Here is a 71442-nt window from a genome sequence, read left to right as displayed (position 1 = left end):
CCCAGGCACCCCATTATTTATTTCTGAGGGAGAGAGAGCAGGGGAGGGGCAGAGAGAGAATCCCAAGCAGGCTCTATGCTGTCAGCACAGAGCCCAATGCGAGGCTCGATCTCATGAACTGTGAGATCATGACGTAAACTGAAATCAAGAGTCAGATGCTTAACCCACTGAGCCACCCAGTCGTCCCATCATTGTCTTTTTGATTATAGCCAACAGGGTGAGGCTGGAATGGTATCTCACTGTGTTCTTTCTTCCCTTTCTTTCTTTCTTTCTTTCTTTCTGATTTTATTTTTAATTTTTTTTAACATTTATTCATTTTTGAGAGAAAGACAGAGCACAAGTGGGGGAGGGGCAGAGAGAGAGGGAGACTCAGAATCCCAAGCAGGCTCCAGGCTCTGAGCTGTCATCCCACGAACCGTGAGATCGTGACCTGAGCTGAGGTCGGATGCCCAACTGACCTTGAATCTTTTTAAGAGAAAGCTGCCAATTGAAAAATATTGGCTCAAGTACTTTTGAACTGCCCAGTATAAGCAAGTCAAAGTATCAGGCAAAATAAGCCCGGGGACCCACACATTGGCACCTTCTGGTGCACACAGATGACGGAAGCTTAATAACGTTAAATATGTACGCGTTCGTCCCTATGGAAGCATTTGGGTGCAGGGAGTTTCATTTCGAACAGACTTCCAGTAAAGTTTTTAGTTTACGGTGTATCGGGGACAACACACGAAGTGTATATTTAGTGTATTTATCTGACACAGGGGAGACATATAATACGGACGGAATGTTCAAGTACATGTTTAAGGCATACGTATGCATAGGTGTTTGTATTTGTAATACACTCGATCGTATATTGTTTGAACGTGGAATTTGGGTCGTGTTTGGTTTCCAAGAATCCATGCTGACTGGGCAGCTTCGTTAGGTGTGGTGAGGGTCTGGACTGAAAAGCGTAGGACCCGCTGGAGGTCAAAGGCAGTTCTGTGCCGTTTGCTGACCTCTTCCGCCAGTGACTTACCGCCTCTGTGTGTGCCCTGTTTGATGCCTGGCTTCTCCAGCAGACCTTAAGCCCCACGAGGGCGGGAGGTCTTGTCTGTGTCTTTCTGTCCAGAATCTGCCCCCATGTAGTAGCTCACTGAAACACTGCTGAATCATCGAATGAAAAGGTGAGCTGTACTTTTGGGGACCGGTTGTTAGAAAGGCAGGAAGCATACTTCCCGCCCTCTTGTATTTGACCATGTATCGACTTGGGCTGTTGGGTCGCCGGGTTCCCCGTGTTCTGTTTGCCGCAGCAGGTGCCCTCCCTCCTGGGCTGCCCCAGGCGTCTGCCCCAGGGTGAGCGGCCGGCGGCATGGGCTGCGGTTCCCAAGTGCCTTTCTTCAGCTCGCCTTTCCCGGGGGCCCTGCATCGAGGCGTGGGCATGGATGTAACCCTGCAGGGGACAGCAGAGAGGAAATGGTCTGTGCCACCTCCTGGCCAGGGCTTTAAAAGTGCTCTGTTCCCTCCACCCGTCTAGTGTGCTGTCTCAGGCGGTTCCGGGCCGTAGCACAAAACGCCACAGTCCGGACGGCTTCACCCGCAGACATTTATCCCTCACGGTCTGGAGGCCCCAACTCCAAGATGGGGATCCCGGCCAGTTGGGTCTCCAGTGAGAGCTCTCAGACAGCTGCCTTCTCTCTGTGTCTCCACATGGTGGGTGGGGGAGGGGTTTTCTCGTGTGTCCCTTCCCACGAGGACTAAGGTGTCACCATCTTGAACTCATTTAACCTTAATTAGTTCCCTATTTCCATGCACTCGCATTGGGTGTTATAGCTCCAACAGATGAACGTTGGGAGGACAGCCCCGTCCATAGAACCCATATTCTCCGTGGCCCCAACAGACAGTGAGGACAAGGAGGGAATGACTGTCAGAGAAGCCAGGCGATCTGAGGCCCCGGGGCCCAGATCCCTGCGGGAGGCAAGCCCATGCCCCAGGGAAGCCGCATCCACGGAGGGTGACAGCGGTCTGTGCTTGGGGTCCAGACGGGTCTGGCTCTGCCGTACGCGTGGAGAGGGAAGCCTCGGAGGGTGTGAATATCGGGGTCTCAAGAGGCCAACGCTGCCAATGGCTGCAAGTTTCAGGGCAGAAAATTATTTGATTTCCCCGAGCCTTGACGATCTCATGTAACATGTGACTATTGATCATGGCTGCATCCAAGGAGCGCTGCAAGGGACTCAGAGACGCAGTGCACAGAAAGCAACCAGGCGCTTAACGCGTCCCTGTTCATTCTGCACCTTCCTGTTCCGTATGACCTGCATTATCCTTTCTTAGACACCCTCCACCTGTAAATACGAACCCGTATTTATTGCATACAGAGTTGAGATTTAAAGCGTGAGCTACTCTGAGCCATACTGGTGACTCAGAACCTGAGCCTGAGGACGAGGTGCATAACTCCCCTTATCCCTCGGTTTCCCCATCTACGAATGGGGGATGGCAGTTCCACGTGGAGCTTTCCTGAAATTTTAACGTAATAATGTGAGCGGCGCCCTTAAAGCAACGCCCGGCCCGCGGTGGACGCGTGATGAGTGTTGGGTGCTTTCACTGCATCACTTCAAACAGCGTATTGGTTAAACTCGTGCTGTAAGAAATAGAACCTGGGGGGCATCGTGGTTCAAGCACAGCAGCAGTGAACTTGCTCCCACCACGGCTCTGGACTGTGGGCTCCTCGCCAGCACGTAGGGATGGGAGCCCTCGCCTGGGCCATTTCTCGGGAATCTCGGCATCGCCTGCTGCATCCGGCTGGTGGAGAGGACAGAGCACCAAGGAGACAAAGCGCGTCTCAAATGGCACGTACCACGTTCTCTCACACGTCACCGGCAAGACTTACGCGCCCACGCCAACGCGTGGGGGTCTGGGAAACAGGAGGGCTGTCTGGTCCCCCAGCCGCTGTAGCGGAGGAGGGATTCTGGTGGGGCGCTGGCTGGCTCCCTGTGATTCCCCCCCCCAACCTTTTTATTTAAGTTTCTTTATTTCTGAGAGAGAAAGAGAGCGGCAGAGAGACCGGGGGACAGAGGATCCAAAGCGGGCTCTGCACCGACAGCCCAGAGCCCGACGCGGGGCTCGAACTCATGAACGGCGAGATCAAGACCTGAGCCGCAGTCAGACGCTTAACCGACAGAGGCCCCTTCCCCCGCCCCCGGGGTCCCCCTCGTGATCCCCTTTATAAGCATATGCAAGTCCAAGATGTGGTCCTTGTTTGAAAGCGGAAACATGTTCTGTCACATGTTGGCTCACCGGGAACTGACCACTTCTCCGGGGTCACTTGGGGGCTCTGCGGGCTGCCGGGAAAGTACACGGGGACCCAGCTCTTGTAGTTAACTGGCCAGAGTACATTAAACGGTCAGGCACAGCTTCGAGCATTTGGATCGTCCTGCCTTTCAGTTTCTGCTCAGACCGTGTCTTTAAGCCACATTTTTTTTTTCCCCCTGCAGAGACAGGAGCCAGAAGCAAACGTGTATGGTCTAAATACAGCTGTTTTCCTCGAGGCTTAGTGCATCGACGTGCGTGACTGCGGGACACGGGGCCGGGGGGGCGGAGAAGCGATAAGACAAGACACAAGTGACAGGGCGATATATATTCACAGCCCTTGGAATTATTCAGCAACTTTGCTTTAGGAGAAGTATACTAATAACAGACCTGAGAAAATAGTTTTATTACTTGAACTGAGGAGACGTTTTTCTCCTTAAGGGGAAAATTTTAAAGATGTTACGAGAGGAATACACTGCAGCCACAGTAAGAAGAGAACCCTGAGTGAGTCTATCTAGGAAAAGTCTCGTGTTTTGTGTCCCGACACTGCCACGGTTAAGAGTGTGATCTGTGCCCTCAAGGCGGGAAGATTGAAAAACTGAGCTGCTTTCAGGCTCAATTTAAAATTTCTGGCTCAGACTAAAATAAAAACGCACACTGCAAGCACCTCATTTTTACCCCATTTATCTCTACCTCGTGCCCTCCCACCTGAAGGGAAATTGTTTCTATTAATTTATACATAGTCCTCTTGTTTGATTATGCGAATAGAGGAAAACATTTATCCTTGTAGCCCCAGGCCCTGGTTCTTACGCAGAATGTAGCCTCCTTTCTGCAGTTTGCCGATTTCACTTCGTAACACAGCCTGGAGCCCTTTCCATGTCTGTATATAGTGATCTCGTTCTAGGTCACAGCTCCCTGTGTCCAGGGTGGGGTAGGCCAGACTTGGCTTCTGGGTTTTTGTGTTTTTTAATTTGTCTTGAGGGCAGGGGAGGGGCAGAGAGAGGGGGACAGAGGATCTAAGGGGGCTCTGTGCTGACAGTCTGGCAGCTGTGAGGCTCGAACTCACCAACTGCAAGATCGTGGTCTGGCTCCTGGTTTTCCAGTGCCCTGTGTCGGTCGAGCCTGCTGGCTGCATTCGTGGCTCCGAGCAGGATGTGGCCCGGTGGTGGTTCGGCACCATTGCCTAGTCCCCTCCCCCGAGTCGGAAGCTTCCAGCAGCTGCAAAGGGAAGCCCTGATGCCTGCGTTCACACCCGTAACCGAGGTTGCACACCCAATACCACCTGTGGGGCCCCCGTGTCCCCACAGCCATGGGTGCCACTTCTGTTCTCAGGGGCGCCGTGGGACGGTTTCCGCACCCGGGGCTCCGCTGGGGCACCTCGCCGTTGCCCCCCGCCCCCGCCACTCCTGAACTTGGCTCGTCACTTGCCTTGACGTCTCCAACTCTCCTGAACCGCATTTTGGTCTCCGGAGTCCAAGATGTCCGTGTTAACAGATAGGTGGACGTGAAACCACCCAGCCCTCGACATTGAAATATTCCTTAAGAACGGGAAAGAGAAGTCAACTGATGTTTTTTTTTTTTTTTAAATTAAGGAAACAGGACGGACAGTTGGAAGCCAGAGGACCCAGGCTGGGCTGCACCCCGGTGGGGCTGCGGGGGTCGCCGCCAAAGCCCGTATGGCAGGTGTTTCACTCGGGGGACGGGAGCTCACGGGGTCACGTGCCCTGGGACCTGGGCAACCCCACTCTCGATGCCTCGATGCCCGGCTGTGCGGAGCAGAGACACTGCCGCCGGGTGCGGGGTGCCAGAGGGAAGCCTGTGGCCCCTCCAGACGCTCCAGCTAGAAGTCAAAGAAAGATGGTCGAAAGTGACGGAGTCGGAAAGAATAAGCCAGAGGGCGTCCCGAGAGGAGGCTGAGTGCCCACGGGATGCAGGTGCCGGGATCGCCGGGGTGGTGACCATCAGGACAGCTGCGGACTTAAAGGGGTTGGTTGGAATTGACCCAGTGCCTCCCGGGGTGGGGTCTCCCTTTCTTCTTTGGTTTTCTCCCTCCACTTCCTCATGTCCACACCCTCCTGGGACGCAAAGATGGGGCCCTGGCCCCCGACAGAAGGGATCGGGGTGACGCTTAAGTCATTGGAAAGGGCTGATTGCCTGCAGTCAGTTACCACAGCAGCCTTCCTCTGTACCTCTCTGCACTCGATGAGGAAGACTTTGCACACTGACTCCTTCCATCCTGATGTCATGGATGCGACAGAAGCAAGGGGCCGTCACTGTTGCCTTTCACAAGCCACAGAGAAGGGATTGTTTCAGAGGGCAGCTAGTCGGTGATGGGAACGAGCATCCAGCCCAGTTTTCCGTCTTCAGAACTGTGGTTCCAGCAACTAGGCCAGGGTTTCTGCGTGGCTTGCCACCTGCAAAGCCTTATTTATTTTTAATGGAAGTTCCATGGCCTCATCCCTTCACGAGTCTAATTTAGCAAACAGTCAGTATGAGGTGGGGCCCTGGAAATGATGGAGTTTTAGAAAACTCCCCCAGTAATGATAAGATTTGGAAATCTCTGGGCTGTCCTCAGCTTGGCACGTAGCTGTTCCCTCCTCAACCCCAGAACGATGCCGCTGCGGCTGACGTTGCCCTTGGCGGCATTTAGAGAAGAAATCCTGTTTTCGTGATTTCTCTCTGTTGTTTCTCCTGCAGCCGTCACGCATGCGCGGATTCACTGAGTCTCCATCTTTCCTTTCTGTTCTGTGACATTCATCGCTTCCTTTATTCAGCAATAACTACTTTGTCTGCTTTTAAAAAAAAATTTAATGTTTATTTATTTTGGAGAGAGAGAGAGACAGAGCAGGGGAGAAGGGCAGAGAGAGAGGGAGACACAGAATCTGAAGCAGCTCCAGGCTCCGAGCTGTCAGCGTAGAGCCTGACGCGGGGCTCGAACCCACGAACTGTGAGATCATGACCTGAGCTGAAGTCGGACGATTAACCGACTGAGCCCCCCAGGTGCCCCTACTTTGTCTGCTTCTAAGAGCAAACCACCGAGGCATGCCCCAAGAGGGATCAACCAATGAGCAAGTCACAGTTCCTCTACTCATGGGATACGTGCATCAGGTCTGTATCTTCTAGAACAGACGTCGATGGTTAATAAAGGCCTCACCAGTGTCGAAAACACTGATTTACTTGCCAATACACCTTTAACGCTGGGAGTGAACTTGCTGAAGGCCCCGCCCATCCCTGCATTTGAGGCAGGCTCTGACCAGTTTGTCCAAAGGCGCAGAAGTTGGCAGTCTGGGGAGTGTGAGTCAGGAAAAGGCGTAGAGCCAGAGGGACGTGGACACAGCCGCAGAGACGGCACTCAGTGGCCACCGTGTCCCCACCGGTGGAAGCGGTTCAGCCGTACGAGGTGGTTCTATCTTGGGGCGCCTGGGTGGCTCAGTCTGCTAAGCGTCTGACTCTTGATTTTGGATCAGGTCGTGATCTCACGGCTCGTGGATCTGAGCCCCGTGTCGGGTTCTGTGCTGACAGCACTGAGCCTGTTTGGGATTCTGTCCCCTTCTCTCTCTCTCTCTCTCTCTCTCTCTCTCTGCCCCTCCCCCTGCTCGCGCTGTCTGTCTCTCGAAATAAACAAACGAAACAGAAAAATTGCTTCTATCTGGGGGAAAAAGGGTGAGCTGGAAATAGAGGCGGGCACGGGCTTGAAATACACCCAGGCTACGTGCCCGTCCCGCTGTCACTTCTGTGTCGCTAGTAAGTGATGCTGCACGTCCTGAGAAAGGAGGGGGCGGGCTCGAGCCCGGAATCACTCGCAGAGGGTGAGTGCCGCGCTCCAGGCCTATTTAGAGCCGGTGGCACTGTCGGGGGAGGGGCGGGGCGAGATAGATGTGTGTCTGTGTCCTTGTTTCACAGTGAGGGGGTCCGCGAGCGGGAGGTCCGGCCTCACAGAGCGGCAGAGTCAGGCGAAGGAGGAACAAGGTGTTGGCGGGACACGGGATTCGGGCCGGTGACCCAGGCCGTCCCATTCAGAGGCTGTTCTCCTGTTTATCCCCTTTGCCCAGACAACTCGCCAGGAGCACTGAGAGCCTTGGCTGTAACCCAGATGCCACCGCGGGACATCAAGTCAGAGCGGGGTGGTCCCCCACGCGGGGAGGGTGGCTCAGGTCGACTACTGCGTTTCTGAGTTTGCGGTGTTCTCTGCCTTTGCCGTGAAACGCTTTGCGGCAAGCACAGGTCCCTTTCACAACGGCGTCTCCACAACCAGTGTGTCAGAGAACCCACGGAAGAGGGGTGCCTTGTAAACACGCTAGGAGTAAAAGCAGCAGCCTTTCGCGAACACCGTCGCAGGTAAGCGCTCCCTTCTCCCTAGTTTTGGGAATCACTGTCGGCTCAGGAAATCAAGCGTCTGGAAGCAGCGAATCCCCCAGCACGGGGGGGGGGGGGGGGGCATAATGACAGACACGAGGAGCGCCTCGGGAACAGTATCGGATTTTCAAGGCAGGAGAAAAAGCCGGATGGAGGGCAGAATACGGTCTCCCGCAGTGCGACCACAGAGCGAATTAAACGGGGAAGGCTTTATGTGAAGAGTGCCTTCCGGCTCCTGGTGGGGAAGGGGCTGTCTGAGAAGGCGGGGGAGGCCGAAACGATCATCGCTGGGCTTGGCGGTGGCTCAGATTGTGAACGGAGGGAGCGGGGAGCCTCACTTCTGATCAGGCCCACCCTGAGGCCCTAGGGATAGGCCACCTGCCTTCTGGAGGCGGTGTGGCAAGTGAGAAGGCAGGAGGCGAGGACACTTGTCACAGAGGCTGGGCGTCCCCAGGAGCTGGCCGTGTGCCTCTGTCTGTGTGATGTCTTCGTGTAAATTCCTTAACCACCGCACCGATCTCAGGCAACAGGTGTTTTCCTAGCCCCGTTTCACAGATGGGGGTCTGGGGGCGGCGAGCCGGAATGTTCTGCCCAAGCGCCTCTGTCGAAAGGTGTGAAGACGGGGTGTGAAGTCAGGCAGCTTGGCCTCGAATCGTTCTGTCCCTCGCATGAGCTCCTGGTTCTGCGTGGCGGGGGTTTCCGTCTCCATTCCCAGCTCTGACGTTTCTCTGCCCACAGCTTGGCCGCTGGCCTCGGTTCCCCAGACACATGTGGAAGTGTCACCGGCATTTACTTCAGCCTTTCGCTCAGCATACTCAGGGGGGAGCAGTCAGGGTACCTGCAGCCCCCCGCAGGAGGCACGGGGTCCCACAGTGAGACTTAGTCACCTTTAAACTGGGGAGGGGACATGCTCAGCGTCCCCGCCTGTCACTGTAACACGGTTTAGTTCCGACTCTGATCGGGACTCAAGGAAATCCAGCCCAAACCGGCACAAGGGGCATAGCTTCATTTAACCACACTGGAGGCAGGGCAGGCAGGGTGTGAGAACAGCTGGACCCCGGGGCTCGGGCAGCACTTGGAACCCTTGTCTTCTTCCTCGTCCTCTTCCTTTTCGTCACTTCTAGCAGCTCTGCCTCTAGGCTGCAGACGGGCTTTTCCTAAGCCATAGGAGATACACTTTTGGACAATTCTAGACCCGCACAGGGAAAGCCGCACCTGCCCGGAGTTCGGCCCCAAAACAGAACAGCCCGGGGAAGGACCCTGATTGGCTCATGTTCCCACCTTTGGACCAATCACTGCGTTTGGAGGAGAGAATTCTGCAGACGTATCTGCTTAGCGGCTGTGGGTGATGGGGGCACTGGACCCGCACGTTAGTGTTCTATTGCTGCTGTAATAAATCGCCACAGATTCAAGGGCTTAAAACATCAAAACTCTGTGCTCTTCCAGTTCTGGAGGTTGGAAGTCCACAATGGCAGCTACTGGGGTAAAATCAAGGTTATGAGCGGGGCTGCACTCCTTCCGGAGGTGCCACGGGCAATCTGTTCGCCTGCATTTCCCAGCTGCGAGACCACTTGCACTTGGCCCCTTGCTCCATGTCCGAGGCCAGGAGCACAGCATTCTCCAGTCTCTCTGACATCATCTGCTTCTACCCACACACCGCATTCTTCGGCTTTCCTGCCCGGCGGTCCTGCTCATGGTGACCCCCGTTATCGTCTCCTCCGTGGGTCTCATCGTGTTCCCCCAAAACTCATAGTTGAGGCTCTAACGGCCAGTTCCTCAGATGGGACGTATGTGGAGACAGGGCCTCAAATAAAAACAGGCCGTTGGGGTGGGAATGAATTCAGTGTGACTGGTGGCCTTCTAAGAAGAGGACATTGGACACCCAGACCCCAAGGGGACTTAGGCACAGAGGAGACACCAGGTGAGGACCCAGTGGGAAGACAGCCATCTGTGAGCCAAGGAGAGAGGCCTCCAGCCCTGCGGACCAGGGCGGGCAGCTGGTGGCTGGCTTGTCTCTGCCTTGCAGCCTCACAGAGCAGACAAACGAGCCATCGTCTCGAGAGATGGTGGCTGCCCAGGACATTCTCCAAGCCCCCCAGCAGGTGGGATCCCAGAGTCCCTTTGTCCCTGATCCGTTGAGATCATTCTTGGCTATTGCATCCCGCAGAGGAGGTCAGTGGAGCACTCGCGCCCAGGACCGGTGATTCTTGAAGCTTCTGGCCGCTTCTTCCCCAGTCTGTCGTGTCTCCTCGAGACATGCCTGTCACAGGTCCATGTGTCGTCTGCTTTGTGGGGGGCGGATCTGCACCAGGCCCAGGCTCCTGCTAGACCAGGCCTGAAGGACTGGATTTTCCCCATTTTGTCTAAGCAGGTGTTTCTGATACCAGGAAATGTGGTTTTCACCTGCTTGCACAAGCGTGACCGACAGGCTCCAGATTGCCGAACTAATCGTCCACGCTAACATTTCTCACCATTTCTAAAACTTAAGCAAATGATTATAAAAAGGCCACCACGTCTTTCAGGCTCCCCTGGGGCATCCTTGCCGGGTGCTTCAGGTGGGCATGCGCGTTGTTTCCCCCGGAGAACATGGGGTTCTCCCGGCCTTTGGCGTTCTCACTCACGCATAAAGGTAGACGTGTTCAGGCTTTCCTTAGAGCTGTTCGATTTACATACATAGTTTATTTGGTGGAGTTTGCCATAGAGGGTGTCCATGTTGATTTAGTTTGCTCCAAGCTTTACACTCGTGTTTAGAGAAAGTAGCCAAAAAGGCCTGACTTGCTGCCTTTTCCTCTTTAAAGTCTCTTATCCTTGGACAATTGTATTTTGAAAAATTCATCCTTATATTATAAACACAATTGGCCGTCACATCAAGGACAGAATTGATGTTCTTTTTTTTTTTAAGGATTTGATTTTTTTTAATGTTTATTTTATTTATTTTCAGGGAGAGAGAGAGGGAGAGAGCGAGCGAGTGTGAGCAAGGTAGACAGAGAGAGAGAGACAGAGAGAGAATCCCAAGCAGGCTCCACACTGTCAGCGCAGTGAACTGTGAGATCATGACCTGAAGCCAGAGTCAAGAGTCGGACGCTTAACCGACTGAGCCAGCCAGGCGCCCCCAGAATCGATGTTCTAAGAAAAGAATACATATACCGTGGCTAGACACACAGATTTCACAGTGTGTAACCAGATTGTGTCTAAAATCTGTCCCTGTGTCAAACTCAGAAGCACATAGAATTCTTTCAACATATCTCTGCAACTTCAAGTTCAAGAGGGAGGTAATTTTAAATGTCTCTTATAGAAGTTCCAAAAAGTAACGCGAAACAGACTTAACACGAAAACTCAGGAACGCGCACGGATTCTCAGAACCACATTGCTTGCTTGTCAGTCCCTAGTGTCCTCATTTATAATTAACTGGCACGATTTTCGTGCGGTCCCAGGATGCTTGTAGAGCGATCACAGGATAATCACATCCAGTGGAACTCTCATATGTAAACAGAAGATTGCTTTCCAGGGACTCTGGTTCTAACATCTCAGTGGGGCTTTTTAAACCACTAATTAATCTAACCGGTAATTGTGAATGAGGCTCATCTTTTAGCAACTTTTTTTTTTCTTTTTGCATAGAAGAAGTATAAGAGCTCATGGCAGGCTTAGTTTGTCCTCTGACAGTTGGAAAATTATGGGAAAAGAGCGAAGGACCCTCATGGGAGGGGAATAAAATTCTAATTGAACTGGCTGGATTTATGCAGTCACTTTATAATCAATACATGTTATTATCCAAACCAAATTTGAAAATCACCATTGATGTGCATGAAAGAGAAATCATCTAGGAAATAAATTCTGATCAAAGTTGTCAATATCCCGGGGGGGCGGGGGGGGGCAGAAAAAGAATGATGGTTCTATTTCCCTGCACTTAGAAATCCATCTGTAAAATGATCACAGTCGTGAGTCTGGAAAAAAAGAAAACCTTACAGTCTGTGCCTGGAGGGAGAAAAGCGTGGGTATTTTCAAAAAGTACTAAACTTTTTGGTTTCGAACGTGCAAGAGGCAGCTGTTGCGAAGACAGAGGGTCGAAACTCAAAGCGTAAAGAGAACAAAAAATGTGAAGATCTGTGCAAAATTTTTAAATAAGAAATATTGGTGAAAGGATGGTGTAAATAATTCTAAGCAAGGTAAGGATTCCAGGTTAGGATTATGGTGCAAAACGGCCATTGCTTAAGACGGGCTGTTGGAGCAGCGTTGGCCTAGCCTGGCTTCGCGGGGGGGCTCTGGGTGGGGGGGGGGGGTTGGGATCTCCTAGCAGAAGGGCGCTAAGGAGCAGGGGTCGGCAGGAGCATGGGAAGGTCATCTGAGTCACTGCCGTGACCCCACATGACAGAGTTATTCAGAGGAGCTCAGTGCCCCCCCTATATGTTCACGGGTGGGAACTCTGCGCCCCAGCCTGAGCCTTACCACGTTGACAGGCAAGAAGGTGACAAGTTCTTTTCTCTCTCGTTCGTGGGCTACCAGGAACAGGGGACAAGGGTGTTGGGAACCAGGGACAAGGTACAGGCATGGGTGGCGTGGTCCTGAGCCCCAGAGATCGGCGTTCAGTGGTCCTGCTAGGGTTCCACCCTGACGGTGCAAATAATAATTTCCTGGCCCCAAATGCCAGTTGTGTGAGATTGAGAAACTCTGGTCTAGAGAATGAATCCAAGAGACCCGTATGCTTTTCAAAACCAAGCATAGCCCTTAGCCCACCCAGATGGGCCACGAAGCGACACGAAGCGAATATGTACGCTTATCGAAACAGGGTTATGCCACCTGCTCTTTTCAGAAAATGGCTTCAGTTTCTCTGCATTCAGGTCTCAGTAACTGGAAAAGGCGTCCCATGACTCTTGTTTCTCTGATCGCATCGTCTCAGCAAAGCAGGGGCTGAGTCACACAGCCACCTCCCCAAGAATGGGGACCACTGGGGGGGGGGGCTGGGGAGGGACACGTGGCTGATGCAGAGTGCTCGTGCCTGCATCACAGGTGTGTGATCGCAGGTGTGAGGCCGAGCGTGACTGTGACTCTGGAAGAGCCGGCAATGCACGGGAAGGGACCCTGTGGTCCCGGCACCCCCACCACGTCTGCTGCTAACGCTTGACCCATTCCCAGCGAGGAAAGGAGCCACAGGACTGGAGAGCAAATGAAAGCTCGGTGGGAAAGGAGGGTGGCGTTGAACTGGTCTCCCATCTAGCGTGGGTAACAGTCCAACGGAAAGTCGGTAAATGCTGACCTGCTGTCATGGTTCCATGTGATCCAGTTAGGCAGCAGAATTGCGTCTGTGTCTCGTATTCTTCTCTTTTCCCAACAAGTCCATTGGAAACCAACAGGCACTGCATCCTGTGATGCGTAAACCGAGGCGCGAGGAAAAGAACGTATGAGAGTCCTTGCCCGTGGTTGGGACTCTGGGGTCATAGCTCATTTTCCCTGAATGAATCCACCGTTTCAGTGTCTGAGCTGTCAAATTACTGATTGGAAAACGTGTAAGTCAGGTCCCTGTCTTTTCTACAGGGCCGAGTGGCCGGGACTGAGGCAGGGGCTTCGGCTCCCTCGAGAGGACAGCAAGCCCGTGACCTCGTGAGGCCTCGTGGTGGGGGTCCAGATTCCCTGTAAGACCACAGAGCCCAGAAGGTGGGAGTGGATGAGCTCAGATCCCATGGCCCAGAGATACTGCTGTAGAAAGAGATGCTTTGGAAATACATTCAAAATATATGGGTGGAGAGGCCATGGCCATAGAAAGGACTAGAGTTTAAACTCATAGCTGCACAAATTTTGAAAAAAGGTGGAAATGGAAACCCCTTGATGTTTTTCCTTTATCTCTTTCTCTTTCTCTTTCTTTTCTTTCCTTTCCTTTTCTTTCTTTTTCTCTTCTTTTCTTTTCAGGAATGAATAGCATCTTTAGCAATACACAAACACGTGGAAGGCGTCTTTGCATTTTACGTGCAGGATGCTAGGACTACGCTGAAGACTCCAAGAGCAGGAAACACGTGGGCAAATTCATCTGGAACTTTCTCGTAACGGGGACGGGTTTTTTTTTTCCCTCCGCTCCGCTAATAATTCTACTCTTGATTCTCTCTGTAGACGTAGCATCAATGGTTCTTAAACTCAGCAGACTACTTCCCCTGTAAGATCAGCCCCGGATAAAATAGTACGCACTATCTTTTCTGCAAAAGAGCAGTATTTTAAATGGACGGTGGAAAGTTATACAGATTTCATGTGTGCAATGCGGGGAATCTACTGGAACGCTGGAAGGCATGTTGCAGTAGGAACATCTTTAAATCCGAGTGTGCCCCGGTAGGGCAGGCTTCATTTCAGGCTGACTCTGTGGCTTGAGGCATTTACGGTGTTTGAAATACAGCGGGTGTGACCTGCGAGGCCATCACCCCACGGCCAGACAAAATGTCACCTACTATGAAATTCTGTCTTGCCTTCTTACTGTGTTTTAACTACACTGGCCTCTTTCATCAGCGTCTGTTTTCTGTTTTATTTGGGGACATGCCAACACGTGGAATCTCTTTGTTTGCCGTTTTATTTGCCTGGAGCAGCTTCTTCCTGAGCTTTGCAGCGCTGGTCCACAATGCTGTTGAGTCCTCAAGCCAGATGGCACGAATCCTAAGGGCTTCCCAGGTAGCACCACTGACTACCACTGGTCACGTTATCCTGTCATCTGGCTTTATTTCCTTCTCATCATGTGACACTTGCTGAAATCATCTTGTTATGTTTCATTTTTTAAAAATGTTTATTTTGGAGAGGGAGAGCAGGGGAGGGGCAGAGAGAGAGAGAGAGAGGGAGACAGAGGATCTGAATTCGGCTCTGCACTGACAGCAGTGAACCTGACGCGAGGCTCAAATTCACGCACCGCGAGATCACGCATCACCTGAGCTGATGTCGTTTGCTCAACCGACCGAGCCACCCAGATGCCCCATTGTTCTATGTTATATTTAATTTTAACATAATATATAACAGGTAACCCATTTATATAATATGATATGAAATAATATAAGATAGATTATATATCAATATATAGTTATGCTAAGTAGCGTATACTATTTATATACTCTATATTTTATTTGCAAACCTATAAATACGTTCTTATGCCTTATTTATTATTGTATATTAGCACATATATATTACATACCCATCTCATAGCTTGCTATGAGTGAATAAATTTAGCCATTAAGCATCATTGGTTGCTAAGATTAAAAAGCAGGTAAACTTGCACCTTGAATTTTGCTAAACATGAATTATACTTACTCCAAATACAGGAAACCCGAGTCTTCCCCAGGTGCCAGGCTTCGGGGAATATAAAAAAAGAGAAAAGGCAGACTGCAGGTCTGGGAAATATCATAGGTCACGAAGTTCAGATTCTTCAACAGATCAATTTAAGGGAATTTAAAGGGTGGAGAGTAATTCTACAGATTAAAAGCGATTTGAAGGACATCTAATTTTTTAAAAGTAGGCCAGATGAGAGTACTTTGAACAGGGTTACCTAGGGAGCGATAAAATAATGCACAGAAAGGGAGCTGCCCTTTCAAGCCGTGGATGAGAACTTGATTGCACACCTACCTCCTTCCAAGAAGCCGAGTGGGGGCCAGGCCTCCGTGTCTTTCCACCCACACTCACCCCTGGTGGATGAGAATCTGAGGAAGGGACAGAGTGACAGGGGCTCTGCGTCTTGATGCCTTTTTACTGCAGCAACTAGACCGCAGCCGTCGCCCTCCAGAATCTTCTGCTTGTTTCCTGATCGAGACAAGTGCCCTGGGGCCACCCCAAGCCCAGATTTATTTTATGAGGGGTAGCGCTGGGAGGGGCACACGTGGTTAGACCTGGGGGCTTCTGCCCGTGTGGTTCTGTTACTTCTGACAACCTTTGAAAAGGAAGTAAGTACTCTTTCTCAATAAATTATTCTCTTTATCAAATCCATCAAGATCAAAATGCTGTAGAAAGAATTACCTGGTAATATCTACATCTGCATCAGCATCTGAATCTATAAATCGTCTGTATCTCCCCATATGTCATGTATGTCTAGATCTGCGTGTCTGTATCCAAAAATTGATTTACTGATTGATGCAGATATATTACATATACATATATATATATATATATATATTTCAAGGTGGTGTTATTCGTAACCCCAGTGTCCTCACCGTTTGGCAAGAGTCCAGCCACAAAATACTCCTGGGTCTGCCGAAAAAGGTGACCCTGGGCACGACTCACACACAACTTTCTTTGTGCGGCAGAGTAAGAGCCCTGAACTGACATCACCAAGGACAGTATCTGTACGTATAAAATGGTATAAAATGGGTCAAGACACTGCAGGCTGACAGAAGACGGGCGGCAAAATCGACAGTTTGCTGTTGAAATTGCTTGTAGGGAATCCAGTGCTGTGGTAACCCCGTCCCCCCCAGCTTCTCACGGAGACTGCAGCCCCCTTACTTTCATGCAGCTTTCTGGGGAGAAGTGCTCTTAGAAAGGCAACTGAGGGGCGCCTGGGTGGCTCAGTCGGTTAAGCGTCCGACTTCGGCTCAGGTCACGATCTCGCGGTCTGGGAGTTCGAGCCCCGCATCGGGCTCTGGGCTGATGGCTCAGAGCCTGGAGCCTGCTTCCGATTCTGTGTCTCCCTCTCTCTCTGACCCTCCTCCGTTCATGCTCTGTCTCTCTCTGTCTCAAAAATAAATAAAAACGTTAAAAAAATTGTTTAAAAAAAAGAAAGGCAACCGATAGTCAAAGGAGGTGATAAAATACGATGTTCGTGTCTTTTCTGGAGGCAGCAGAGGGAGAGGAAGGGAGGTCGGCTCAGTCACTGGGGCGTGAGTTGAGTCTCTGTATTAGATGTTCATTAATTTATGCTCTCCTTCCTTCTTACCACAGCCAGGTATTGAGTCCCTACTACGTGATGGTCCTTTTCCCAGGAATCAGGACATGTTGGGAAAGATCCTTCCCTCGGGAGTTTATATAGTTACGTGTGTGCACACACGTAGGGGAGGAAAACCATTTCAACAATTAACAAGTATGGTAGGGGCGCCTGGGTGGCTCAATTGGTTAAGCGGCCGACTTCGGCTCAGGTCACGATCTCGCGGTCCATGAGTTCGAGCCCCGCGTCAGGCTCTGTGCTGACCACTCAGAGCCTGGAGCCTGTTTCCGATTCTGTGTCTCCCTCTCTCTCTGACCCTCCCCCGTTCATGCTCTGTCTCTCTCTGTCTCAAAAATAAATAAACGTTAAAAAAACAAACAAACAAAAACAATTAACAAGTGTTTGAGGTCAGGTGCGGCTAAATATGAAGGGAAACAAAGGAGAGGACGGTACAGGGAAGGTTCCTTGCAGTGAAGACACAATCACTGAAGAGGGAATGATCAGGAAACCTCACGGATAAACTGACATTTGAGCATGGACCTCGAAGAAGTGAACTGATAAGCCGGGGGATGTCTGGATGAAAGGACTGCTCTGGAGAGAAGGAAGAAAGATTTCAAAGGTCCTAAGTGGGGAGCCTGGCTGCTGGGTTAACAGAACAAGAAGAAACCCATGCCGTCCCAAAGGGGCAGGTTGTGGGAGATGAAACCCATGGTAGGCTGGGTGGTGGTGGTTAACCACGTGCTGTAGACGTTATGTCTGCTAGCTTACCGCCTTGGGTCACCCCCCCCCCCACCTTATGACACGCATACCACCTGCTCACGATTAATAGGGCAGGAGTAATCACGTGTTGCTGCATAAACAGAGGGTGTCGGGAATTAGCATTTCATCATGTTTCTCCGCAGGGAAGAGTGGATGGTACTAATAACTATCATCACTATCTCGGGAACGCTACACAACTTTTTCACTAACGTAACGGGCCGTCCAAAATATTTGGAGACGCTGTGTTATTATTCCAAGAGAACTTCACAGAGCATTTGCGATAGACATTATTATTTCCAGCCGAGTACCGTCTGGCATTCTGATGTGATTGGAGCGGACCTGGTGACTTTTGAAGTGATTCTTGGTAAATTGACTGAGTTGTCAGCACAAAAGATGTGAAAATAATAAAATGATTAAAAATACATCCTAAGAATTTCAGGTCTAGCCAAGAAATAGGATAATAGAATGTAGATTTGAAGAAATGAAAAAAATCAATAATTTAAAATAGACTCAAAATGACAGAATTAGTAGACAGAGATAGTAAAACAATTATTGTAACTTTATTACATACAACTAAGAAACTGTAAGAAAAATGGAACATATTAAGTAAAATTACTTTTGTTTTTCAGATCACATCTGAGGTATGAAAGTAACAGTATCTGAGATGAAAAATACATCAGGCAGGGTTTGACATAGATGTTGAGGGAGAATACAAGATTAATGAAAGTGAAGCTATATCAATACAAACTGCTCAAAAATGGAACCCTAAGAGTGACGAAATCTGAAAACAATACAGAGCATTAGTTAACAGCGAGAAATTCTCAAGTGGCCAAGCATACGTATAATTGGAGGCCCTACAACAAAGGAGAGAGAAAAGGGAATATTTTAAAAATGTTTTATTTATTTTGAGAGAGAGAGAGAGAGAGAGAGAGAGAGACAGAGCGAGAGCAGGGGAGGGGCAGAGGGAGAGGGAGACACCGAATCTGCAGCGGGATCCAGGCTCCAAGCTGTCAGCACAGAGCGCGACTTGGGGCTCGAACTCATGAACTGTGAGATCATGACCTGAGCCAAAATCAGGTCACTTAACCAACTGAGCCATCGAGGGGCCCCAAAAAGGGAATATATTCCCTTATTCCAACATATTGGAATATATTCCCTATATTCCAATAGCCATAATTTGGCTATTGTTGAAATTCATGTAGACACTCTAAGCTCCCAAAATAAAAGCCAGAGATCATCAGATTATCTTAAAAAGGCAGATTCAACTAAAAATATTAGGAAAATAGTTTCTAATTTTCTCTGAGACTTACTCTTTAACCCATCAGCCAATTAGAAGTTTACTGTTTAAGTTCTGTATTCGAGGGGTGCCTGGGTGGCTCAGTCGGTTAAGCATCCGACTTCGGCTCAGGTCACGATCTTGCGGTTTGTGGGTTGGAGCCCTGTGTCGGGCTCTGTGTTGACAGCTCGGAGCCTGGAGCCTGCTTCTGCTTCTGTGTCTCCCTCTCTCTCTGTTCCTCTCCCGCTCATGCTCTGTCTCTCTCTGTCCTTCAAAAATAAATAAAAACATTAACAATTTTAATTTTAATAATTAATAAATTAATTAATATTAATTAATAATTAACTAATTAATAAATAATTCTGTATTCGAGGATTATTCACACGTCACTCTATTACTGATGTTAGTTCATTCTATCATAGAGAACACACTTTACGTGACTTCAGTAAAATATGTCTACATTTGTCACGTGGTCAAGATTATGATAGAAATTGACAAATATCATGTGCTTTTGAAAATAAAATTATTTTCTGCTGGTTTTGGGTGGAACATTCTAAAACAGCTTTTTGGTTGTGTCTCTATATTGTTTGTTGTTATGGTCCCTTCCTTCATTCTCTTGCTTTGACTGCTTTACTGAGGTATGATAGCCACACAATAAGTTGCATATTTTTCAGCGTCAGATCTGAGGTTTTGGTGTACGTATGCATCCGCAAAACCTCCGATACAGTGCACAAAAATGAACATATCTATGCCAGCACCCTCAAATGTTTCATCATGCACCTTCTCCTTCTCATACTCCACCCCCAAGCAAACACTGGATACGATTTGTCTCGAATTTTATATAAATTGAACGATAGAATAAAATATTTTTTTTTAATTTTTTTTTCAACGTTTATTTATTTTTGGGACAGAGAGAGACAGAGCATGAACGGGGGAGGGGCAGAGAGAGAGGGAGACACAGAATCGGAAACTAGCTCCAGGCTCTGAGCCATCAGCCCAGAGCCCGACGCGGGGCTCGAACTCCCGGACCGCGAGATCATGACCTGGCTGAAGTCGGACACTTAACCGACTGCGCCACCCAGGCGCCCCTAAAATATTTTTTAAAAATTGTTCTCATCCGGTGTAATTAACGAGCCTGAGATTCACACACATTGTGCACGTGAACAGTGTGCTTCTGTCCATCGCTGTGTGGTCGTCTGTTACGTGAACAGAGCAGTTTTTGTCCATCCACCTGTTGGGTTGTTTCCACTTTGGGGACGTTAACGTTAGCATCTGTGTGCCTGTCCTCAGGCGGACAGACGTTCTCATGCTGGATTGTGGGTAGTGGTCCTCCACGACAATGCAGTTGTCACACCTCACAGAACGATGCACTGAGAGGGGTAAATGTCACTGGGCGTAAATTTAGAAAAGGCATTGCAGATGATGCTGTTAAAATCCCCACTTTGCTGCTTCCCCACTCATTTCCCTTATTCATGACAGCTCAGGCATCGAGCAGAAACCCCTCGCTCCCTCCACCCTGCCACGCAGTCTCTTGACACTCAGTGATCAGAAACTACTTCGTTAGTCATCAGGAGTTGTGGTGTTGGGAGAATGTTTCAATAAACAGTACAACTACCTGTACGTAGTTTTTAAAACACAGAATGCAAGCATGATCCTACGACGCTCACCGTAAGCAGGAAACAAGATCATTAAAAAAAAAAATTGATGCTGAAAAAGAACACGGCATGTTAACATGTGTGGTGACAAGTATTGGCATTTAAGAAATTATCTTCTGGGGCGCCTGGGTGGCTCAGTCGGTTAAGCGTCCGCCTTCAGCTCAGGTCATGATCTCGCGGTCTGTGAGTTCGAGCCCCGCGTCGGGCTCTGTGCGGACAGCTCGGAGCCCGGAGCCTGCTTCGGATTCTGTGTCTCCCTCTCTCTCTGCTCCTCCCCTGACCACGCTCTGTCTCTCTCTCCCTCTCTCTCAAAAATAACTAAACATTAAAAAAATTTAAAACCACAGCATACAAAAAGATGATGAATTTAATACTGTAAATAACTCCCTATCTTTGAACGACAAATAAGCTTTTCCGTTTTTCAGGGAATCAACCCACTATTTCTAATTTTGGCCAATGCTCAGCATGTGACGACGTACTGTGATTACTTAGGGTTTGATAGAAAGTAAAGGCTCCCTGCTATCTGCAGGTCCCCCTCGGGTCTTTTAGGCTGATTCAGGTCTCCCAGCTCTAGTGGCTTTCTCCTCACTGCCAGGAAGAGTGTCACAGCACGCTGGGAATGGCAGAATGGCTTCCACAGCTCAAGGTGAGATCCGAGACCTGGGTAATTAGATCAGTAGCCAGGTCTAATTATGAGTGGATAATGGAATAATATTCAGGCTGATTAACTGTGCAAACCCATTATTTGCTCTAATGGAAAGTTCACATTCTTCTTCCTGAGCAGAATCTGACGCACAGATGGGTTTGCATGTGGGAGTGCGTGCTGGGTGCGTGTGTGTGCGTGTGCGTGTGTGTGTCCTACAGACTCCAGCTCAGTCCCAGCCTGTTGTGTTTGGGCTTGTGTGGGGACGAATATGACCTGGGGCAGGGTGGGGTGGGTGGGGGCGGATGGGGCAGGGGCAGGGTCCCTCTCTGCCTTTGTTTAACTCTTTGATACTTTGTCCCTCATAGATATATTTGGGCCAATTTTGGTGATTAAAAAACATTGCCATTAAAAAATATCGCCTTAAAATATTATTTATCTCAATTGCAAGGTGGGTTTTTTTTTGTTCCTTTTACATTTTGCAGCTTGCCTCGCGCTCCTCCCCGTGGTCCTGGCCTGAGCGCCAGGTGCTGTGCTGTGTGCCCCACACCCAGTCCTGCTCCCTGATGCCCGCGCAGGGCCCCCGCCAGCAGCAGGAGGCACGTGAGCTGCTCTGTTGTGCTCCCCCGGCGGGCAGGGCCTCCCGGAGGGGATGCCAGGGGAAGCCATGGCTCAGAGTGGCCCGTGGGGGAGAGGCAGGAAGGGGACTGACCCCCCCCCCCCCGGTTCTTCCCATCTCCCGTCTTCCCTTGGACCGAACTCCCTGCATTGTGGTTTCATCGTTTCCCCAGGCTGCCAAACGCAGGTCACTGCAGGAAAGCGTTCTACCGGGGCTGGAGAGGCTGGAGGCCCAGGGACCACGGCTGTTTGTGAGTTGCTGTCCCGGACAAGGCTGTGACTCCCCGGGCGAGGGCCTGGCGGGGCCCTGCAGTGATGGGGTGAACAGTGACATGTGTTCAGTGCCCAGAGTTCTCTGCTATTTGCTTTTGTTTGTTTTGTTCTTGTCTTCTGTCCTGTTTCTAGAGTAATCGGTGGGAAATTAAGCTGCAACGGACTCTGCCTTCTTCCCCTGAAGTTTAAGTTGCACGGAAACGACAATCAGCATCTAAATGAACCCAAGTTGGGTCTACGCTGTAATTGTGAACATAAAGGCCATGGAGGGCTGCTGGGCCTTCGGTGCCGGAGCGGGAAGGAAGTTATCCCCGTCAATGCGTTTCACGGGGCCGGGAGAGAAGTCGTGTTCTGTTCACAGGCTCCACGTTTACGTTCAGTGTCTCAGATACGCGTGGATTTGCAGGGAGATGTGAAGAGATGTGTGTTAGGAACAGCATCACGATGTCAGAATCGTGAGCTGCGTTTTCTTCTCTGTTCTAGGCTGTCCCCAGCTGTTCCCGGCCGTCCCCGGCTGTCCCTGGCCCCAAGAGGTCACAACAAAGCTGAGTTTGGCCTCTGCCCTCCCTGGGTGGGCGGGCCTCACAACTCCAGGGCCGCAGGAAGTGTCCGTTCAAATCTTGCAGCTACTTGGAATTTTTAAAGTACATTGCACACTCACTTCCTGTGACGTTTCCAGGGCCCTTGGGGAAGGTCGGACTGCAGTTGGCGTTTCCGTGGTGAGTGGGGAGACCCAGCAGGTGTAAACTCGCCCAACCTTCCTGAGACATCCGTGGTCAGCACTGAAGCCCGCAGACTCCCAGGTCATTACCGACCATTGCACTGACCGGAGCAAGATGCTAAATGGAGAGCGAGGCTGCACGGCTGTGTCGCTGAGGGCAGCGGGTGACTCCGCGCCACCCCGGTGCCATCCACGAAGTGCTTTGGCCGGAGGGAGGGCTGGGGCTGTTCTCACGGATGCAAATCAGAGGAAACCTCAAGCTGCCTGGAGTGGAGACGCTTTCCCCCCCACTCCCCGGTCAGCGCTGCCTGAAAGCGGGTGCCAACCCCACCAATCCCACCCCCACGAGGAGGCGGGGGAAGACGCACTGGGGTCGGCGGGGGGGGGGGGGGGGGGGCGCGGGGGTGCTTCGCGCGGTCCCGAAACCGCAGGCTCGAACCACTGTCCGGCTCAGATAAGCGCTCATCCATCAGCACGGCTGGTTGCGGCGCGGTTAGCGCGACCTCCGGAGCCCGAGGAGGAAGGGCTCCGAGCGCTCCTTCCCGGGGGGTGGGCTCCGCCGGGCCTGGGGGCGGCTCCGGATGGATCGGCGCCTCGTCGGACTGATAATGTGCACGCGCGTCCCGGAGCCCAGCCACGAGGCTGCCTCCTGCCGGACGCCTGGCGCGGGGCTGGCTGGCTGCTCATCGCTCGCGGGGAAGAAGTGAGTTATTTTTAACCCCCCGCGGCGGCGGAGGGAACGCACCATCCGAGGCCCCGTGGAGGCAACTCTCGGCCGCCCGGCTGCGAGATGGTCGGGCGGCGCTTTCCAGCCCCTTTCATAGCGGCCGCTGCGGTAAAGGCGTCTGAAATCCAGCCCACCGAAGCGCCCCACATCGTACCCTCCCGGCCTGTCCTGCAGCGGCTGTTTAACGAAATCGCGACTCTGATCGGGCGGTGAAGGAAGGGGCGTGGCAGTCTGGGGCGGGGGGCGCCCGCCCCCCCGTGGCTGCAGGGGGAGACTCACCACGGGGCGGGGGGGCTCCCACTCGGGAAACGCCTGCGCTTTATGTCAGCCTGGTTCTGAGAAGGGATGGAGATTTGTGAACCGGAAAAAAATGTACGTTTGTATTCGAAGCAGGCTCCAAGCTCTGAGCTGTCAGCACAGAGCCTGATGCGGGGCTTGAACCAACAGACCTCGAGATCATGACCTGTGCTGACGTTGGACTACTTGCCATATATATTTTTTTTATCTTTTCATCTGTTAGTAGACAATTAGGTTGCCTCAATGCCTTGACTATTGGGAATAATGCTGCGGTGAATATGAGAGAGCAGATATCCCTTTGATAGTGATTTCATTTCCTTTAGAGATATATACAGAAATACTATTTTTAATTTTTTGAGACCCTCCATACTATTTTGACTAGTGGCTGTCACAATTTTTATTCCCACCAAAAGAACATCAGGGTTACTTCTCCTCCACATCCTCGCCAGCATTTGTAATCTGTCTTTTTGATAATAAACATTCCAATAGGCGTGAGATAATATCTCATGTGGTTTGACTTGCATTTGCCTGGTGATTATTGATTTTGAGTATCTTTTCAGGTACTTGGCCTGTCTTCTTTGAAAAATGTCTACTCAGGGGCGCCTGGGTGGCGCAGTCGGTGAAGCGTCCGACTTCAGCCAGGTCACGATCTCGCGGTCCGTGAGTTCGAGCCCCGCGTCGGGCTCTGGGCTGACGGCTCGGAGCCTGGAGCCTGTTTCCCATTCTGTGTCTCCCTCTCTCTCTGCCCCTCCCCCGTTCATGCTCTGTCTCTCTCTGTCCCAAAAATAAATAAACGTTGAAAAAAAAATTAAAAAAAAATGTCTACTCATACCCTTTAGCCATTTTTTACTTGGATGATGACGATGGTGGTGATAGCGATTTGGCTATTGAGTTGTATGAGTTCCTTATATATGTTGGATATTAATCCCTTACCTGTAATCAGATATATGGTTTGCCAATATATTCTCCATCTCTTAGTTTGCTTTTTCGTTTTTGATTGTTTCTTTTGCCGTGCAGAAGCTTTTAGTCCAATATGGCCCTACTTCCTGAGTTTTGCTTTTGTTGCATGTGCTTTTGGTTTCGTATAGAAAAAGTCCAGAAGCTTTTTCCCTACGCTGTGTTCTAGGACTTTTATGGTTTCAAGTCTTACCCTCGAGTCCTTAATCCATTTTGTGTTGATGTTGTGGGTGTGTAAGAGTTCCAGTTTCCTCCTTTTGTATATGAATATCGAGTTTCCCAACACCCTTTATTGAAGACTCTCTTTCCGCCATTGAGTATTCTTGGATCCCTCGTCAAGTATTACTTGACCACATATGCTTGAGTCTATTTCTGGGACTCTCAATACTGTCCTTTTGGTCTATATTTCTGTTTTTATACCAGTAGCATACTGGCTGAATTACTATCGTTTTGTGATATATTTTGAAATCAGGTGGATGCTTCAGCTTTGTTCTTTCTCAAGAGTAAGTAGGCCATTCGGAGCCCTTTGTGGTTCCGTACAAATGGTAGGATTGTTTTTACTATTTTTGTGGAAAATATCATTGGACGTTTGGAAGGGATTGCATTGAATCTATAGAGAGCTTTGGTGTAATGTGGGCATTATAGCGATATGAACTTGTCTGTGAACTCCACCTATGAGCATGGGGCATTTTTCCATTTATTTGTGCCCCCGTGTGTATATTTCATAGGAACTTCCAACAGTTGGTGGTAGAGGGTCTGGGCACCCACCACACGAGGCAGGAAGAGGTCAGCCAGACCCCTGCACCCATTGAGTCCCTCACATCGCTGGTTTTGTCTGCGTCCATCAGTCTGTCTTCACGGAGTGACCCCTCTACAGATCCAGGTGAGAGTTCTGAAACGTGAGTAAAAGCATCCGGGGTATCCATCCACTCGGGTCATGAGAACACACAGTAGCACTCACCAAGGCGCGCGGGGGGGGAGACAGCATTTGGAATTCATTCTGGGAAAGACGATACTGTTGTACTGGGCTGGTCTCATGCTTACCTGACACGGACAGTGTTCTATATTTTGCATTTTTAGGGTCTCAGGAAAAGTTGCCTCCAGCCCTTTGATTATCTTCCTCACATAAATCAAAGATTTTGGAATTTCACACTTAGATCAGCTCCTTTGTGAATCTTGGGATGCTGCCTTGTAACAGTAACAGATTACTCAACCAGGTTTTAAACAAAAAAGGTTTAGGGGCACTTGGGTAGCTCAGTCGGTTGAGTGTTCGACTCTTGATTTCGGCTCAGGTCATGATCACAGGGTCATGGGATCAAGCCCCGCGACGGGCTTTGCATTAAACGTGAAGCCAGCTTGGATTCTCTCTCTTCCTCTCCTTCTGCCCCTCCCCACTGCTTATATGCTGTATCTTTCTAAAATAACAGAACAAAACATTTTCCTTAAAAAATAAACAAAAAAGGTTTAAACCCAAAAGCCTGAAGATGGGCAGTTTCAGCTTTGGTTCAGCAATTCTCCCTGGTCTCCAAGGACCCCGGCTTGCTCTATCATTCTGCTGTACACACTGCATATCGCTTAATCCTGAGCCTCCTGTCCTCATGGTCACAAGATGGCTGCCAGAGCTCCTGGCATCAATCATATCCTTACCTTATTTCCATTCAAAGGCAGGCAGATGGTTTTTGTTTTGTTCACTTTTTAAAAAAATTTTTTTTTGCTTCCTTTTTTTATTCAAGGGAGCAAAAGCTCTACAGAAGCCCCCCCTCGATGTCCTTTGAGATCCCATCTGTCAAGTGGAGCCCCTCTCGTGATTGCTGTCATGGCGGCGAGTTTCAGCACAAAGCTTGGGGCATAAATGGAGCTCAGTGATGGCAGCCTGCGAGCTGGCTACGTTTCTCTTAAAATATAATCGCCTGCCTGTTGCTCAGGATGTCATCGGCCTATGAGTTAAGGTACCTCCAACATTAAATTCCTGAGAATTCACGGAGTCATGTTATGAAGCTCAACAAAACGCCTGGTAAGCCAATCCGAGTGAATGGTACCAACTGAGTAAAAAACGGGCACGTTATACCTTAAAGGAAAATACACATGAAAACAAGCCCCCATTTCTACTGACCCAAAGGATAATGAGGATTCATTACCATCATTACCTCATCATTAAAAGGGCTGTTCTCCAGTGCTGTTCAGCCTCCTTAGAGGGCTCTTAGCCATTGTGATGCGCAGTAAAATCACGTTTCTCTTTGAACTTTTGTGATTCAAATTGTAACAATCTTAAAAAAAAAACTTCCCCTAAATTACCCAGCGCTTACCCAGCGCGGAACAGGTTTAGGTGGACTTGAGAGTCCTTACTGGAGTTTACTTTGAAAAAAAAGACGTGAGACTCCATGCTGAGGGCCACCTACACTCAGTCACGCTCAGACCCACCCACACCGGTCAGTTCTTCAGAAAAACTCCTCCTCTTTTACGGGAGTGTCGGGCCCGGGAGCAGTGAGAGATTGTCTGTCCTGGCTCTCAGGCTGTGCACAGCCTGTCCTGGGTCAGGAGCCAGCCCTGCGTTTTGTCCTGGGGATGCCTTTGTTTGCACTGCACTTTCCATACTAACGGCAACGACAGGTCCAGAGTGCGGTGCCCAGGAGGGCTCTGGGGACAGAAGAGGTTCTGTGCTCTCTGGGACGGAGTCAGTGTGTTTTCGGTGGGGACAGGACAACGGGCAAGATAAACACAGCTCTGTCGGCCCGGGGGTCACGAGGAAGCCTTGACCCTGCCTGGATCGCAGAATCTTGGTCAGTCTGAGCCATATTGACTCCACTCCCCGCTTTGCCTGTGATGGGACCAAGGTCAGCATGAGATACAGTCCTGGGCCCCGAGACAGGGGGCTCAGAGCCAGCGAGGAGAGCTCCCAGATAAACGACCTTAACCACCTGACTCATCATGTTCCCAAGGCTAATGTCTGAGGGTTTTGGGCTTGAAGTCACTCATTACGCAGTCGGTCAGGAAAGGCCAGGGGAAATGCCCAAGGTCTCTGACATTTGCTAGCTGCTGAAAAAGCCCGGAGTGGCCCTGCGCCCCCCGCCCCCGGCCTTCCTCGCATGAGGAATTAAAAATCTCTATTATTATGGTACTTTTGGTCGGGACTCCGATAACGTAAAACAAAAGGCATCTGCTGTAGACACGCGCTTTTCTAGTTAGATTCTGACTCCTGCAAAAGGTTTTGGGCTCAAGGCCGGGTCTCTCTCCAGGGTCAAGTGGGTATTAGCAAATGTAAAGGGTTCTGTCCTCAAAATGACATTTCCCCCCCCTTGTTGTAATGGAAGGGATTGAAAGAGAATTGAAAAGGAAATCAGATTTCTCACCAGGTGATTCTAAGTTCTAGAGTCCCGCATGGGGGTCGCGTGAAGTCACACAGCACCCCACCCGTGGGGAGCCCCCACGCTCCGGGGAACGCTGTTGTAATATGGAGCGAACAGAATTGATGCTTTTTATGATGACAAGCGTGTATGAAATGTTTAGGTCAAAACGGAAAGTTTCGGAGGGTATGAAGTATCGCTCTACTCCCCGTGACTTTAGTAAACTGTGGTTTCGTACTTAGATGTGTCCACACACACACACACACACAGACACCCACAAGCTCGTGGACTCCTCTGGTATGTTAGCGCTGAAGTTCAAGTCAAGAAATCGATATATTCTTAATCATTAGCTTGTTTTCAGAAACAGGGTTTCCCCATGGAGTAGCAAATGTTCGTCAATGAAATTCATCGCGACAGGAGCCTTTGTTGTGGCTGTTTGTGAGGTAACAGGGTGGTGTGGGCGCAAACACAGTCCTGGCAAAGACCTCGGATTCCCGCTGATGTTGCCTGGGAAGTTCAGCTGGACGCCCCTTGATTTTGGTTTTCTTGACTAAATCCCACGGGGCTCCAAGAGCCTTCCGCTCCTGTGCTCCCTCTCACACTCTGCCCGACGATGGCAGACCTTTCCTGATTTTCAGCATTTTGTGCCGCATAGATGACTTTTGCCTTATTTACTGTGATGGAGCATTTGCCGTAATGCAACGTATGATCATAGCAGTGCTACTTAAAATTATCCTCAGACACGTTTATCGAACCTAAGCACATATATTTCATACGGAAGGGACGTCTTCATTGCAAATGGGAAACCACGAGGAAGGCAGTTATGCATCGTACACAGCAAACCGTTGCATTTAGATGCTAATGTCCACCTAAGACTTGAAGTCAGAGTCCTGCTTCCTCTCCGTGGGTAAGGGAGGGTAATAAATGTCAGGCTGATGTTAGAGACTCAGGAGTAGCAAACGGAGACTCTGATGTGATTAGGACGACCCGGCGGGTACCGGAAGAGAGCCATGTTGTTAACCGTGGCATTAAATGTCAGTTACTGAAGCTTCAGTTTCGGCACCCCGCAGGCCGTCTGGCGCATCAGGTGAGACCTCAAAAGTGTGCACTCCCCACGTTGTTTCTGATACCGCTGGATGCCTGCAGGGGTTCTCTCTTCTCCCAGCAGACACCGTGCCCTGTGGAACTTGATGCCTAAGACTGAGATATGAGGACTTGATGCCTGGAGCTGTGGCAGCCATCCTGATCCTATGAGGTACACATCTTCTGAGTAAACCAATATGCCCATGATGGAAAACGGGAGTACAAAAAAAAAAAAAAAAAAAAAAAGCCTTGGAACCGGGTGCCTGGCTGGCTAAGTCGGAAGAGAACACAACTCTTGACGTCAGGGTCGTGAGTTTAAACCCCATGTTGGGTGTAGAGATTACTAAATAAATAAATAAACTTAAAAACAACAACAAAAGGAAAGAGTCTTGGACCTTGCTGACATCTCCAGCATTCTGAACCAATCCTGAGTTCACCTCTAGACCCCTTAGTGAAAAATTACCAAGTATCCCTATGGCTAGAGGACCTGTTTGCTGAATGCTGGGTTGGTTACTTACAGCTAAATACATTTAGCCTCTTATTCATGGATATCTCCACTGATTATCCTGTCGTGCCTACCACCAGCATGGGCTTCCCTTAATCAATACAAATTCCACCTCTCCTAGAAACTGCTCAAGATTTATCTCTAAGAAGCAGAATCTAGGGAAAAATTCTCTGGATTAGAAATTGGTGGGGGGCGGGGGGGCGGGGACTCTGATAAAACAAAAATGATTATATTTATTTTACATATCTATATTTTAAATACACAAATACAAGATAATAAATATAAATGATAAATATAAAAATTAAAATATAGGGGCACCTGGGTGGCTCAGCCGGTTGAGCGTCCAAGTTTGGCTCAGGTCATGATCTCGTGTGTGTGCATGGGTTCAAGACCCATATTGGGCTCTGTGCTGACAGCTCAGAGCCTGGAGCCTGCTTCGGATTCTGTGTCTCCCTCTCTCTCTGCCCCTCCACTGCTCATGCTGTGTCTCTTTCTGTCTCTCAAAAAAAAATTAAATAAAATGTTAAGAAAAGTTTTTAAATTAAAATATATATGCTAAAAATTACATCTATAGCTATATTATATATAATGTATTACATATAATATAACATATATATTACATATAATATACCTATAGATATATTTATTTAGATAATATCTATTTTATCATATATTATACAGATTATGTAACATGTTTAAAATAGATATTATCTATATATTTATATATAAAATATATATTACATGTAATATAGCTATAGATATAATTTAACATTTATGTTTTAATTTTTATCATTTTATTATCTTATATTTACATAGTTATATTGTAAATAATACATTATATGTTGTAATTTATATATTACCTTATATTTATATAATTTATATATTTATAAAATTTATTATGTATTTAATTATACATGTAATATAACATATTTATATATAAAATGTATTTATAGGGGCGCCTGGGTGGCGCAGTGGGTTAAGCGTCCGACTTCAGCCAGGTCACGATCTCTCGGTCTGTGAGTTCGAGCCCCGCGTCAGGCTCTGGGCTGATGGCTCAGAGCCTGGAGCCTGTTTCCGATTCTGTGTCTCCCTCTCTCTCTGCCCCTCCCCCGTTCATGCTCTGTCTCTCTCTGTCCCAAAAATAAATAAACGTTGAAAAAAAAATTTTAAATATATTTATATACAATATATAATATAATATAAACATATGAATTAATAATCATATATTACATAAATATGAAAGTATATAAGTTATGTAAATGTGAGTATCTATACATATCCTCATTGTAGATACAATCTTCTAGTGTGTGCGTGAGCGGGGGTTTGGATCTGCGGAGGAAATAGACTGAACCGCGAGTTTTACAGGAGTGAGAAACTTAGAATAAGGCTAAGATCCTAGACAGGCGTGGGTTGGGTTGAACTGGGAGAGGGAAGCTTGTGGAGGATGCACCGGGCATCCCGGATGGTGGCCTTGGGAACGGATGCAGGAATGGAGTGCCCCGGCTTAGAAGAGGAAGACGGTGGTGGGGCTGAGCCACCGGTAAGAAAAGTAACACAGACATGTACGAGCCGAGGGAAGAAAACAATGAAAATAAATGTGGAACCACACTGCCTTTATTTACTTATTCATCCATTCGTCCATAAAATACTTCACGAGCACCTGCTTTGCAAAATAGTCCCTGTCTCGTCCCGGCCTGTAACAGTGCACACACCGGCCACCCTCCTTGCTGCCGCCGGGGTCATTGCTCCGCCTCCCTGCTCTCGCTGCAGAGTTGAGACCACCTCGCACTTCCGTCAAAGCCTGAGCACAGTCTGCTGACTGTCGTCTGCCGTCCAGAAAGCCTGTTTTGCTCGGTTGCCACGCAGAATTCTGTCTGACCTCAGGCTAAGTGGGGTATTGGCGAGGGGTGGAAATAAAAAGTTTAAAAAGAAGAAGAAAGGAAAGAGAGCGACAACCACATCTTCTTATTCCTCGTCAGCTCCATGGACAGCCTTTTTCTCCCCGCCTGGAACACAGGCTTCGGTGACCACTTTCTTCCCAGACCCCGGAACGCTTCCCTCCTGTGATGAGGGGTGCCAGGCGGCTAGCACCCCTTCAGGGCTCACGGAGCAGAGGTGATGAGCCCGCAGACTGATCGTCACTTCTGAAGGTTTCTCTTTATTGCAGGAGTCTCTTTTCCCTGCCAGCGAACGACCACGTTAAGACTGCCTGGGTCCTGTGATCTGGTTATTATTTGACGGGAGCACATGTCCCCTCGGGCTGGGTTTTGGTCCCAGACGAGACTGTGGGAGAAGGGGCTTTCCTTTCCGATGAAAGGAGGTGAGCGGCCTCGTGGCCTCCCCTGCGCCCAGCTGCCGGGCAGGAAAAACACGAAGCGAGCCAGCGGCGTGAACGCGCTCCGCGGGCGGGCTCTCCAAGTCTGTTTGGAGAGGTTTACAGTTTTATTTTAGTGGCGGTTGCAACAAACACCTGCATTCGCGTCCAGATTAAACTGACAGAGTGGAAACCGCCAGAGCCAGCGGTTCCTGGGCCGCCAACGAGGGACGGCTCCCGGTGAGTTTCAGATTCTTAAAGGTTTGTACTTCTGCGGATTCGCGGCGCGAAGAGTTGGGGGAGAAACGTGTTCGAGAAGATCCTAAACGAGAAGGGCTGAGGGGAGGCGCCTCCTGCCATTTATCGGATGGGTTATGGAGCTTCGCAGAAGTGCATGATACTCGCCGCGCTGCTGGGGTGTGACTGGCGAAATGAAAAGGCACATCAAGGGAGTGCTCCGAGAACGTGGCTCTTATTTCCTCCGTCTTCCCGCAGTGCCAGGGGCATCCTGCCCGGGCAGGGCCGTGCAAACTCATAACACCCTCGTTTAACAGGAGAAGCGAAAGCAATGTTATGAGTTGGAGACACTTGGGCCCCAGAACAATAAACGTATTGATTGGCTCAGTTGTGTTTAACTCCGACGGCAAGACGCCCCACCGGTGCAAAGCCACCACGACTGCCAACGGCAGAGGGGACCCCGGGGGGGGCCACATCACAGCACGGCCGGTAAACCAGCTGTCCCGAATGCCTGAATCTGGCTATTCCGATCATCCTAGATTTGTGCGTGCGTGTTGCTGGATCGGCACAGGCAGATAGCTCACGGGTCCCGTGGGACACGTCCAAAGCCCGTGGGTCAGAATTGCACGGAACCTGGGAGGCCTGAACCCACATGTGTGCCTGGGGGCCGCTGCGAGGCCGTTTGCTGAACATGAAGAGCACAACCGATGCTGTTTCTCTCCGCATCCGCAACAGTGCAGAGAGGAGGCATCCCAGTGGAGCCGTCTCACATCCGTATAAGCACACTCATTCGGCGACGAAGGACCCAACTGGCCATCGGGTTGCGATTCACTCAGAATATTGCCCCAGAGGGAGGTAAAGAGGGAAATGCGTCCAGGCAATCGGCTCAAATGACATACCCCGTTCCTAGAAGCCACAAAGAACGGAAAGCAGAGCATGCCAGTTAGAGAAAACACGGGCCGACGGTTCGCCCGAAGCCCCCCGTGCGCCCCGGAGAGGCGGCTGCTTCTCCATCGTTCAGGGTGGCCACGCCAGCGGGTCCTTGCACGAGACACTTCCTCCCTCGAATGTGCCTGTCGGTGGTTGGGCTTGGAGTTTCCCAGTCAATAAAGTTGGCTGTCTTTTCAGAGGCTGCTGCTGGGGAGATCCGGGACTACTCACGAGTGTATGCAGACAGGTGAAAGAAAGTGGGTTTTCCCGGGGAGCATAACACATGTCCTCACGGTCCCGCACTGTTCACACTAAAGGTGAGCCTCTCCAGCTTTCCTGTCTCTGCCTGCCGCCCCCGCTGTAGGCGAACATTTTCTTTCTGTGGGTATTTACCAAGCGAGTCTGCCCAGAGGCCACAGGGCTTCGTGCTGGACTTTCAAGCCGGAGGACGTATGCGTCCTCCTCGCGGAGGGAGCTGGAGGAATCTGAATGCTGTCTCCAATATCAACTCCCCGAACCCCCGCCTTCTCCTGCCTGTGATCAGAGCCACACAGTGGCCCCAGGACGCCACGCTCCTTAACTCTTCCTCCCATTTGGACCTCCCGTCAGTCCCCAGTGGAGATTGGGGACAGGAGGGCCCGTGTCTCTGCCCTGGAGGGACAGCCTCATGCCGACCAAATGAGAAGTGTAGGAAAGTCATCATGGAAGCCTCCCCGGAGGTGGCGGTCCGTGTTGGCTCTGATTATTTCCCCCACAACCCGCCCCCCAACTGAAAGGTAACGATCATCACGCTGACGTTCTTTAGTGAGCAGTTACCACGTGTCCCCAACTCCTTCCAGAGCTTTATCCCTCTTGTTCCTGTTGGCTCCCCCGCAGCCCTGAGACACGGGTCCTATTCCTGTCACCTGTCCCACTGTGGAGGGCAAGAAGGAAATGACTTTCCGAGCCACTGCGGCGAAGGGAGCCCTGTCTACATGAGGCCGGGCACACAATCGCATGCACTCCCTACTGTATGACCCGGGGGACCGCCAGCCATCGGCCACGGTGCTGGGAGCCCGGGCACCAGGGCCAGACCGGCTGGGGCAACACCCGGATGACCTTGGACGAGCTTCTTAACTCTCTGCCCGTGGGTTTATTCACCTGTACGTGAAAAATCACTGAGATAAGCTGTGAGGACGCATCCTGGTGTAGAGTAAGTACTATACAGATGTTCACGGGTATTATTGCTGTTTTCATGATCATCTTTAGTATTTTTTTCGTGATCATATTTATTAGTTGCCCTTTCTGTGTTTCTACCCGCCAGGTGTTCAAAGATCACCTTCTTAGGGAAGCATTTCCTAAGCCACGTCATTTCAAGTTTCAGTCTACACCCGCAAAAATCCCAGTCCCCCTCCCGGCTGTATCTGTCTGTATTTGTCCATCTGACGTACAGTCTGTTTTGCCGCTTTACTGGCGTTTCTGTCTTCTCTCAAATGGAGGCTCCGTGGAGACAGGACTGTTTGCGTCCGCTGCTCCCCACCACGTCCGCGTGCCCAGACCTGTGCCTCGCAGTAAACAGTCGGTGCACAGATTCAGTAAAACGCTGGAAGCTTGGTCAGTGTCGCCCCTGCTGCCCTCCAGAGGGCTTTGCTCGAGACATACTTCTTCAGCAAGATGGACTTTGGGGGAGCCACTTGGTCCCCAAGAAATCCCTCCCTCCCCGTGGCGTAAGATCTCGGGGCCCCCTCAGGCATCATTCCCCCGCATCCCTCAACCTGCCGCTTGGCCCCTTTACGGCCAGCTATCCATCCCGCTCTCCACTTTATGGAGCTGTTAGAGGAAATCGCCTTCGGCAGCAAGATTTCTCAACCTTTAGAGCTCCGGGATCACAGTTAATTCAAGTGACACCTTCGTGACATCTTGTCTGGATGGCGTTAGGTGGGTTTCCAGGAAGCGGGGAGGGGGCGCTAAGGCCCTGGCGAAATAAACAGGATGTGCAGGGAAGGCTCAAAGGCAGACTTCCCAGATGCAGTGAGGCGAGGCATTCGCGCGTCAGACGCACTGGAAGGGCCGTGCGGTGTAAATTCTGCCCTGTGCCCAGCTGGGGAGGGGGATACGCATCCCCCGCCCCCCTGCCCCCCCCCCCCCCCAGGGTGTGAGTCAGCCGTGTTCCTCAGGACCTGCAGGGGTGGGAGGCGGAGAGCATTTCACAGAGCCCCGCGTGTGGCCAGAGGGCTTGGAGCCCCACACCAAACCCCCTCTCAGCCTGCGGTGGGGGGGGGTGGGGGGGCGAGGATCTGCCTTCCAGGGACAACCGCCCGGAACACTGTCCAGACGCCAAGCGTGATTGCATCAATTTCATCCCGCGGAGACCTTGGATCGTTAGCAGCTGATTAATCGTTCTCTTTCTCTGGGACCAAATGGCATCTATTATTTGTTCTTTCTCTGGTGTTTTCCCTTCCAGATCGTGCCTCCGTTCCCTCATGTGTCAAATGGTTCTAAAAATACCTACACGGCAGGTTGTTGGGAGGCTTAAATCGACCAGTGTTTGAAGCGCGGTAGAACGGGATCAGGGATGTGGCGTATGTTGAAGGAGTCGGGGCCATTACTGTTCATGTTGTCCATTTTTTTTTCGTGCTGGCATTCCGTTTTGTCTGTTAGGATTTCTCAGCTGCCTCCTGGCTTCGGGGTCCTTGGTACAAACTAAGCCGGGAAACTGATGGATGGACTTTGAAGGAGAGAGAATCTCATTGGCCTGGCTGAGGTCAGGTGTTTATTCTGGACCCATCATTTGTGACCGGGAGCGAGGTCACCATGTGGCAAGAGTGGGGAGGTTCCTTTCAGGGAGTCCGTGGCGATAAATTTCCAAATCTAACGCTCTCCATCCGGCCCTGCCCGTGAACAGCCTGGCAGGTGACACACAGCCTTTCAGCTGAGGATGGCCATTGGCTTGACCATTTCCCAAAGGCAACGCAGCCTCGTTTGGTGGTGTTTCTTTTTACTTTCCTCTGTAATGTTGTAAAAACCTTGCCTATTGAGAAAATGCATGCCGATGACAGATTAAACAGTGCTCATTAGTACAATACAGATTTAATCTTTCATACAATTCCAGTTTTATTTTCCTATGGAATGCGTATCAGCAAATTCTATGACATACAGACATCAGTCTCCAAAGATACATTTTTCCATCTTCTGGACACTGAAATTCTGCAGATTGGGAGAGACTAAACACCAGTCTGACCAGACCCTCCGTAAGGCTAATGGCTGCCATTAAAAAAATTCTTTTTAATGTTTATTATTTTTGAGAGAGAGAGAGAGAGAGAGAGAGAGAGACCAAGCAGGGAAGGGGCAGAGAGAGAGGGAGACACAGAATCCGAAGCAGGCTCCAAGCTCCGAGCTGTCAGCACAGAGCCCGACGCGGGGCTCGAACTCACGAACTGTGAGATCACAACCTGAGCCGAAGTTGGGCACTTAACCGACTAAACCACCCAGGCGCCCCTACTCTTTCTTTTTTTTTTTAACGTGTATTTATTTTTGAGAGAAAGAGACAGAGTGTGAGTGGGGGAAGGGCAGAGAGAGGGAGACACAGAATCCGAAGCAGGCTCCAGGCTCTGAGCTGTCAGCACAGAGCCTGACGAGGGGCTTGAACTCACGGACTGTGAGATCATGACCTGAGCCGTAGTCGGCCACCCAACCGACTGAGCCACCCAGGCGCCCCTAATGGCTGCCATTTTTAATTTGTCCTGGGACTAAGGGATATTTCAACAATTTGTTCAGATACAGTTATCCCCAAATATCACTCAATTTGGCTCATGTAAGCTTAGGAGAACAGAAGGAGCAGGGAACTTCGAACACTGACCTCGGCCTGAACTTGCATCCACCACGATATCTGTGCCCCGAGGTCTATTTTCACAAAAAGCTGGAAAGACCCTGGGATCTCACAGGACTGGAGGCCACATAGGGTCCCTTGCTCTGAAGACAGAAGGTGTGGATATATAAGTAAGTCCCCCTGGGTCACAGAGCAAGAGGGTGGTGAGGCCAGGATTTATACCCAGGTTCCAAATCCAGAACCCAAGATCTTAATCATGAGCCTGTCTTGAGGCCAACGCTCATCACTTAGAGGATGTTCAAAATGCCACCATCACTTCCCTTTCCAGCCCAAGTACAAAAGATCAGAGAATAAATCAGTGCTTTTATGGATTGTAAAGGATCCCAGTCTTAAAAAGTGACATTAACAGTTACACATGTGACCTTTTAACATGTTTTTCAACCCTTTAAGATGGTCCTTTGGTTCCTAAAATGGGGTAAGAGATTAAGACCCGGCTAACCTGAGAGAGAACAGTTGAACTAGAATTTTTACCCACAGGGGCTTCCGGGTTGACCTTTTTGGGAAAGGGTGGGTTATGAAGATATTACAACAACCTTTCCTGGTGCCTGCAGGGAACAAACATTCTGAGTTCACACACCCTGCCTTCCTGGGAGGAATGTCTTTGAGACTCATACATATTTATATCAAGTAACATATTAGAATAAATGTCAGCTTCTTTTTTTCTCCTGTTAACTTAACATGCAGAAAACTAAATGACCCATAAAGAAAAAGAAATGATTTTCTCTACCAGGAAAGCCTTTAAATATGCAAACATTTTGATACCTAACAGAGCAGGTCATAAAGTGAGTTTGGTGCATTTTCTTGACAGAGGTTTTACAAGGTTTTATAAGGGTTTTGATTGGTGAACAGCGTTCGATATTTTATTCTATTGCATCTAGAAACCTGTTTATTGGGTGATTCATATTGCATAGCATTGACGTCTCCGTAAACAGTGTTCAACCCATATTAAGTAGAATTGGGGTGATGGGGATTATCGTTTAAAAATGCCTGGACATTCTAGGGATTGAAGCCTTCATTCAAAATTGAGGAGGGGTGCCTGGGTGGCTCAGTCAGTTAAGCGTCGGATGTTGGCTCAGGTCATGATCTCGAGGTTCACGGGTTCGAGCCCCACGTTGGGCTCTGTGCTGACAGCTCAGAGCCTGGAGCCTGCTTCGGATTCTGTCTCCCTCTCTCTCTGCCCCTCCTGTGCTTGGGCTCTCTCTCTCTCTCTCTCTCTCTCTCAAACAGTAAAAAAAAATTGAGCACATAATGCTTTCCTATGGGACATTTATCTATTTTTCAGGTCTCCCCTATATTAAAATAATTTCTGGTCTGGACTGTTTCACTGAAGAACCCCCAGGTCAGTTTCTACGTGCCTCGCCCCCTTGGCGGGTCAAACTCCTCAGGGGTGGAGCTTATGAGCACCTGCCGGGAAGGCGTGGCCTGGCCGCTGGGTGGAGCTTGTGAGCACCTGCCGGGAAGGCGTGGCCTGGCCACTATGACTCTGGAACCAGGCCGGTGAGGTGAGCCTTGTCTCCTCCGGGTTGGGGATGCCACGGCTGCTGCTGTTAACTGTGATACTCGCCTTCGGGTGCCCTGAGCTTCCCGTTTTGGCCTCTGCAGGAAGAAATCACCTGTTCTGCCCGCGTCGTGGAGAGCGCACCTCCCAGCTGCACGTCCTAGACAGGACCAAGCTTCCGGAGCCCAGCTTTGTCGTTGACCCTGCGAGTGCAGCTGCCCCAGAGACACCTGGTGCCTCGGATTCCTGGACCTTTGGGGGCCGCTTTGGAATAAACCGTTGCGGCTCGGCCTTTCCCTGTGGGAGTATGGTTTAGCTTACCTTCCAAATTTTTTTGCTGCTGAAGTCTCCTTTCTCTTTGTCCTTCTGGATTTATGTCTTATGGGGAAGATCGATCCAAAGTGATGGCAGGAGCCATTTGGGAGGGAGGGAAAGGACCACCCTGCACCGGCCCCCCCACCTTTGCCACACACCGCTGGCCGGTTTTGTGAAAGATTCTGTCTGAACGAATGAACTCAGGGTCCGTCCGCAGCATTCTAAAGCAGCGGAGATCTCAGACTTATATATATTCTTCCTCCCTCCTTCCCTTCCTTCCGTCTCTCCCTCCCCGTTTTGTTTCAGCCTCTGGTCTATGAGAAAGAGAAGAAGACAGCAAGGGAACGTTGCACTTCAAATACGGTTGATCTACCCTCGTGAATGATAAGCCAGCCAAGCCCTATTTTACAGCCATTTATTTGCATTTTCTGAAGTCACCCACTGTTTCACTCCATCGGCTTTAGCCTTTTTCTCTAAAGCTATATATAGCCTTGCTTTCGTTTTCCCAAAACTTGCCCTTTATACTTAGAAACTCATTTTTTATCTTACTTCCACGGTGATTGCTCTCTTGTTTCCAAAAGAAAGAAGAACAAGAAAGAAAAGAAAGGAAGGAAAACCACGACAAAGAGCAGTTAGACGGAAAGGCAATGGCCGTGTCATGAGCAATCCCAGGCCGCTTCAGCTACTGGTGCTGGCAGTGTGCAAACATCTGGGGTATTTGCAGATATCTTCACCCTGGGATGGAAAATTGGGAGCCACCATCTGGATGCCTGGCTACACGTTTCATTTTTTAGATGGATTTTTAAGAGTGCCGTGTAGGAACTTCCAGCAGTGAGGCAACATACAGTAAATTCAGCAACGCTTTTATTGATATGCTGTGAATCAATATCTAAGTGGCAGAATTATATACATAGCAAGCACAAGCACGTAAAAATTATTGTCATGCGTTAAAAAGTATTAATTCAGAGGGGCGCCTGGGTGGCTCAGTCGGTTGAGCGTCCGACTTCGGCTCAGGTCATGATCTCCCGGTTCAGGAGTTCGAGCCCCGCGTCGGGCTCTGGGCTAATGGCTCGGAGCCTGGAGCCTGCTTCGGATTCTGGGTCCCCCGCTCTCTCTGCCCCTGCCCTGCTCACGCTCTGTCTCTCAAAAATAAATAAACGGTAAAAGAATGTTTTTAAAGTATTAATTCAGAGAATGTGAGCCTTGGAAATACAGCCCAGTTTCTATAATCTTGTATTGGCCTTTCACCATTAAATAAAAAAAAAATCAGCCCGTCGGGTAAAGAAAAAAAGAATGGCATGTTTTGGACCTCCGTTAGAGTTTGGTGGGCCTGATTTCGGAAGGAATCCACTGATGATGGGCTGGAAGGCTGGGGGGGGGGGGTTCAGTACCAGGAAGTGGGGTGAAAGTAGGCGTGTCCGATGTTTGCTCATGCGGATGGGCTCTGGCATCTGTGAGCACACAGCAGTGCAAGGGAGCCCACAGACAGAAGCCTGGAGCCCCCGGCGGCCTCATCATCTCTGGAGCGAAACCTTCCTCCTCCATCAGGGTGTGAGGAAGGACAGCCTCCCTCCCCACCAGGTAGAGAGGACGATGGAGAAGAGGGCGCCTCCGAGTGTGCAGGGTGAGTGAGCTTCGTGGAGCACAACCCGCCAGCCAGTGGGTGAATTCTCAGCCCCAGCCTCCGCCCTGGCCCTGCAGCTCTTGGGACGCAGCTCTCAGGGGGGCCAGCTGGGGACACGGCTGCACAGGAATGATGCCACAGCTCACGGTGACCCGGGAAGTCAGGGCTGATCCCAGCCTCATGTTTGTTCCCAGCAACGCTGGAACTAATACATTTAATGAGAGAGTCGTTTTGCCTTTTTTTAAAGAAATACAATACTGATCGCAGTATTCACAGGTGCTTCAAAAATGGTCTGTTGAGTGGTGATACCACTTGTATGCGTGTTAAAATTGTCCTGTTCCCCAGATCTGAAGAATCACCTGGCCGGAGCATGCCATAGCTTCTAAACAGGAAACAGTGTTGGGTGTAGTTATTCCCGAATGACTCTATTTCTTCAAACAAAAATGTTAGAAGTCAATATTCTGTTTTCTAACGTGGAATATTGGTTGTAGGGGCAACGGTTTCCTAACGGGATGCTTGTCACCTTCTCTGAGGCTTAAATAAACGTTTTTCCTTTGACAGTCAAAACTTGGGAGATGTTCCCACTTCTCTTCAAGGATGCTGAGCGTCCCCTTCCGGGAGCACGTCGGGGCCTCTCACAGCATCGCACCTGCTGCTATGTTCCTGCTTATCACCCCGGCTGGTTGCCAGACTCATTGGAAGGGAAGGTTGGATGTCCGTATATCCCACGTGTACTCAAGACAGCCGCAAAACACTTAGGAACTTGTGGATTTGCCAGAACTTCCAATTTACCTGCCCGTATGTGCAAAATAAACATGCAGATTTTACGTTATTTCCCATAAGTTACATTGCCACCAATCACCACACCACAGAGCACAAACTCTTCTTTTTTTTGCTGAATTAAGCAACATGAATTCTCCCTGTAGCTCTCCATGACTTAATCACACGTTTCATTTATTTCTCTAAACTCTATCCTCCACCCATCATGGGATAGCTTTTCATTCTTTTCCCATATCAAATTGCCATCAGCAATTCCATGGCTCTGGAAACCAGCGCCCAGGAAACAAGAAAACCAACACCTGTAATTTGAGAGAGAGAAAGAAAAAAAAATTTGCTTTGTATTCACGCCAACAATTCCACTCGCCAGCAACAAGCACTTTGTCATATTCCGAGGCGGTGTTAATTATGAATTATGGATTGTTTGCAAGAAAACAGTACAAAAGTGGATCCTGGACTTCCACCTAGGCAAGAGTGAATACACGACAGATGGGACGTTGACCATTTTGTTTCAGAAAGTTCCTCGATTTGTCAGGGCGGCTGGCTGCAAATGATTTAGTAGGCCAGGCAGTGTGGAAGGTAACGAAATAGATTGTTTATGAAATCTGAGGATCGTCAAGATACTCCCAAGTCCACACGTGAAACGTCTCCTTCATGGGTAATCTCAGCGGAATTGGGGGTTGTGTGTTCATGAGTTCGTGCCAGGGAGCATCACAGGGGCCGAATCCCAGGAGCTCCAGAGGGTGATAACTGCCAAACTTCAGCAGGTTCTTAGCGTTCTCACCAAACTCTGCTGCTTGGAGCCGGGCGTTGGTGACATCACTTCTTGTTCTGTGTGTGTGTGTGTCGGGGGGGGGTCTTTCTGGATGGAGAAATCAGTGGGAAGTGAGACCCTACCACCCGCCCGTCAAGGATATCTCAAGGGTACGACAGCAGTGAAGCTGAAGGCCTCTGAACTTGGGGCAGAAGAGGACGTTCTGAGCCGAAGGCGGGGGTGGGGCGTGGGCTGCTCAAAGCTCTGCTCAAGTTTGCGTAATGTGGACGTGACTCCGGTGGATTTGGGGGTGGAGGGCAGGGAGCGATGGAAACATTGCCGGATCCCGATCTAGAGCAGAACAACAGTAAGACAGCCTGGGGGCTCAGATACGAGAGATGGTGGAGACCCTGGCTTCTAGAACACGGGCACAAACCCCCTGGGGTTTCGCGAACTCCTGGGGGTGCTGGAGGTGCCCGAGACCGTGGAGAAGGGAACGTCCTCCTCTTGTTTTAATGTCAAAGGACGGCATGACCACAGGTGCCATTTGAGCACCACATCCACTGGGATTTTAATTTTAAATGTGATGACACTGATCCATTAGACCGTTAAGTCCCGCGTGCGTAGGGCAGTATCTGTTTCTACTGTTCCATTGCTAGTTCCCAGCGCGTTTCCTGGATGGAAGGACGCAGGAAGGAAGTGAGGTCACTGGATCCCAGGATCACCCAGTGGAGCTAGAACGACAAAGGGCCTGTCAAGTGGGAGATGGGGCTTGGGGGAGAGTCAGGGGCTGCTGAAAACCCCACCTGCCCGAGATAGCAAAGCAGGAAATACCTAATTCTGTCTTCCTCCCCTCTCTCAGTCTGTCCTCTGCCCATCAGTGCCTCCCGTGGCCGAAACAAAGTCTTCAGTGAGATGGGATTCTCATACCATGAAATCCACCCTTTGGAAATCTACAACTCTGAGAGACAAACCAAGAAATAGATTCCTAACTACAGAGAACACACGGATGGTTTCCAGAGGGGAGGGGGGTGGGGGATGGGGAGACAGGTGACGGGGATCAAGGATGCACTGGTGATGAGCACTGGGTGCTTAGGGAAGTGTTGAGTCACTACGTTGTACCCCTGAAACTAGTATGACACTGTATGTTAACTACGCTGGAATTAAAATTTTAGACTTAATAGAAAAATAAAATATACAACCCTATTCGCCAGCTATGGGTATGTTCACAGAGTTGGGAAACCATCACGAAACCCTATTTTAGAGCATTTTCATCACTCCAGACAGAAACCGTGTACCCAGTAGCCGTCTTTCGCCCGGACCCCAACCCTGAGTGACGACCCACCTACTTTCTGTTTCTCTGGATTTGACCATCCAGGATGGGAATACACGTCGGAACACACGCTATGTGGCTTTTGTGCCCGGCTTGTTTCACTTTGCCTCGTCTTCACGGCTCATCCCTTTGATGGCTGAGTAATATTCCATGGCACAAATACACCACATTTTGTTATCCATTCAGCAGTTGATGAACATTTGTTTTGTTTCTATTCAAATACTGATTTTAAGTTTCTGTGTCTCTGCAACCCATTTTAATAGTATGGTGCAAAATAGAATGTGAGGGGGACAGCATTTTCAATAAGATATCTGAAAATGCATTTTGGTATCATGCAAATGTCAATGTTGGAGGAAGTTTTAAACATTTCCCAGGACATATATATATATATATATATATATATGCATTTCCAAGTATATCACATTTTATACATGGGAGTAACTTATAAAGGGCGATAGAATAATTAATTATGGGGGCAAAACTTCTCTGAAACATGTCGTTTAGCATAAGCTGGATATCTGAAATCTGGAATCAGAAGGTAAAAACTCCTGGAAGAAATTGGTTATTTAGCCCACGAAAAATCCTAATTAAAGGAAACTTACAATTCCCAGAGGTTCCCCCTTAATGAATCCTCTGGTTTGAGAATGACCTCCCCCAAAAGCCACAAAGATAAAGCTTTGACTAAAAATGATACAACAGGGGGCACCTGGGTGGCTCACCAGCTCTTGGCTTCGGCTCAGGTCATGATCACACGGTTCGTGAGTTCAAGCCCCGCATCCCTGTTTGGGATTCTCTCTGTCTCTCTCCCTCTCTCTCTCTGCCCCTCCCCTGCTTGCTCTCTGTTTCTCAAAATAAATAAATAAATATTTAAAAAACGATGCGGCAAACTATTTGAATTATCCCATACTTGGATTTGATACTGTTTATATAACCTTCTGTATTTCAGGTTAACAACAGTTGGTCGAGAAATTCTTTTTGAATGCTTAGGCTTTGCCCCTTGGCTCTTGTGTGGAAAAACTTAAGGGGAAACCCCATAAGAGCCAAGGGGCAAGGCCTAAGCGTTCATTCAGCGGGGCCACCTTTTCTCCTGAAATGGTCACTGCTACATTCATGCTGGGTTTTTTGGCCCTGTAGCCAGATACTAGCAATGGTTGGAGGATTCCTTTCACGAAGGAGCCACTCATCTGGATGCCCATTAACTCACCACACTAGGTCACCGGGCATCATTCGTCGTGAGCCTCTTCAACCTGCTCCAGATACTTCCGTACGGGTGGGATTGCGGGGGGAGCTCCTGTCACTGCAAATAATCAAATCCCGTTAGAAATCCCAGGTACCTCATCATCTTTTCAAGTTCCGAGAATGCCAGTTTTAAAGAGTATATATCAACAGCTCTCGACATAGCTTCAGACGCTTGCTTTCAGCCAACGCGTGGGCTTCTCTTCCATTTCGCCTCCCGCTGGACACACGAGCCACTCACAGCCCGGGAAGATCGCAAGCTTAGCTATTCCAGAAATCTCTCGTGCTCGCCCTTTTTGAAAAGGCGAGCGACCGTAGATATCCCAGTCAAGAGCACCATGCCGCCGGGACAATGGAGACCGTGGACTACCTGACCCACCGCTGTTTGTCACCGTACTTACTCCCTAGCCCCCAGTCATTTGCACGCACTGTCAACATTGGCTACGGCTGAGCCGTATTCTTCGACTCCAAAGCAACTTGCTCTGTACTTGCTAAGTACAAGTACTAGGAGGGGACTTGCTAAGTACTACTCAGCCCAATTATCAAGAAAGACGATGCATACCAGAACAGTGTTCTTACACCCCATTCTGAGCCCCGGCTTCCATGCAACTTTGCCGTCAACTCTGCCTTCTTAAACGACCAGAAAGCGCGGGGCGGTGGGGCGGGGGGGCGTGATGGGTCTTCTGCAAACAAGTCTATGCTCCTCTGTGATTCACGGCACTTTTGATTTTGTTTATGGATGCAAAATTGCATTTGTTTTTCCATATTATTAATGGTGGCTCTCCAAGTTCAGATAAATGATTTTTTTTAAATAAGAGATAATATCTAGAGTCATATAACACTATTTAAATGGACATGGAATCACTCTTGTCCATAAAAGTACCAGTAACTAGGTAACTGAATGGCTCACCTGTCAACCGCATGTGCCGCAGCCCTATTTATGCCTGTTGTCCCAGCTAATTATTTATGCCCCCTTTTTCCACTCCCAGAGATGTCCCAGCGCAGGCAATAAATTATACCACCGTCCTAATTATAAGCTTCTTTCAGAGCCTTTGCTCTCTTGGTGTTTCAATATATCATTTGATTTAAGATGCTTTTCAGAATCCTGTCGGCTGAGGAGGAGGGGGGGGGGGCACCCTGACCCTGAGTGCGTGGCTCTGTTGCATGGGGGGGGGGCAGGAAGCAGGGAGAGGCTGGCATGCTGGGTTCACCCATGGGATTAGGTACGGGGTGCCCCAGGCTGGCCGGACACCAGACTCGGTGACATACAGTTATCTCTAGGGAGCAATGTTCACCAAGGAACTTCCTTTCTTTTTATGAAAAGACACAAGAGCCACAAAAAAACGAATCGTTTTTGTTCCTTAAAGCTTAGTCATGCCCTTTGCTCGCACCTGTGTGCCGCCTGCAAAGTTGTGGATGCCTTCGAGGATGCAGGGTGCAAATGCTCCCACCTGCCTTGCCTCGGGGAGAAAGCGAGCTCCGGGCATCGCAGCCTGAGCCCAATCCGGAGGACGAGGACGCTCTTACCTGCTCTGCTCTGGGAGAAGCCCCGTTTTATTTTATTTTTATTGTTTTATTTTTATTTTTTCCAATATTTAGTTTTGAGAGAGAGACAGAGGCAGAGTGTCGGCAGGGGAGGGGCAGAGAGAGAGAGAGAGAGAGGGAGACACAGAGAGGCCACCTTGACCGGTCCTCCTGGAGAACAAGTCCTTCAGAAGCTCGGTGTCACGGATCTGGCTCTGTGGGGGGGGATGTGCCCCGCTGTGGACCCCAGCGCCTGGTGTCCCCACTGCCCCGCACCCCGCTGGGGACCACGGACCAGGACTCCATCCTGCTCTGGTCTCCCAGCACTACAGTGGCCTTTATAGCTCTTCCTCCAACACCCCGCACCTGTTTATTTGCGGATTTATTTACCTGTTTATTTGAGGATTTACTTAAGCTCTGCCTCTCTAGGCTACGAGGGCTGGGATTAGTTTTCCCTTATGTTTCCCTTTGGAGGCTGGAGTCCTCTGTCGTCAAAGCGCGCAAGGCCGAGCACAGAGTCAGGGCGCGTTGAAGCAGGTTGCAAAAGTGACCGTAGCTGTTACCTTCGCGTATTCACATTCCTTTGCCAGTGGCTTTGCCAGGCTCCCAACAAAAGCGGCGTCTCCTTCTTCACCTCTTGGACCTGGGCGTGGCCTTGGGCTGGCTGCGGTTGACGGCGAATTAGTACATATCACTTAAACAGAGGGTTGGGAAGGACTTGCCTTTGACCCTTATCCGCTCTTGCCCTGGAAATGCTGTGGCTGTCACCCCTGGAGAAGCACGATGATCTCGGCTCGGGTCTTGATCTCGGGGTCATGGGCTCAAGCTCCGCGTTGGGCTCCGTGCCGGGTGTGAGGCGTACTTAAAAAAGTAAACACGAATAAAATGAAATACAAATAAAGCTACTTTGGTTGTGACGGTTTGCTGTGCAGGAAAAGCTAATTGGCACATCCAATAAATTGTGGAAAGAATGAGAGAGTGGTGGTCCCAGAACTTCCGACGATTTCCTGTTTTGGTGGGGGGAAAGGCTTTGGATTGTTAGCTGTTTAAGATTTTTGCCGATGTCCCCTATCTCCAGCCTGCCCGGCCCACACGCCCGTCTAATCGGCATGAGACCATCTCCCATTGGCCATCGGTGGGAACCAGAACGCATCCAGTCTTCAAACGACAGCGCACTGTCCAGATTTAAAGCTGCCGACCATTCCATGGGCTAATGGATTATTGATCCCAATGGAGGAGACATATTTAGAAAGTGTGGAGGACTTTAAGGTGGTGTGCAAAGCCAGGTCTGAGAAAAACAACGCGACAAAGAGGTACAGGCTTATTACTGCTTCGACTGGGATGTGGCTGATCTCAGACACAAGTTACAAGACGGGGTTCACAGAGGCAAGACTTCGGAATGTGTGCGCCCCGCCGGAGAAACGTCTGACGTGCGGCTTCTCCGTGTCGTATTTGGGTTGAGATTTCATGTTCCTGGACCTTGGATATGTTATTTGAAGTTGAATTTACTTAGAAATTCATTGTTATTGGGAAAAAAAAAAAACCTATGTAGAATGCTCCTGGTTTATATTTGTTTGGGAAAAAGTACCAAATAGCCTCTGGTTTTACCCTCTTGGGTGGTAGGATACCCAAGTGGCTTTGAATTTTCTTTCTTGTTAAAAGATTCTGCCATGTTCTGATTTTTCTAAAGTGATTGTGTTTCATGCAATTCGATGTATTTACAAGAGCTGCGATGACGATTTTAAAAGGCAAACGTCTTTAGTCCAAATGAGACTGTGGGCCAGTCTTCTTGCGGGGACGTATTCTCTTATCTGCCTGTTGATTATTGTCATTCAGTCTGATGGAAAAATGATGCTTTTCATTGCTGGGATTATTCCCTGTTAATTTATATTCACCCTCGCTCAGCCGCATGACTCACAGAGACACAATTTTTTTTTTTCCCTTAAAAGCACCGAACGCATGAATCATTGCTGAGTGCCTCCATGATTTAGGGGATGTTTGTGGCAGAAATGCATGAATGAGTATGATGGCCATTTACTTATACACCTAAGTCAGAAATGCAGCCGTAAATCTGACCAGCATGAATTCACAGGGACTTGATTAACATTCATGGGTGATGAATGACAGGGCATCTCCGTTTGCAATGCTCATACATGATACACAGATGTGCTTACAGGATTATGCTGCCGTGGCAGATATATTTTTAGTTCTATGTTCTTCGTGTATGGCTGTTAAATTGCCACATTTCTAATTGTGGCTGTTTTTTTTCCAGTTTGGAGTGAGCGCCTGCGACTTCTTTAATGGTCGCCAGATTTCAGAACACTCAAAAGAGGAGACAGTGAAATAACCATTTTTAACATAAAGCGATTTTCTCCTCAACCACTCGGAAGGGCCTCCGATTTCCTAGCCGACCTTGAACAAGTTCTGTCTCTGCACTTTGGAATCAAAATTTACCAAATCTATTCCTGTTATCCGACAGTTAAAAAACTACCTTCTTGCCGCTAATGAATTGATGTGCCTCTCGGATGTCATGGCTCATGCAGACAAAGAGCTCAGTCCTTCCCCTTGGATAAAATGAAGGAGCTCAACCTCGGGGGAAAATACATACATAAAAACACACATAAAAACCAGACCTTCCCAACTTCCTTCTCCTTGAGAGGGAGGTCACTTTTGAACTTAATCTATATTTTATTTTTTTTTTTTAAGATACCATAAAAAAACCTAACCAAGCCAAAAAAAAAAAAAAAAAAAGAGAGAGAGATGTTCCTGGATCTTCCTCTCCCGCCCGTGCTGAAAAGTCCTCGGACCCGTTAGCCCGCTGTGGCTGTCACTGTGTGTTGCTCCTTCAGCTGCTGTCCCGTCCCTTCTTTTAGCCCCAGGGCTCCGATCTGGTCAGGGAGCCCCCAGCCCACCTAGAGGTCTGAATGAGGTCTAGTCCCAGCCATTGGGGCCCACCGGGAGCTCCTTTGTTTGTGATTGGGCTAGACCCCGAGCACGTGACCTGCTCATGGCCAATGAGACAGGAGGGGAAGTACGCCCCCTGGCGCTGGGAAACGCGCCCCTCCTTCATAAATAGAGCATCAGGGGCCGGTTGGCTCAATGGCCTCACAGTCTCTGGGCCGTCAGTTCGAGCCCTATGTTGGGGTCAGAGATTACTTAAATAAATAAACTTAAAAATAAAGTAGAAAACCATCACCTTCTTGCTGCCTTCCTATTCCTTCCTGCTCTGTATGCTGTCCAGGAGGACAGGAGACAAGCACCAGAGGCAGCCACGTTGGGGTCATGGGGGGCTAGTCCTTGGAAAACAGGCGACGTGCCAGGAATATAGAGTGACAGGAGGGAAGAACTGACCGCCAGCTCCTTCCAGGTCAGCCCTGAGGGAGCCCACTGCGGTGGGCGGAAACACAGCAAACAGGCACCTGTCCGCATCCCCAGAGCCTGGGAATATGCTGTATGATGTGCACCGAAAGCCAGAATGAAGACAGTGGGTGAAAGTGAGGTCGTTGAACAGGCAGCCTCAGGGAAGACTGTCCCGCATTCACAGGGTGGGTCCAGTGTCACCACAGGGTCCCTGAATGGGGAAAAGGCAGGCGGAGCAATCATCATCTCTGCGATACAACGTGAGGAAGCCTGGCAGTTGCTGGCTCTGGAGAGGAGGAGGGGCCCCAGAGCCCAGGGATCCAGGTAGCCTCTAGAAGCTGGAAAATACCCGGAATGGGCTTTTCCTCCCGCTCCTCCAGAAAGGCATGCATCCCTGCAGACATCTGGTTTAAGCCCCCTGAAACCCATTTCAGACTTCTGACTTCTAGAACGGTTAAGATAATGCATTTGTGTTGCTTTAAGCCACTAAGCGCAATTTATTACAGCAGCAGCAGAAAACTAATGTATCCAATTATAGATGTTCAATTTGAGAACGAACGGCTAGATGAAGCCACCGTTAGCTGTTTTCTGTCCTTTCTGCTGAGTTCAAATTAATGACACGTGTTAGCATGCTCTGGCCTCTGCCAAACCCGGCGTCCTCTTCCTGTTTGCAGCATTAGAAACAAAGGCAATTGTGAGCTCCTGGAGTTTGTCAGTTTCCTTTCTGTTGACGTGCGTCCCCTGCTCAAGCTGCGTTGACAAGCTCCCGTGGAGGCTTCAGATTGGCCTCTGAGAGGAAGGCACCGTGGGTCCTTAACTTGTCCCGGAGCCAACCGACGGCACCCTTCTCAGCACCAGAGGCGAGCTTTGCTCTGCTGTGCACCTGACAACAGGGCTGCGGGGGGTGCAGTGGCCAGTGTGAGCCTCCCCGGGGGTGGGAGGGCCCCCAGTGCAGTAGACCCAGAATGATCTGCCCAAGGGTCTTTTGGGTTCTGGTTAAGAAAATTCTCAAGGTGGCGGGATGGCAGGAGCTGAATATTTGAAACGAGGGACACGCCGATTTCCCTGACTTTTCCTTCCCGTGTGTTTGTTTGGATTTGGTTCTCTGAAGCAAAGCCGAGGACGAGAAAATGGTCATCAGGGAGACGCAGGGGGAGCAGTTCGGGGTGAGGCGACGAGGACAGGATTGATTTCTGCAGCCTGACGGCCGCCAGTGTCAGCGAGGGAAAGCCAGGCGGTTGGATGGGGCCGTCTCTCCCTCTGACCCCTGTCAGAGACGGACAGTGGCCGGCTCGTACGTGGCGCTCAGCGAGGAAGGTGAAAGGCCGAGAGAGACGATGTCAGACCAAGTGTAATGGTCTCTGGAGTCCGGGGCTGAGGCTTCACCACGTTGGCCAACTATGTCGCACTGTTGGCGAATTAATTCTGGGGCCCCATTCACTAGTTAACTACGGGGCACTATTAGCTAGTTAACTGTGTGGCACTATTAACCAATGGACTATGTGGCACCATTAACTAGTCAATTGTGTGGCCCCATTGGCGAATTAACTCTGTGGCCCCATTCACTAGTTAACTACAGCGCGCTGTTAACGACTTACATGACACTATTAACTAGCTAACCAGGCGGTGCGTTAGCTAACGCTAGAGAGCTGCCTGAAGTTATTACTCCGAAGTTCTATTCCTCATTATCTGCCCGAGAGAACGAGTACACAAGTCCATCAAAATAGGGGTCCAGGGGCGCCTGGCCGGCTCCGTCAGTGGACACGCGACTCTCGATCTCGGGGTTGGGCGTTCAAGCCCCACGTTGGGTGTGGAGATCGCTGAAAATAAAATCTTAAAAACAACCCAGGTACACAAAGTGCTTGTAGCTGCTTTGTTCATAATATCTAAAGTTCAGCGATAATCTAAATGATGAGTAACAACTGAGTGGATAAAAATATTGTGGCATATTTATACACTAAAATATTATGCTGGAGTTTAAGAGGAAAAAAGAAAAAGGAATTATTGCTACACACACAGCAGCTTGAATCTTCACGAAATAATGTTGAACAAAAGAAGCCAGTGTAAAGACCAGAATCTGAGAATCTGTCTTATTCTATTTATAAGAGGCTTAAGAACGGGTACAATGAAACCATGGTGGAAGGTACTGAGTGTTTAAAAGGGCAAGAAGGAGCCTTATGGGCTGTGTGTGTGTGTGTGTGTGTGTGTGTTCTTTTGGCCAAAACCTTCACTGGTAAATTTTAATCATTCACTATTAAAATATTAGGTTTTGGCAATGATAGTGTCACTGATTGGTAATTGGCGTTTATAAATATCATTTATGGCAGATTGAACTTATATCCCTAAGCCTCCGAGTGCGTTAAACCAGACACAATATCAGTTCTGGTCATAGTAACCAGCTATGTGCATTGCTACAATTTTTAAATGCTGCTTATTTTTTCCCTCTGTTCAACTGTTTATTATTAAGAAAAGCACATCCATATTTTTCTGGGTTTTTTTCACTACCATAAGGATTCATATGATAAGTCAGCTTTGCTGTTATTAATAAGCAATTCCCTCTGCTATGATGAGGCCACCAAGGCAAACCTCCTTCCGGAGGCGAATTTGAGGTGGGCTCGTTGGCCCCTAATGAATTTTGGAATTAGAAAAGAAGCCGGCTCTCTCATCATTCCAGGACCAAATGCTTTTTGATAAGTGTTTCACATCATAAACTACGATCTTATGTCGGGCTCTCAGCAAGCTCCTCGATGCAAGTACTTTCTATGGGAAGAAAGTTGCCAAGGGCAACAAATGTGCTTTGTGCAGACATTTCAAAGTAGGACCTTCTAATTGCCGGTGGGACCCTGAGAATCCCCACCACGGGGGCGCCAATGGACGTGTGAGTGAATTACAACATTAATTCAGCAAGCCCAGGTAGCATAGTTACAAATGCCAAGACTGTAAACGTGATGATCTTGGGCGAGCCCTTAACCTCTCTGCACCTCATCTGTCTGAAATAGAAAATGGGAATAATATCCACCTCCTTACATTATTATGAGGACTGAACATTTTTAATATCTATTAGGTGCTTATCACCGTTCCTGGCACCGACTCTGTGCTGGGGAAACTCGTTACGCAGCAATAGCACACTGATACAATTGTTAGCTGCTGTCGTTGAGATAATGGAGGTGGCGTGGTGGCAGGTGGAATTGTAAGTGACCCTCACCCTTGTATAATCCCTCCCCTTGTGAGTGGGTGGAATCATTTGAGGAGATATCACTCCTATAACTGTTGCATTTTCTATGGCAAAAGGGGAGATTACCCAGGTGGTCTAATCTAATCACACGGGACATTTAAAGGCAGAGCTTTCGGTGTCTGGCAGCAAAAGAGGAGGTCAGAGGTTGCATGCGGAGGGAGGACTGGACACACGGGCACTGGTTTGAAGGTGGAGAGGGGCCCTGGTGGACAGCTAACTGGGAAACAGTTGGATGAGGCCATCCATGGATGGCCAACGGAAAGCAGTCCAACCACCAGAAGGATATGATTTTAGCCAAGAACCAAAGGTGATTGGAAGCAGATTCATCTACAGAGGCTGGAGAAAACAGCCCCACTGGACCAGCACCTTAACGGTGACTTTGGCTTCCCTGAACGCGGAACCCACGCGAGCCTGCTGGCCCTTCTGAGCGACGGTATCGTGTGACCATGAATGAGTGTTCATTTTAACCCCGGATTTCACGGTGCCATACTGGGAATTAGCTATGCAGCCATCGGAAAACTAATATAGTGATCAGGGAGGGATCAAAATGATACTTCATAATCGCTGATGCACACGGACCAAACACTACCTATCGGGCAGTGGGGTAAGTGCCCTGCTTGATCTATCTTATTTAATCTCGCCGCGGTGCTGTAGGGTGGATTGTCTTATTACCACTATTTTGTACTTGATGAGCACACAGAGAAGCCGAGTCCCCTGACAAAGCTCACACGGTTCAGCATGTGGGTGAACTGGGATTCCCAACCACAGGGCGACAGGGCCCAGTGGTCATCTTTACGGGAACTTCAAGTCCTTAAGGACCAACACAAGAAGCATTAATTACGTGGGGCATTTGAGAAAATGTGACAGGTGTTCGGAAAGGTCCGGGGCTTTTCTTAGGACACTTGTAGAAGAATCTCTTCACTTGGGGGAGAATGTTTCTTTTTAAAAACATTTTTTTAAGTACTTATTTCTTTTTGAGAGACAGAGAGAGACAGAGCATGAGCTAGGAAGGGGCAGAGAGAGGGAGACACAGAATCCCAGGCAGGCTCCAGGTTCTGAGCTGTCGGCACAGAGCCCGACGCGGGGCTCGAGCCCACAGACTGGGAGATCAGGACCTGAGTCGAAGTCAGGTGCTTTTACCGACTGAGCCACCCAGGCGCCCCGGGGAAGAATGTCTCTAAGGAAGTATATTTCAAACAGCAGCTTGAAGGACCGCTGTAAGAATTGTTGTATTTGGAAGTTTTCATTTTGAGGATCGGCCAAACCCGACTCCAGCCTCTGGGTGCCACCTGCCGGGGTCCAGCCCGTGGTTTTAGCAAGAGGCTCTGTGTTTCGTTTCCTAGTTGTTACCAGGAAGTATCTCTTTTAGCTGCTTGAGACTAATTTAAAAAATGATGACCTTGACGGAGAGACATCGATGACGTTGTGGTGCCAGAGAACATTCTAGTGACCTCTTGGCGCCTACTCCGGCCACTCGCGTGGCTGGGTTCAGTTAGAGGAAAACGGGAGGATGACTGAGTCACTAAAACATGCAAGTTCCAGCCGCACTGGAAGCAGCAGACGAGGCGCGGAACGGCCGTTAGCATAATCACGTTGTAAGCAGTGGACGAGTTTCCGGAAAACCAATATCATTATCACATGAGTGTCCTTCAAGTGAATTGTAATTGCCGTGTAGAGTCATTTTACATTTAATTGAGAAATTTATCTTAGTTGTATACTTCCATCAAGGCGATAAGCGTGAGGAATCTACTCCGTACTTTACGGGGCTCCGAGTTTCGCTGATGTTATCACAGGAATTTCAGGGAACACTCGGGATGAGGGTTGGTTCTCGTAGGGGGATACTTATGCATTCGTGAAGGTCGAGGAACGCGGCTGAAGGCGCGGGTCAGTGACATCAGAGCGGGTGTGTGGCCACGTGGGATGTCAGGCCAGCTTCCCACGTCGCCCCCACGACTGGCAGATCTATTCGCTCAGTGGCTCCCACACCTCCCTGCACATTCACATCACCCGGAGAAATGAAAACGAAATCTCCCTGTACCCCAAAAATATAAAGGTGATTCCCCTACCGATATCTTCAGGATTTCTAGGTGGTGGGAGCCAGGCATCAGTATTTTTATCTATTGTATTGTATTGTATTGTATTGTATTGTATTTCATTCGATTCTTTTTTTTTTTAATTTTTTTTTCAACGTTTATTTATTTTTGGGACAGAGAGAGACAGAGCACGAATGGGGGAGGGGCAGAGAGAGAGGGAGACACAGAATCAGAAGCAGGCTCCAGGCTCCGAGCCATCAGCCCAGAGCCTGACGCGGGGCTCGAACTCACGGACCGCGAGATCGTGACCTGGCTGAAGTCGGACGCTTAACCGACTGCGCCACCCAGGCGCCCCACGATTCTTTTTTTTTTAACGTTTATTTACTTTTGAGAGACAGAGCATGAGCATGAGCAGGGGAGGGGTAGAGAGGGACACACAGAATCTGAAGCAGGCTCCAGGCTCCGAGCTGTCACCACAGAGCCCGATGCGGGGCTTGAACTCACAAACCTCGATGACCTGAGCCGAAGTCGGAAGTTCAACCAACTGAGCCATCTAGGCACCCCATCTATTGTATTGTATTGTATTGTATTCTATTCTATTCTATTCTATTCTATTCTATTCATTTATTTATTAAAGTTTATTTGCTTGTTTTGAAGGAGAACAGGTGCCTGTGCCCCCATGAGTGGGGAAAAGGGCAGAGAGAGGGAGGGGGAGAATCTTTAGTTGCAGGGCTTGATCTCATGACCCTGAGACCACGACCTGAGCCGAAATTAAGAGCTGGACCCTCAACCGAGGGAGTCACTCCAGGTGCCCCTTTTATTTTATTTTTTAAAAGTTTACTTATTTTAAGTAATGTCTACACTCAACGTGGGGCTTGAACTCACGACCCCGAGATCAAGTGTCGCACGCTCTGCGGACTGAGCCACCCAGGCGCCCCAGCGTCAGTATTTTTGGTGGAGGTGATTCCAGTCTGCTACAGTTTGGGGGAACCACGGTATTAACTCCCTTTTTCGTTACTAGTAGAATCTGTTTTACTCGGGTCCGTCCTTTCACCTCAGCCATGTGACACAGCAATGCTGAGCCCGTCCCCAGGGCCAGGGCTGCATAAGCAAATCGGGGTCAGGAGCCCCCCTGCAATGTTCACTGCTCCCGAAATAACCATATGACCTAGGTTGGCCCGATCACGTGCTAGGAACTTTGACTTCATGATCCCGTGACGAGAAGTGTTTTTTCTGTTTCCGTATCTCTGCGCTCAAGGAACCTGAGCTCAGTCAGATCTGCTCTACCCGGAATCGGGGTCCTATGTAGACATTGCCCCGCTGCTCAGTCCACCAGCTTGACGTCTTTCCGGCCTCAGTTCCTCTCCCGGTGCAAGACAATACACTCCCACGGTGCTCACCCGGGGCTCAGCGGCCATCGCCCGGCTCGTACACCAGAGTTGCCCTGGCTCATCTGGTGTTGGGCTTGACATCCTCTGAGTTGCCAGAGATGCCTGAGATGAGCTGGGCTGTCCCGCCCCCGCCCCCCCCATCCTGGAGCTTTGAGACAGGACCAGAAAGCGTGCTTTGTACGTGTGCTCTCTGCAAGCTGACGTCTTCCTGTATTCGGTGAAGGAAGAACAGGAACAGGCAGAGGCTGATGGAAGCAAAGACTCGCTCGTGGAAAGCAAGCAAGTGTGGAATTATCTCTGCTTCTCCTGTGTCTGCCTGCTCACTGACCAGCACACAATGACTGCTACAGCTAAGCTGGTCCTGCTACCTTGCTCTAATATGAAATGCAAAGAAATAGTTTAAAAATTTTTCTTAATTTAGTTATTTTGAGAGAGAGAGAGAGAGAGAGTGAAGGAGGGAGGGAGAGAGAATCCCAAGCAGGCTCTGCACTGACAGCCCAGAGCCCGATGCAGGGCTCGAACTCTGGAGCCCTGAGATCAGGACCTGAGCCGACCAAGAGTCGATGCTTAACCTACTGAGCCACCCAGGAGCCCCAAAAGACACATTTTTGAATGTGATAATACTTGTGTGTATACTTCCCCGGAAATAAAACCAGCCATGCTCCCTGGCCACATGAGCGCCTCCTTCTGTCGTTACTTTTGCCTTGGGGTGTTTGAAAATGGCTTGAAAATGTTGGAAAATGGCTTGAAAGTGTTTGAAAATGGCTTGTAGCAGGTAAGTGGGAGCCTGATTTCAAGTGCGGGATGCTTTTCCGCATTCTCAGATACGTGGACTCCATTAACGAACCTTCTGTTTGTAACTTTAAATTCTTTCTCATTAGAAACACACTCATGTTCATTGTGGACATATCTTTGAAATATAGTAAAGTGGAAAGTGGAAATAAAAAAAAAATCCCAACAACAGACATAGCCCCTGTTCAAATTGTACTTTATTTACTTCTCGTTTTTACGTCAGTCATATATAAGCTGATATCAATATGTATGCCTTTAAAAAGCTAACTCACGTTTTATTTTAATGCTTTAAAAATGTCCTTATATCCTGCTTTATGACCTCAGTATATTCTGAGCACATCCCTATACTAGTAAACACACTATTTTAAAATTAAACCATCTGTATCCAGTTGTATATTGTGACCTGCATCCTGTTGGACTTTTAAACAACTTTGCACAGTTACTCCTGATCGGCAAGCGTCACAGTGTCCGGGAATTGTGAAGTTCTGGATTCAGATCCAGTGGGACTTGGGACATGTTTGCAACGTCTGAACTCACGGCTTCAGACTCACCTCCAGTGTATGCCCAGCGGCTTAATAACCTTTGGATCGTGGAGCATAGCGATCTAACAGCAGGCGTTTGCCACTGCCCCTGATGTGTGCTAAGTATTCCTTTAAGTACTCGACGTGAGTTAGCCCATCTAACCATCACCCTCCATGAATAGATCACGATCTCCACTCCACGTGTAAGCCACGAAGCAGAGAGCTTAGATGATTTAAGGTCGCAGAGAAGTAATAGAATAAAGATACAAACCCGGGGAACTGGCCTCTGAAAGAAACTCCTTTTATTTTTACTTTTAACGTTTACTTATTTTAGAGAGAGGAGAGAGAGACAGAGCGCAAGCCGGGGAGGGACAGAGAGAGAGAGAGAGAGGGCGACACAGAATCCGAAGCAGGCTCTAAATTCTGAGGGGTCGGCACAGAGCACGAGGCCCGAGGCCTGAGGCGGGGCTCGAACTCACGGACCAGGAGATCACGACCGAGCCAAAGTCGGACACGTAACCAACCGAGCCACCCAGGCGCCCCTGTAAGTAACCCTCTTAACAACCCCACTGACACGGAGGGGGTTTTGGAGTGGTGGGGGTCCAGAGCCGATGGCCAAGAAAGAATTCTTGAAGATGTCTTTGGCGCAAAAAGGTGACTTCACGAAAGCATGGGGACGGGACTTGGGGCAGAGAGAGCTGCACCGGGGTCCTGACGAGTGACTGGTTACATACTATGGAGTTGGGGGAGGAAAAGACAGAAAGGAGGCCTCCAGAAAGACTTTGACATGCTAAGGAAAATGCAAAAGGTGCCAGGCGTGTTGGTGTTATCAGGCTTAGGTTGTTTCCCCTCTAGTGAGGCATTAACATCAGGTCGGGAGGGGGTTCCTGGGGAAATGCTAGACTCCGGATTTGCCACAAGTATTTGCCAATGGGCTGCAGGTGATAAGAAATTTAATTTTATCTGCCATTTCCTTCTTGTCTTTGTTCCCACATCACGGTGGAGGGGAGGGTGATGTTGGGGCTCCCGGAAACGGAGTCCATAGGTTTCTGGAGATGAGTCTATCGGTAAGATTGCCTTTTTCTTGTAATTTACGAAGACGTTGGTCAACTGATGGAGACTCCTGTCGTGTATGACGGTGATCTCTATCAGTTAACCCTTTGTTTTCCTCTTTCCTGTGTTCTTGGGCAGCCAGGAGTGCCCGAGGAATGTCACACACATGTCCCATCTGGGGGGGGGGGAGGGGGCTGTTAGCGGGTGCTTTGTCCTCAGGCTGCCTTATGCTCCCTCATCAACACCACCTCCAATGAATAAGCTTGTCCAGAACCATCAAGAAATCCTAAGCAGGACCCGCGCACAGGACCCCTCCAGCCACCTATGACCCACCCATGAAGGTGTTTCCACACGTAGAGGAAGGCACTGATTTCCCCACCAAAATTCCCTAATAACATTTCCAATTTTTAGCTAAGAAGCTGTGAAAACATCACCAACATAACACTTTTTTCTTCTTCTCCTCGGACTTGTCACTGATGCGCAGACTCGCCCGATGATCGAGTTCCTTCTGTGTGCCAAGCGTTTTGCGGGGTCCTGAGGAAACACGGCGGTGGGTAAAGGACATGCTTTCTGCCCTCCATTGGGTGTGTTTGTACCACACAAGCACACGCGTGTGTATATGCGCGTGTGCGTCTAAGTGACTTCACACTGGGGGAAAATGAACCCGTCGGGATATAAAAAAGGGCCCCGAAGTAGATGATACAGAACAAAGAAGTGAGGGGGGGGTGGTTTCTGTCCTTCAACGCCAGCAGGGACCCCCACAGTGTTGACTGGAGCCCAAAGAGGCTTCATAGCCTCTGGCATTAAGCTGTGGCACCTTCTGAAGGCAGAATGCATCTCATTTGAATACAATGACCAAAACACTGGGAGGAACAAAGCTGCGGGAAGGGTGGGGGTGAAAAAGACAGAAGACAGGCCTGGGCAGGAAGGCCTGGGGCTTAATTGATTTGTCTTCTAGGAAAGGAAGGCTGTGGGCCGAGCCACTCACCCCCAGATATCCGGGGGAACAGTCATTAAAAGCTTATTAGAATAATGGATCCGGGCCACCGACCTGGAACCAGCTAATGGAGAGGGCGAAGTCGGTCAGCCACCGGCTCTGTCTGAAGCTGTTTGTCACTCAGCACCCCTCCATTCGACTCTGCCAAAAATAATTAACTTAACCAGAACAGCCTGAAGCCCAAGACCGTCTGCGCTGGAAGGCCAGGGTCGGAAGCTCCCAGATTCCAGATGCTAGAGCCTGGAAGACTGGAAAGGGATTTGTCCAAACGCACGACGTGTTTCAGATGAGCTGTTGGGATGCGTCGCGTAACGTCTCCGAAGTCTGGGGCGGATGCCTGCGGTGCCCTGCACGTGCCCATGTGCTTCCCTGCGTCTCACCTGTTCCTGGCACCGCACGCGGGGCTTGCGACTTGTTCCGGAAAGGGCAAGGGGCCTCTGTCACTTCTGGGAAGGGCAACTTGAAAGTTTCCGAACCTCCTCCGGCTGTCACTCGTGCCCCGAGCAAGGCAGTGTGAGGCAGGCGCCCAGGGCCCAGACCAAGCCCCGCTTCACAAGGTCGAGCTACTGAGATTCCAGAACGTGTCGCGGTAGCTGGCGATTAATACCCCGACTACAATGCTTCCTCCCGAGGCCTCACCTAGACCCTGTCCCACAAATACAGGAACGTCTGTGTCGGTAGACAGCCCGGCCCAGGGAGAGAATGTCTGTCATTCGGTCGGGAGCCACTCTAGAGAAATGCCGGTTACCAGACTCTAAACGAGTCTTTGCCTGCGCACAGCGGCCCGGTTTTCGAATCTGGTGGAAGGTGGAGTTCTCTGGGCTTGTGGGGATGAATTATGTTCGTTCACAGGGACTCAGCAGATCCCATAAATCATAAGAAGTTCTTACTGACTGCGCTGTGAATAGAGCCCGAGCCCCCAGTCTGACATTTCACACATCTTAAATTAAAAAAAATGAGTCCTCCTTTGATCATTTACCCAATGGGTAGAATAAAATATCAGAGCTGAAAGAGCTTTAAAAAGTGGTCTTAATGGATCCCGTCAGTTGAAACCAAACATTTATTACAATCCATGGACTTGGATGGACCCTGGGAATTCAGGAATAAATGAGATCCGTCCCCTTTCCATAAGGGGCTTAAATTAAAAAAAATAATAATAATGTTTATTTCTTTTTGAGAGAGAGACAGAGTGAATGGGGCAGGGTCAGAGAGAGAGGGAGACACAGAATCCGAAGCAGGCTCCAGGCTCTGAGCTGTCAGCACAGAGCCCGACGCGGGGCTGGAACTCACGAACCGTGAGATCATGACCTGAGCCGAAGTCAGACGCTTGACTGACTGAGCCACCCAGGCGCCCCAAGGGGCTTATGTTTTAAGTGAAAAAAGAACACTGAAACAAAACAATTAGATGCATACAATGGACTTATGCAAAGGGTTCTCTGGGGCTTGCTCGATGGGTACTTAACTCGGGCTGGAGTCGGAGAGGGAGCTTCCGGTTGGAGACCATGACTCGGTGGGATCGTGAAGGACGCCTGGCAAAAATGATCCTGGGAGAGAGAATTGCATGAGCAGTGGTGAGACAGTGTGATGGAGCTCGGTGTGGAAGTCAGTAGCACGAAACCTCAAACCCGAGTGTAGCAGTTACTCTGTGTCTGACACGGTCTAAATTCCTTGTGCCTGGGGGCTCCGTCTCCTGGGGCTGAACATCGCTGGAGGAGAAGGTGAAGTGGCGGCCTACGAAGCTGGGTGCTTCCACTGGAAGGAAAATCTACTTTGGTAAAGAGGAGGTATATTCAAGGTTAAAGCATGATTGATAAGGGAGCGTGGGGCGGGCTGAGGGCAGAGTACAGGCTAACGCTCCCGGCTACCCGAGGACAAAGGGAAGGGGGCTAAGTCCCGGCCATGGTGATGTGGGAAACTAAGGCAAATGAGAAATTACATCCCCTTACTGCCTGCAGCCCACTGACAACTCCTGGAAACCGGCAGACTGACCTCCCTCTGGGAGCTCAGCGGTCCTGATGAGGACGCCTTGCTGGGGGCAAAGGAGAATCTTGGCTTAACATCGTCCTGACCCCCCCCCCCCCCCGGGATCCCCTAAGTCTACTCTCACAGATAAAAAGTCCTTTGGAAACTTCCTTTATCTCAACGGCCCCAAGACATACGCGGGCAATCATCCTCCAAGCTCATGGCCCCTGATACACATCGGAAGGGTCTCCTCGTGACTGAGGTTTTACTAAACGACAATCATTGGCATTTGTGTCGCAACAGCTGGCCCCTCAAGGTCCTGGAAACCTTGCTTCCAAAATTCCTTAGAGACTTACTCTACCCCTGACCCCCTCCCAACCTGAGGGTATGTGATCAGTTACCCATCACGACCCCAGTCCTGCCCACGGGTCCTGTCCCCGTGCTTTCATAAAATCACCTTTCTGCACCAAACACGTCTTCGAGAATTCTTTCTTGGCCGTCGGCTCCGGACCACCCCACCATCACCCCAAAGCCCCATCAATTAACACACGATAAATTTGTTTAAAGTTCTTGGAAAGCAATTGTACGGGGCGGGACGCTATATGATGAGATACACTGCATTCTTTTAAGTAGATTGAATTATATTGGTGGCGTTCGGGGGAAAACGTCTTGGTCAGTAACACGTATGAAAACCTAGGCACAGGTTTTGTGAGCATCCGTCTGGATCGGTCCCGGTTTAAAAGAACCCTTCCTGTGCTAAAGTCAATTTGCATCAAAACCCAGTGCACCTGAAATAGGTAAACGTTGGTGATGCAGGGGCCCCTGGCGCTTCAGGCTCCTCTGGGACAAGGACCAGGGCATAGCTTCAGCTAAAGACACAAAGTGAATTGCTCTGGGAAAGGGCCTGGGAGGATGGGAGAAAGACGGAGCCTACGAAGGTGGCACATTTCGACCTGGAGCCCTGAAATCGCAGGGCGAGTCAGAACCCAACCCTGTTCAGGGACGTACAAGGAGACAAGTGAAGAGAACCCACCCGCGCTCGTGCAGGGAGGTGCTGGCGGACGACTGTTCCCAGGGGTCTGGTTCGTGTAGAAACAGCTGTTCCGAGAGGAGGCGTCGAAGACTGAAACGTGTGTGCCTCACCAGGATGTATGCCCTCATTGTAGGACGCAGAATCCGGAGTCGGTCCATGGGCGAAGCGAGACGGTAATCTGATTTTGTCCTTTTCTAGTGCCTTGTTTTTAGGAGTTGAATCTTGTTTTTGTCTTATCGTGGAGACAGGATATATTCGTCCTGCACAAGTAACAAGACTGTGTGTAAATAAGAACGTCTCTGATCCTTTGCCGGTGGTCCCGGTTCTCAAATACTGCTCTTGGGTTTTGGAATGCAATGCCATGTGTTTCAAATCTTGAAACATTTCCAATGAGAAAAAAAATCATTGTAAAAAATGTTATGACCACATCTGTGTTAATATGGAATTTTATGTGCTTTCAAATACACTATAGAATATAAATGCTTGGTTGGGGTCTTTAATATATAAAGAACCCTCCCAAATGAACAACAACAAAAACAACACCAAAACAAAGAATACAGATAGAAGGTTTACCAAAGAAGAAAATAGAAGTGAAAACTAAACTTCAATCTTTCCAATATATATCATTTATACTGATCATTCCGAATATCCAAATATATTCCAGATATATCATTTATACTGATAATATTTTTTTAATGTTTATTTATTTTGAGAGAGAGAGAGAGCAGGAGAGGGTCAGAGAGAGAGCGGAAGAGAGAGAGAATCCCAAGCAGGCTCCACACTGTCAGTCAGGAGCCTGACTTGGGGCTCCATCACATGAACTGTGAGATCATGACCTGAGTTGGAATCAAGAGACCAATGCTTAACCGACTGAGCCATGCAGTGTCCCCAATAATATTTCTAATTATATATAAAATTATATATGCAAACAGCTAATAGCCTGGGTTGAAAGAAAGACTATATTTAGTACAAACTATATATTAGTGAAAACTGTTGGAGAGATTTACTAATACAAACTTTTTGTAGGACGCTTTCGCTGTATGTATCCAAAGCCTTAAAAATGTACAAGCTTGGGGTGCCGAGTGGCTCAGTCGGTTGGGCGTCCGACTTCAGCTCAGGTCATGATCTCACAGTTCGTGGGTTTGAGCCCCGCGTCGGGCTCTGTGCTGACAGCTCAGAGCCTGGAGCCTGTTTCGGATTCTGTCTCCCTCTCTCTCTGCCCCTCCCCTGTTCACACTCTATCTCTGTCTCAAGAATAAATAAACATAGGGGCGCCTGGGTGGCGCAGTCGGTTAAGCGTCCAACTTCAGCCAGGTCACGATCTCGCGGTCTGTGAGTTCAAGCCCCGCGTCAGGCTCTGGGCTGACAGCTCAGAGCCTGGAGCCTGTTTCAAATTCTGTGTCTCCCTCTCTCTCTGCTCCTCCCCCATTCATGCTCTGTCTCTCTCTGTCCCAAAAAATAAATAAACGTTGAAAAAAAATTTATAAAAAAAAATAAAAAAAAGAATAAATAAACATTAAAAAAATTAAAATAAAAAGAAGTAAAAGCTTTAATCTAGCTTATTTTTTATTATTAATTTATAATATATAAATATATTATAAGATATAATAAATATATATAATATATCTTATATTTATATTAATCTTAATATTTTAATCACATATTGGACATATTTCAGTTTGAATATAAGTCCTTTCTCCCTTGTTTAGAATAACGATAACCGGGAACTAAAATGTCTAAACTTTATGGATGGATACAATCCATAGAGAGGTTGCACACCGAAAGTCTCGAGGACGATGTAGCCTGAAGACATTTTCTCTCTGTTCAGCTCAGGGACTTAAACAAAAATTCAGTGATGTGCCAATATTGATAAGCAGGTTTTTAAAATAAACTCCGGAATGTTGATTTGTCTGGAAAGAACAGAACTCTGTCCACACTGCTTTCTAAACCTGACGCTGACTGGCCATAGTTAAACATTACATGCGATCTTTAAACCCTATCAGCCTTTTCCTGTATCGATCTGTACTTAATGACTTCAATCAATTCCCTTACCTGTCTGGACCCTGTAAGTATTTGACTTTATGGATTCTGGATTATCTAGCACATAGTTCATCTGTATAATACAGCATTAATCGGCCAATACAAGATAATACTGTTGAAAGATACACTAATAGAGAAAGATACACACGGCATAATAAATGTCAAGAATGGTGCAAATCACTATTGACACCACGATCGTTTTCTCGGCTCCAAAATGCATTTTTGCAAAGAACAAAAGACTAGAAGGATTTGCACCAAAATTTGAACAGCCTCGGGATTGGCTTAGATGGCAATCTTCACCTCCTTTCCTCTGCTTCTCTGTGTTGGCCAAGTTTTTTATGATGGTCCCCTGGGCTCTCATCCCCTCCGCCCCTCAGCTCCACGCCATTTGTTCACTTGCTGTGCTCGGTGGTCATGCTATTGTTTCCCCCGGAGGCATGCATCCCTGAGAGCTGTGCCTCAGCTGTGCGCTGGAATGCTCCGCCCCGCCCCTGTCTGATTCGTCCTCTGTCTTGTTCCTATCTTGTCCTTATGACGTCCTGTGCCTGAGTCCACCGCAGCAAATGGCTAGGAGCAGGGACTTGGTGACCTGGGCGCCCTCCTGCCATGCCAACCACTTTGGAGGTCAACCCTCTGGGTCCCTGTCACTTCGTTTTAACTGGAATATAGTGAAGACTTAATAATACGCTATGAGACTTGGAAATCTGAACTGCCTAGCAAGAGTCTCCATTAGGAAGTGATGTTTTTATCAGCAGATGGAGATAAACAGGGTGGATATGAGAGCCGCGTTACTGCCCTCTCTGCCCCCCCCTGCCCCCGTGCCTGTCACCTGCCACCAGTACACACATTTGGTTGACAAAAATCTCTGCAGGGAACTGTCCCAGCTCTGCCGGGAGACAGGGCACATCTGTCCCCACCGTGAGAGCAACTGCAGCCTGTTATCTCTGGGGAGTCCCTGGCTTGACATTCTGTTTCCAGTTACAGGCGCTAAGCTTGTCCTTTGCTGGTTTTGCAAAACACACAGCCGACGCCGGGCTTGTGGCCCTGGAAGAAACAAGGCGGCTTCGTTCTCAAATGTCCCCGAGTTTGGGCTTGTAATCGGATGAACCCCTTGGGCTTAAAAAGTGGAGAGTCTTTTACTGACCCAAACCCCTAAGTGACTCTGAAACTGCACCTGTTACATGTACGACCGTGAGAAAAAAAAATAGTGGGGCGCCTGGGTGGCTCAGCCGGTTAAGCATCTGACTCTTGGTTTCGGCTCAGGTCATGATCTCACAGTTTGTGAGTTCGAGCCCTGCGTCGGGCTCTGTGCTGACAGCACGGAACCTACTTGGGATTTTCTCTTTCCCTCTCTCTCTCTCTCTCTCTCTCAAACTAAAGACAGAAAGAAAAAATAATAAAATGAAGAAGACTTACTCAATGCCGCAGCATCATATTTTTTAACTGTAAGATTCCATTTTAATTCAAAACAATACCCCCTGTCCTGCAAAAATAAAAAAGGGTATGAATAGTTCTGTCAGAAAAGACAGAATTGGTACCTGTCTGCAATGGTCCAGTGGGCACGAATGCATTGCCCTGGGAGGTCTTTCTCTAGCTTTCTGGAAGCAGAGGCCTGCCTTTTGTTCTGTGTCTGAGGAACCTGCTCCCCGTATGCTAATTCCGGCTTCTTTGCACACAGGCCTGCGTTTGTTTTCTGCCTCACCAGCTGTCAACAAACGCATCAGAGGAATAATTTCGGGATTTCAAAGAGAGAAGATGCTAGTGTTTTATTGTGTGTTTTTAGATCTCCGGCCCACAGAGAGCAGAAATTGGGCCCAGGCCTGAGGGCTGCCTTCCTCGCCTGATCAAGATGCTTTCGTTTTGTGGTTAGAAGAAGATGAAAGGGTGAGGGTTAATTATCTGTGAACTCTTCAGGAGGCCACACATCGTGGTTTCATGATTTTATCCCGTGATGTTCATTTGTTCAAAGTCAGAGTTAACCAATGCGTGTACACGCACACACACACACACACACACACACACACAGGTATGGCTCCTCTTGAAACGCAGAATCTGGGAATGTGGAGCCCGCGTTTCCACAGGGGAAAGTGTGCCAGAGCTGAGGAGTGTTAAACTTTCAATGCCACTTGTTAAAGATGGGAAGGCCACTCGATCGAGGACTTTTGCCCTAAGTGTGGGTCCCCGTGTGATGGGATGTTACAGGTGGGGACAGATGGGGCTCAACTCGGCACAGCGTGGGCAAGTGGGGACTGAGAGCCAAGAGTTGGGTCCGGGGCAGTGGGTGGAAAATGACTCAGGAAACACCGGGGGTGGAAGTTGGGTGATTCTAGGTAAACCCATCGAACAGGATTCCTGAGGAAGACAGGCCAGGTGGTCCGACGTGACCTGGGCGGTCAGGGTGGAGGGTGAGGAACCCCATCCGATATCGGAGGTGGGGTTCTGGTCTCACTGACTTAGCATGGCGTTCACCAGAAGGAAGTTCACAGATGCACCCCCGAGAAGGTGCGGGAGCCTGTGTGAGGTTAGGTCAGAGAAACTTTGCAGAGGCCACACCTTCAGGTGGCATTCATGCTGAGTGAAGGAGGGGGCAAAGGCAGAAGAGTGAAAGAAATTAAATGTCCTTACAACTTACAGCCCATTGACATGTCCTTGAAGCAGGGGCGTGACCTCCCTCCAGGAGCTCATCTGCCTCATGATGACACTTTGCTCAGGGCCAAAGACAGTCTTAGCCGGACCTCCCGGGTCCTGTAAAGTCCCCTTTAACATAGAAACATGACTCTGGCACCTCCTTCATCTCTCCCCTCCGCCCAAGATGTATGTTAGCAATCATCCTCCAAGCTTGGGGCCCACCGATCTTCATCTGAAGGGTCTCATGACTGAGGTTTTACTAGACGCTAGTAGATGACCTTTGCCTAACAGCAGGGAGCCCCAGGTCCTGGAAAGGTTGCTTCTAAATTCCTTAGAGACTTCCACTCTCCCTAATCCCCTCCCAACTTGAGAGTATACAACCAGTCACTCCTCACAGCCCCGGTGCAGCTTTCTGCCCACGGGTCCTGTACCTATGCTTTAATAAAACCACCTTGGGGCACCAGAGACGTCTGCAAAATTCTTTCTTGGCCATCAGCTCCAAACTCCAGCGTTTTCTACATCATGTTCACGAAGTGTCATCTGCTTAGAGGGTGCAGACGTTTGAAACGTGGGACCCTGATAAATTTGAGTATTTTATGTTGATTTATCAGAGTGAAGCAGGCTCTGTGCCTCTGGCCAGCCTGGTCGTCTTTAAGCTTCAGCAAAGCCCTTGGTTGATGAACTGAACCTTTCTTTGTGTATCCATAGGTCATGCATTTGAAAGGGTGCAGGAGGAGACACCCCAAAATGGGCCACTTTGGCCCAAATAGTACTTCAGGTTAAAAGTAACCCAGACCCAGCAGGTGCAGGAAAGGCTCTCTGCCCCCCTAGAAGTGCCTACATTTGCACCGGAAAGGAGCACCTGCACCCGCATGACAAGTGTTAATGGAGGCCCCTCAACCCAAGAACTCGTCTGCGTCTGAGTAATTGAACGACCTTGTTTTCCCAAACACCTTCTCGCATCTCCTGGCCGATGAGATTTCCCCCTTTGTGACCTCAGACCTACCTTTTTCCTTAGCTCCTAGAAGATTCTTGTTGGCTCGTTGTCTCCGGAGTTTCCGGTCCATGTGGACTCCCCACGAGTACCCCTGTCACATGTGATTGTGGCCTGTTCATCTGTCTCCTGTCAGTTCAATGCCAAGTCCAGCTGGAAGGACCACAGGGCAGAGGAGGGTCTCCCTCCCCGACACTTTGCTTCCTGGAAAAGAACAGACCCCTTTTGCACATCATGAAATGGGAACTGGAGCCTCTCACACACAGTCCCTCCACCCCAGGGACTTGTCCCAGTACCGGCACCCTGGGCTCTGCATCACTGACCTCCTGTAACAGATTAGCTGCCCTAAAGTCCTTTAAAAACTCCTGGGCCAGGCAGGAACCTGGGAGCTGAGCTTTGGACAGGAGTCCGCCTTCTCCCGGGGTGGCCAGCCTCCTGAGTGAAGCCTAAATTCCTTTCCAGTCAAGGCTGGTCTCTTGAGTAGTGGCCTTTGCATGGACGGGCAGCTGAACTTGGGTTTGGGGAACAAGGGTAGACCATCAGGAGGCTCACAGGCTAGAACGGTCCAAGCGATCCTCTGTCGCTGATGGCTGAGGGCGGTGGGGATGTTAGTCACTGCGCTGATCGCTGATTGGCCCTCCTTCCTCTCCTTCTCTCGTGGATGTGCAACAGACCTTTCCAGAAACTGCAGAGCGAACGCAGGAACTGCCTTTCCCACAAAGCTGGGCCTTGGCAAGGTTAACAAAAATGCAAAATACTGCCACTCGCTGCTTATTTTTGGAATAATGTAGTCGCTTTTATTTAAGATGTGTCCTTTATGTTGATATGGAATGGGTTCAGCAATTTTTTAAGTGACTTGATGAAGATATGTTTAAAACACGCCCGGTTTTGATTTCTGTAATTTAACTTTATTTTTTTATTTTTTAAAATTTACCTCCAAATTAGTTAGTATGTAGTGAAGCAATGATTTCAGGAGTAGATTCCTTAACGCCCCTTACCCATTTAGCCCATCCCCCCTCCCACAACCCCTCCAGCAACCCTCCGTTTGTTCTCCAGGTTTTGATTTCTAATAGGGTAGGTGTGGAGAGCTGGAAGCCACGTCCCCATTTCTTTGGTGTTGTTGATAATGTCTAACAGAATATGCAGCAATCCTGGGGTTGAAATGCATAAGAAGTGGCTTAGGACCACCTGGAAAGCTTAACTCCTTTTGTTGGGATCTTTCCTTGAGCTCAAGATTTGCTGGACATTCTTAGGGGCGCCCGGGTGGCTCAGTCGTGAGCGCAGGTCATGATCTCGCAGTTCACGGGTTCGAGCCCCGTGTCGGGCTCTGTGCTGACAGCTCGGAGCCTGGAGCCTGCTTTGGTTTGGGTGTCTCCCTCTCTCTCTCTGCCCCTCCCTGGCTTGCGCTCTGTCTCTGTCTCTCTCTCTCTCGGAATAAATAAACATGAAAAAAAAACTAATAAAAAAAAGAAATAAGCAAGAAGACTAACGTTAACGATCACAGCCGTTTCTCAGCGTCCGGTTCAGAGGAAGGACGCACGTTCACACGCGGTGTCCCCGTCACCAGCTCCCCGTACTACCCTTCATCTTGGGAACCTGAAACTCTGCGCCGTTAAACACAACCTGCCCTCCCCGCGCCTCCCTCCGCCCAAAGCCAGCTGTAGCCCACTGCTGTCTCTAGGAGCTTGAGGACTCTAGCTGCCAAAGGTACACGGGATCAGACAGTATTTGTCCTCCGTGTCTGGCTTATTCCCCCAGCGCAATGCCCTCAAGGTCCGTCCATGTCGTACCTTGCGTTTGCCACCGAGGCCGCACCGCCTCACGTCTCACACCAGCAGGTGCACAGAAGATCTAATTGTTGTACATTCTCACCAACCACTGTTCTTTTTTTCAGGCTTTTTTGTTTGTTTGTTTTTTTAATAGTAGCCATCCTAACGGGTACGGGGGCGGGGTTTTTCATTTTGGTTTCCGCTGACACTTCTCCAGTGACGTTGAATATCCTCTCCTGGGCCTGTTGGCCATCTTCTCTGGCGAAATGATCTTCGCAAGGGTTTTTGCCCCCTTCTGAACCTTTGCTTTCCTTGCTGTTGAGGTGCAGGAGTTCTTTACATATTGTAGACACTAACCTTTATCAGACAAAGGATTTACAGCCACATCCTCCTCCTGCCTGCCTGCTTGCTCGCCTGCTTGGGTCCTTTGATGCCCAGGAGGAAACGTTTTAGTGAGTAATTGTGTCCATTTTTTTTCCCAGACTTATGTCTGATCTGTACATCATTGCCGGGATTTTATTTTAGTGCATTTTGGCAGAACTGGAGTAGTCTTAAGCTGGTTTTCCTATTGAAATTAGACTTTACATGAATGAGGGAAAAAATTAGCAAACAGAAGGCCACTTAATTTCCACCTAGGCAACTTTTTCTTTACTTCACGTATGTAGATCAACTGTTCAAGTATACAATTTGCTGATGCTCACAGCTAGTCTAATGAAAATAATGGCTTTGCTCGGGAGTTCCCGGAATGAGTCTTAAATGCTGGTTTGCTGTGCTCAGTGAGGAAGCAGGAAGCATTCATTCGCCACTCATCCCCTCCTCTTGGGCTCGCCTCGTGCCAGGCACCCCCCCGTCCCCCGCAGCCCTGCTGAGTTTAGGGGTCTCTCACCTGGCAGGAGCCCTGTGGACACTGGACCCGAACGGACGTGAGCAGTCACCAGGTGGAGATCTCGCACAAAGAAAAGTTTTATTTGCAGCCAATAAGGAGCTCATAGGGAATGGGTTCTAAAGCCATGACTCCCCGAGAGAGGGTGGATGGGTTCCTTCTGTTTAGGGTCAAGGTGGCCGTTTGGATCAGGGAGCCTTATCATCCTATCTCGAGTCAGGCGTACCTGGGCCTTAAAGAAACCTGCCTACATCTACGTTGTATGTTATGTGTATGAGTCCGAGGCTCCTCGTTGGGCGGAGATGTTAGTATTATAATGAGGTGAAAGCGACTGTCGGTCATTCCTAGGTCACTCCATGGTCCATCTGCACAGATGCTCCGAGTCAGGGGTTTGACTCAAGGGTCTGGGTGGTCCAGGCCGATGGTAGGTCCTGTCAGGTCCTTCGTCATCACCTGAGGGCTGGTTTTGGGTTTCATGAGAGGAAAGCCAGAAAAAAGAGCTTAGGAGAAAATGTAAGACAAAAGTCGGTGAGTACCAGCCGGTGGGCAGTGAGTGCCAGGTCTGAGGGTCTAGCTGGTGACAATACCGGGGGCCAGACCCAACCCTGCCCTCCTCACCCAGGCTCCGGGCGTGCAGCCATCTGCCTGGTCCGTGCCCCCCAGGGGACGTGGCAGAACCCAACAACCACTGAGAGTCTGGGTGGGGTCATTCAAACGAGCGGCTTGCTCTGTAGTCTCAACGAACACTGAATCCCGAGTCACAACCATATGGAGTTTGGGAAGGACAGGTTTGTTTTCCCTGGGTGGGCGATGGGAACGGCCTCCCTGGGGATTTGTTTTTGTGATGCCGATGACCTCACATCTAGCAGCTGTGCCCCTTGCACGGTAGGCATGAGGTGGGCATGAAATAAACAGGTGCGGAGGGGGTGGAGGGCAGGGAGTGTGGTTCCGAGCATGGCCCTTGGGAACCAGA

The 71442-nt window shown here is 49.4% G+C and overlaps 3 long non-coding RNA genes across 5 annotated transcripts; all 3 read left to right on the top strand.

The window, feature by feature from the left end:
- Nucleotides 1-21168: 21168 nt before the first annotated feature.
- Nucleotides 21169-35934, top strand: LOC122470123. Of its 3 annotated transcripts, XR_006293838.1 has the most exons (4): nucleotides 31647-32774; nucleotides 33048-33166; nucleotides 33726-34041; nucleotides 34153-35934. It is a non-coding gene; the product is annotated as an uncharacterized LOC122470123 (long non-coding RNA). The 3 variants fall into 3 exon arrangements; XR_006293837.1 differs by lacking the exon at nucleotides 31647-32774 and adding an exon at nucleotides 21169-21712 and having other exon boundaries at nucleotides 33048-34041; XR_006293836.1 differs by having other exon boundaries at nucleotides 31648-32774; nucleotides 33048-34041.
- Nucleotides 24454-29138, top strand: LOC122470124. Its single transcript, XR_006293839.1, has 2 exons — nucleotides 24454-25319; nucleotides 26170-29138. It is a non-coding gene; the product is annotated as an uncharacterized LOC122470124 (long non-coding RNA).
- A 2013-nt stretch (nucleotides 35935-37947) lies between the features above and the next one.
- On the top strand, nucleotides 37948-39538 carry LOC122469978. The gene is made up of 3 exons (XR_006293788.1): nucleotides 37948-38219; nucleotides 38320-38520; nucleotides 38837-39538. It is a non-coding gene; the product is annotated as an uncharacterized LOC122469978 (long non-coding RNA).
- Nucleotides 39539-71442: the final 31904 nt, after the last annotated feature.

The sequence above is a fragment of the Prionailurus bengalensis genome, chromosome D3 (assembly GCF_016509475.1).
Source record: "Prionailurus bengalensis isolate Pbe53 chromosome D3, Fcat_Pben_1.1_paternal_pri, whole genome shotgun sequence".
Classification (NCBI taxonomy): Eukaryota; Metazoa; Chordata; class Mammalia; order Carnivora; family Felidae; genus Prionailurus; species Prionailurus bengalensis.
Note: the sequence above shows the minus strand (reverse complement) of the source record. Positions and strands in the feature narration are given on the sequence as shown.